At 45.9% G+C, this 60,948-nt stretch overlaps 6 non-coding genes across 6 annotated transcripts; 5 read left to right on the top strand and 1 right to left on the bottom strand.

The window, feature by feature from the left end:
• The first annotated feature begins 5,022 nt into the window (after positions 1 to 5,022).
• Positions 5,023 to 5,101, top strand: trnak-uuu (transfer RNA lysine (anticodon UUU)). Its single transcript has one exon. It is a non-coding gene; the product is annotated as a tRNA-Lys (tRNA).
• Positions 5,102 to 12,423: 7,322 nt separating this feature from the next.
• trnap-ugg (transfer RNA proline (anticodon UGG)) lies at positions 12,424 to 12,511 on the bottom strand. Its single transcript is given in 2 exon segments — positions 12,424 to 12,459; positions 12,476 to 12,511. It is a non-coding gene; the product is annotated as a tRNA-Pro (tRNA).
• A 1,285-nt stretch (positions 12,512 to 13,796) lies between these two features.
• trnav-cac (transfer RNA valine (anticodon CAC)) lies at positions 13,797 to 13,869 on the top strand. Its single transcript has one exon. It is a non-coding gene; the product is annotated as a tRNA-Val (tRNA).
• An 8,699-nt stretch (positions 13,870 to 22,568) lies between these two features.
• trnav-uac (transfer RNA valine (anticodon UAC)) lies at positions 22,569 to 22,641 on the top strand. Its single transcript has one exon. It is a non-coding gene; the product is annotated as a tRNA-Val (tRNA).
• Positions 22,642 to 26,535: 3,894 nt separating this feature from the next.
• Positions 26,536 to 26,608, top strand: trnav-uac (transfer RNA valine (anticodon UAC)). The gene has a single exon. It is a non-coding gene; the product is annotated as a tRNA-Val (tRNA).
• Positions 26,609 to 40,826: 14,218 nt separating this feature from the next.
• trnak-cuu (transfer RNA lysine (anticodon CUU)) lies at positions 40,827 to 40,899 on the top strand. Its single transcript has one exon. It is a non-coding gene; the product is annotated as a tRNA-Lys (tRNA).
• Positions 40,900 to 60,948: the final 20,049 nt, after the last annotated feature.

Below are 60,948 nucleotides of genomic sequence, written 5' to 3'. Positions count from 1 at the left end.
GCAGTTTCTGCAAACAGCATGCTGAAATCGACACCCCCTTGTTGAGTGCCTTCCCCCACATCTCTAGCACAGACCGCTTCCTTTGTTTGCGAAGGATGAGCTGCGTCTGGCTGATCTCTCTTGAGCTTCTCTCATTCTGAAGTTGATTGCTCGCATTGTGTGTTGATGAGGTGTGAATGGCCGTTCATTTGGCCCTTTATCGGCTTCTGGCGCCACTGCCTGCTGTGAACCCCTGCTCTCCTGCATTTATCTGTGCGTGGGGGTAGCGGCTTGTTTCAAGCTGTGAACCCCTTGTTGCGATGTTTCGTTAGTTGTCGTACCCGCAGTGTAGATCAACCTTGTTTCTTCTTCTCCTGCCAAGAATGTCTGTGCAATCAGTGCTGCTGCCTCTAGGGTCAAGTTCTTGGTCTCTATAAGCTTTCGGAATATGCCTGCGTGGCCTATTCCTTCAATAAAAAAATTCTCTCAGTACTTCTCTCCTTAGTTCATTGGAGAACACACATAAACTAGCCAACGTCCGAAGTTCCGCCACAAAGTCGGGTATGCTCTGGCCCACACAGCGTCTGTAGTTGTAGAACTTGTGCCTGGCCATATGTAGGCTGCTCGCTTGCTTCAGGTGGTCTCTCACCAGTGTGCTCAACTCCTCAAACGACTTGCTTGCTGGTTTCTCGGGTGCCAGCAGGTCCTTCATTAAGGCGTATGTTTTCGAGCCACAGCTGGTCAAGAGATGCGCTCTTCTCTTGTCTGCCTTATCGTCGCCTAACCAGTCTTTGGTTACAAAGCTTTGCTGGAGCCTTTCTATAAAGTCCTCCCAATTGTCTCCAGCATTATATTTCTCATCTGAGCCGTTGGTAGCCATTCAGTGGATTCTGTGATCCCGTAACTCGTCGCCACTTTAAAGTCCTGACCCTGCTGTACAGACTTACACGAGGCACATGCTGAAGTCAAGGTCACTCTTGACCTGCACCTTTATTTCACAGCTCTTGAGTGCCACACTTGCCTGAGACTTGCCTTTATATACCTGTGTGGAACAGGTATGCAGTGTCTCCTGCAAGTGCATCCCTGCTGGTAAAGTATGCTTGTGGTTACAGGTCATATCTAGTTAGAAACATAGAAACATAGAAACATAGAAAATAGGTGCAGGAGTAGGCCATTCGGCCCTTCTAGCCTGCACCGCCATTCAATGAGTTCATGGCTGAACATTCAACTTCAGTACCCCATTCCTGCTTTCTTGCCATACCCCTTGATCCCCCTAGCAGTAAGGACCCCATCTAACTCCTTTTTGAATATATTTAGTGAATTGGCCTCAACAACTTTCTGTGGTAGAGAATTCCACAGGTTCACCACTCTCTGGGTGAAGAAGTTCCTCCGCATCTCGGTCCTAAATGGCTTACCCCTTATCCTTAGACTGTGACCCCTGGTTCTGGACTTCCCCAACATTGGGAACATTCTTCCTGCATCTAACCTGTCTAACCCCGTCAGAATTTTATATGTTTCTATGAGGTCCCCTCTCATTCTTCTGAACTCCAGTGAATACAAGCCCAGTTGATCCAGTCTTTCTTGATAGGTCAGTCCCGCCATCCCGGGAATCAGTCTGGTGAACCTTCGCTGCACTCCCTCAATAGCAAGAATGTCCTTCCTCAGGTTAGGAGACCAAAACTGTACACAATACTCCAGGTGTGGCCTCACCAATGCCCTGTACAACTGTAGCAACACCTCCCTGCCCCTGTACTCAAATCCCCTTGCTATGAAGGCCAACATGCCATTTGCTTTCTTAACCGCCTGCTGCACCTGCATGCCAACCTTCAATGACTGATGTACCATGACACCCAGGTCTCTTTGCACCTCCCCTTTTCCTAATCTGTCACCATTCAGATAATAGTCTGTCTCTCTGTTTTTACCACCAAAGTGGATAACCTCACATTTATCCACATTATACTTCATCTGCCATGCATTTGCCCACTCACCTAACCTATCCAAGTCGCTCTGCAGCCTCACAGCATCCTCCTCGCAGCTCACACTGCCACCCAACTTAGTGTCATCCGCAAATTTGGAGATACTACATTTAATCCCCTCATCTAAATCATTAATGTACAGTGTAAACAGCTGGGGCCCCAGCACAGAACCTTGCGGTACCCCACTAGTCACTGCCTGCCATTCTGAAAAGTACCCATTTACTCCTACTCTTTGCTTCCTGTCTGACAACCAGTTCTCAATCCATGTCAGTACACTACCCCCAATCCCATGTGCTCTAACTTTGCACATCAATCTCTTGTGTGGGACCTTGTCGAACGCCTTCTGAAAGTCCAAATATACCACATCAACTGGTTCTCCCTTATCCACTCTACTGGAAACATCCTCAAAAAATTCCAGAAGATTTGTCAAGCATGATTTCCCTTTCACAAATCCATGCTGACTTGGACCTATCATGTCACCTCTTTCCAAATGCACTGCTATGACATCCTTAATAATTGATGTATACAGTCATGTATAGCATGGTAAGGTACAGTTATATACAGTAATGTGAAATAAATTACACTGCTCACCTGGGGCTCGGTTACCGTGTCGGAAATTTGAGTAGAGCGCTTGCTTCGGGAGTCTCGTGTCGGGCATGTGGACAATGTGGCCCGCCCAGCGGAGCTGGTCGAGTGTGGTCAGTGCTTCAGTGCTGGGGATGTTGGCCTGATCGAGAACACTGATGTTGGTGCGTCTGTCCTCCCAGGGGATTTGCAGGATCTTGCGGAGACAGCCCTGGTGGTATTTCTCCAGTGATTCGATATGTTTGCTGTATATAATCCATGTCTCTGAGCCATACTGCGGGGAAGGTATCACCACCGTCCTGCACACCATAAGCCTGGTGCCAGATTTGACGTCCTGGTCTTCAAACACTCTCCTCCTCAGGTGATCGAAGGCTGTGCTGTCACACTGGAGGCGGTGTTGGACCTCGTCATCGATGTCTGCCATTGCTGATAGTACGTTCCCGCGGCGTGGAAAATTGTCCACGCTGTCGAAGGCCACACTTACAGCCTTCCTAAATATAGCACCCCCAATCTATTCTCTTAAAACAAGTTCCTGAATTCTCGGCTAGCTGTGTCGGTTAGAGCTGTGGTTTTATCCTCAGATAGATTCTATCACAGTGTTTCCGTAGTGAAGTAGATATCACATTCGCCTCACACACGAAAGGTCCCCGGTGCGAAACCGGGCGGAAAGATCTTGAAAACTTAAAAATGAGACGATTGGCTGACTCCTGTTCCTAACGCTTACGTTCGTATGATCTCTTGACCTTTCACAGAAGAACAAACTCTCCTCTGAACATGCATGAGAAAGCTCCAGAAAATATTTCCCCCCGAGGTGCTTTCGTTTGTGAGGCGAACGTGTTAACCATTACACTGCAGAAACATCTCCACTTTTAGCACCAGATTACCAAAATTAAACCCAATGAGATCGGGATAAAAGTTCCTCACATGCTCAAGGCAAAATATATGATTGCCGGTCTACAATAGAATGAACAAACTTCAGTACCAGGTCAGACGGAAATGTTAAGCGAGCAAATGGACCGCTGAATCGTACTTTAAAGAAGTTGGTGGTGACAAAACAAATGGATTACGCTTAATGATTAAATATAAGAAATGTCAGAAGTGGGACATAAACCGACATTTCCAGAGGAAACAGTGACCTGAACACAGCATCTTATACCGCTCGGCCATCCTGAATATTCAGTGCTGCCTATGGCCACCTGCAGGTTGATTTTGAACTTTTGTGTCCTGTCACATTAAATAAATGAGGGCAGAAATCGTCTCTCTGCCTGACACCGGGGAAACAGTCAGACAGACCTTGGAGCAAGGGTCTGGTTATTGCCAAACAGCCAAGGTAATAATAATTCTGGAAGAAAAATATCCAAGAGGACAGTGACCCCGAAGTGATGTGAACACACAACCTTCGGATTTGGATTCAGACACACTACCGTTGCACCATGAGACCTACACAGTGAGCTGGAGATCTTTTACTATATGAAGGTTCTGCATACAAGGGGCTTTAAAATCCCTTCACAATCCCACCAGCTATCACAGGCTGCGCTCACCTGACAGGCACCGTATGATTTCTTCTTAAACTTTTCTCTTGCTTTCACGGGAAACAATCAATAATTAACCCCTCACCTTCTGTTGCACAATCAAACAAATGCTAACGCAGGAACAGTCCATACTTCAATCATTTGTCCTGTGCTTTGCATCTTAACTCGACAACCATATCCCATTTTACTCACTGTATTTTAGCTCTCTGGTTCAAAGTCTTCAGGGATCTGGGGCAAATTTATTATCAAATTTAACAGCACCGGTTATTCCTATCGTGCACACAAAATACAATCAGTAGTGAAGATAATATCCCACCGTGCGTATTTGCAGATTCAACACAATAGGATTTCAAATAAAGTGAAAGAATTTTACACTGAAAAGATTTGCAAGAGTTACTTGTATTTGTGTCTTTAATGAAACTTTGTGGCGTCTGACTCCCGGTCATGCCTCTGCTGAATAAGAAAGGAGATGTGACGTTGACCAGACTGCACTGCCCCTGATATTTGTCAGCTCATCCTTTATATTCAGTGGTTTCTCGCCCTTTGATGGGCTGCAGTGTCGCGGATATCACGTTGGCCTCACACGCAAAAGGTCCCCGGTGGATCCGTTTTCTCTCAGTCAATGTTATCCATTTATTGAAGTGAAATAAAGAGCAATTAATGAATAAGGGAGCCCTTTTGCCAGGAGAATAAACAGCAAATAAAAACAGCAAATGCTGGAAATCTCAGCAGGTCAGGCAGCATTTTCCGGGAGACTAAACTCGCCTCCGATTGTTCATCCACAGAAAGTTTAAACATAATGTTTCTGCCCGGGATTGAACCAGGGACCTTTTGCGTGTAAAGCAAATGTGATAAACACAACACAAGTTTCAACAGCAAGTTTCAACATCTGGGGCGGAGCCAACAGGCGCCTGGCTGCAATGAGCGATAAAAACCTGCGTTGGGCGGAAGCCCGGCTAGCTCAGTCGGTAGAGTATGAGACTTTTAATCTCAGGGTCCTGGGTCCGAGCCCCACGTCAGGGGATTGCATTTATTTTAATTTAATGCAGCTTTCATGGAAAAACATCATTAATTAACCCACAATCTTCTTTTGCACAATTAAAGACATGCTAACTGAATGAACTCCATAATTCAAGTTTGTGAGATACTCAATCATGATTTCAATCATCATTAATCCACCCACAATATTTGACATACGTCAAGGATGCCACTTTCGCCCAGCCAGGCTAGCTCAGTCGGTAAAGCTTGAGACTTTTAATCTCAGGGTCGTGGGTTCAGGGTTGGGCGAATAAGTTTTGTTAAACTTTTCTGTTGCTTTCACGCGAAAACATCATTAATTAACTGATCAATTGGAGAGGCTGGGTCCGTTTCCTTTGGAACAGAGTATTTGTCCTCCAGGATCGATAGTTTCCTTGCTGAATCACAATAACCAGACCCTATATCTCCCTCTGGATGTTCGGGGGTGTCCCGTACATTCCCAGTCGTGTGATTGCCCCTTTTCTGTTCTCCAATTCAATCCATATGGTCTTGTCCAAAAATCTGTCCATCTCCACCTGAAATATATTCAATGACCCAGCCTCCACAGCTCTCTGGGGCAGAGAGCTCCAAAGATTCACCACCCTCTGAGAGAAGAAATTTTTCCTCCTCTCCATTTTAAATGGGCGACCCTTAAACCTTCAGCGAATAAGGCGTTATGGGGATCAGCCATGATCGTATTGAATGGTGGAGCAGGATCGAGGAACCATGTGGCCTACTCCTGCTCCGACTTCTTATGTTCTTATGACCCCTTATTTTGAAACTGTGCCCCCAAATTCTAGATTCCCCCACAAGGGGAAACATAGAAACATAGAAAATAGGTGCAGTAGTAGGCCATTCGGCCCTTCGAGCCTGCACCACCATTCACTATGATCATAGCTGATCATTCCCTCAGTACCCCTTTTCTGCTTTCTCTCCATACCCCTTGATCCTTTTAGACATAAGGGACAAATCTAACTACTTTTTGAATGTGTGGGTTAATTCGCGTGAAAGTAACATAAAAGGTTAAGGAAAATAATTCACGCAAGGTGGGGCTCGAACACATGACCTTAAAATTAAAAATCTCTTGTTCTACAGACTGAGCTCGCCAGGCTTGCCCACATCTACTTTGTCAATGGTGACGCCCAGGATGTTGATGTGTATTAGTCAAAGGAACATAAGAAATAGGAGCAAGAGTCGGCCATCCGGCCCCTCGAGCCTGCTCCACCATTTAATAAGATCATGGCTGATCCGATCATGGACTCAGCTCCACTTCCTCGCCCGCTGACCATAACCCCTGAACCCCTTATTGTTTAAGAAACTGTCTATTTCTGTCCAAAATATATTCAATTTCCCAGCTTCCACCCTCTCTGGAACAGTGAATTCCACAGAGTTACAGCGCTCTGAGAGAAGAAATTACTCCTCATCTCACTTTTAAATGGGCGGCCCCTTATTCTAAGATCGTGCCCCTAGTTCCAGTCTTCCCCCATCGGTGGAAACATCCTCTCTGCATCCACTGTTGGTGAAAATAAATTCACATAGATTCTGGTAAGGTAAGAGAAACAACTTTATTGCTAACAGAGCTCTGGGTGAAGAGTTGAGATCCAGGGATCTCCCCGAGTGCCTTGTGCCGCAGGGTTCTAAGCAGTTTACAGGGGGCGGAATACAATCATTTAAATTAATTTACAAACAACCAATCGATCCATATGGCAACGCAATTCATTTACATTCAACTTTTTAGTCCTATCAAAACCTGATAGCATGGTACGAGTTTGCGGGCCCTTCCTCTTTATCTTCTTTTGTGGTTAGTTATTCTGTTGCAAAGCTTTCGATGAAACAGTGGCCTGCACCTGGCCAGGAGTCACTTGTTGCTGCAGAGTTCATATCAGGGACAGCAGATAGGCTTCTTGGAACAAAGTTCATTTCGTGGTGGCTTACCCCATCATGCTTTGCTTTGTCTGAAAATCCACTCCAACATCGTCATTCTATTCTCGGAAAACCAGCTGCTGAAGTATCGGCCCGCTGTGTAGGTTAAAGCTCTGATTATATTCCTAAGATTACTTTAGCCACTCCGTTTCTGTAGTGCAGCGGTTATCACACTCGCCTCACACGCGAAAAGTCCCTGGTTCAAGCCCAAGCGGAAACATTATTTTGGAGGCTATTTTGTTGAAAATGAATTGAACAAAAGTCGCCCAAGGTTCCTTGTCGCATGAGAAGTGAATATTTTAAACTAGTCTCCTACACACAGAGTGGATAAAGTCAGATAGGGGAGAAAACTTCGTCAATGATTAAGCTCTTTAAATGATTAACATAAGAACAGAAGAAATAGGAACAGGAGTCGGCCATTCGGCCTCTCGATCCTGTTCTGCCATTCAATAAGATCATGGCTGATCTGACCTTGGATTCTGAGTTAAGGGACTCGGGGGCCTGTTCTCTCTCCCCTGAGAAGGTTCACTTTCTACAGTCCAGCCTCTAAAAGGCACCACTCTGTGCACAGTACGTGCCGGGTTTGAGTCCTGAGGATGAATCATCCGCCTAGAACCACAGGTCGAGGTCATGAATGCTTGGCTCACGGAGATGGCCTTCTGCAGTGTGACTTTGGTATCCGCTGACAGTAGCTTATGAAGAAGGCCCTCGTGGCCGATTCCGATGACAAAGATATCCCGCAGTGTTTTGGTGAGGTGGTCACCAAAATCCCACGGTGCCGCCAGCCTCCTGAGTTCTGCAGCATATTTCGATCTCCTGGCCTTCGGGCCGTCGGTGTGTATAAAACCGCTGTCTGGCTGTGAAGATGCTCTCTTTGGGCTTGAGTTGTTCTTGGATCAGTGTTACAAGCTCCTCGTACATCTTGGTCATTGTCTTCGCTGGTGCCAGCAAGTCCCTGACGAGGCTGTAGAAGATGGGCCCAAAACTGGTTAGCAGGATAGCTCTGCACTTATCAGCCAGTGTGACCGGGTTGTCACCTGCCAGATAGTTTGCTGTGAAGAAATGGACAAGCCACTCCACAAAGGCTTCCCAATCATCACCATCGGCGAACTGCTGCAACGTACCAAGGTTAGCCATTTTCGTGTGAAGGTCCGTAATCGCGTCGCCAATTGTTACACCTTCAGATGCTCTGATAATGACTCCACGAGACAATGTGTAGTGCTTGAACTTTAGTGACCTTCGTCCTTTATTGATAACCACAGAGTGAGCATCACACCTGATGGCTTGCCTTTTATACCAGGCCAGGCATACCTGAACAGGTAATCTACAAGCCTCCCACTGCAGTGCCCTCTGGTGCACAACTTGCAATAGTTCAAGTAATAACCATGTAGGACACATGACAGGTGTCACTGTGGAAGCGTTTCTCTCACTCAAAGTTAGACACACTACCGTGGGCACGACGAGGTCTAGTTAGGTAGCCATTGACATTCAGGTTCATATATAAATATATATAAATAAATCGACATGTATCATAACTGTTCCCTGGTGGTCAAGGGGTTAAGATCCAGTGCGCTAACCTGGTTTCAATCCTCGATCAATTCATCGCATAAAAATAATTGAGGTCTGTGAGACGATTAATAATTGCTATAATCACCATGAATACCAATACTTTCTGTGATAGACCGAGCTTACAGACTATCTGGCTTCTCATGCCCTTTGCCAGGCACGTGTTCGAGGTATAATTTTGTAAGCAGGGTGAGTTCGCTGATTGCGGGCAGATGGTAGGAGACTCTGTGGCCCCATTGTGAGCAAGTGAACACGGTGGCTGGCTGATTGGTGACATTTCTGTAAAGGGCAGCGGAGGAGAATGATTGAGAACTTTCAGTGTGGGACAGAAGTTGATTATGGTGAGCCAACACATTCCCACTCAGCTCCGAGGGAGCTCACAGGTCATTGTTCTTTTGCATATTGTCCTTCCAGAATTAATATTTCCTTTGCTGTGTCGAAATAACCAAACCCTTGCTCCAAGGTCTGTCTCACTGTTTCCCCGGTGTCAGGCAGAGATACGCCTGCTGCCCTCGTTTATTTCATGTGAAAGGACACAATATTTCAAAATCAACCTGCAGGTGGCCACACACAGCCCTGAATAGTCAGGGCGGCCGAGCGGTGTAAGGTGCTGTGTTCCGTCACTTTTCTCTTCTGGAGATGTGGGTTCATGTCCCATTTAATCATTTAGCGAAACCCATTTGTTTAGTCACCATCAACTCCTTAAATGTGCGATTCAACAGTCCACCTGCTCGCTGAACATTTCCGTCTGACCTGGTGCTGAAGTTTGTTCATTCTTCTGTCGACCATCAATGATATATTTTGCTCTGAGAATGTGAGGAACTTTTATCCCGATCTCACTGGGTTTAACTTTGGTAATCTGGTGCTGAAAGTGGAGATGTTTCCGCAGTGTAACGGTTAACACGTTCGCCTCACACGCGAAAGCAGCTCGGCGGGAAATATTTTCTGGAGCTTTCTCATGCATGTTCAGAGGAGAGTTTGTTCTTCTGTGAAAGGTCAAGAGATCAGAAGAACGTAAGAGTTACGAACAGGAGTCAGGTATTCGGCCCATATTCAAGTTTTCAAGATCTTTCCGACCGGTTTCTGAACGGGGACCTTTCGTGTGTGAGGCGAATGTGATAACTACTACACTACGGAAACACTGTGGTCGAATCTATCTGAGGATAAAACCACAGCTCTAACCTACACAGCTAGCCGAGAATTCAGGAGCTTGTTTTAAGAGAATAGAATAAGGGTGCTATATTTAGGAAGGCTGTAAGTGCCTTTTCCACGCCTCCGGAACTTTTTCCACGCCTCGGGAACCTACTATCAGAAATGGCAGACATCGATGACGAGGTCCAACACCGCCTCCAGTGTGCCAGCACAGCCTTCGATCACCTGAGGAGGAGAGTGTTTGAAGACCAGGACCTCAAATCTGGCATCAGGCTTATGGTCTATAGGGCGTTGGTGATACCTGCACCGCGGTATGGCTCCGAGACATGGACTATATACAGCAGACATCTCAAATCACTGGACAAATACCACCAGGGCTGTCTACGCAAGATCCTGCAAATCCCCTGGGAGGACAGACGAACCAACATTAGTGTTCTCGCTCAGGCCAACATCACCAGCATTGAAGCACTGACCACACTCGACAAGCTCCGCTGGGCGGGCCACATTGTCCACATGCCCAACATGAGACTCCCTAAGCAAGCGCTCTACTCAGAACTCCAACATGGTAACCGAGCCACAGGTGGCCAAAGGAAACGTTTCGGGCACACCCTCAAAGCCTCACTGATAAAATGCTACATCCCCACCTGCAAGTGGGAGTCCTTGTTCCTTGGGTTGAGTTGCATGTGCTGCGTGATCCGTGCCGGATCGATCATCCTCAGCCACGTGGTATGTCACAGCACGTTTGCACATTCACTGGAGGTACCCCATCGTTGTGCAGGCTTTGCACACGTCGTGCTTGAATCGACATTGATGGTCCCGAGGATTACCCCCGCAGCACCAACACGGTGCTAATAGATTCACATTTACCCACGATGGCGCACTCTGAGTCATCACAGGGCTTGCAGCCACAGACGTATCAACCCTGCCATATGCAGTTCGGCCTGCTAGCGACATCATTTTATGCACAGTACTTGCCGGTGAGCTTCGATGTTGAGAAGATATCTGTTTGGTGATATCGTCCGTGGCCATGCATGCCTGGGCGATCGCGATGGCCCTGCTCAGGTCTCGGTTTTCAGCAGCCAACAGCTTTTAAAGACTGACCTCGTGGCTGATGCCCAGCACGTAAAAGTCCCACATCATTTGCCCCAACGCAGCAAGGTCCCGCGAGGTGTCTCAGGTCGGTGATATAATCCGCCAGGTCCTGGTCCCCGGAGCGATGGTGCCTGTCAAAACGATATCTGGCCACGAGGATACTCTCCTTCGGCTTGAGGTAGTCCCAAACCAGTGTGCAAAACTCTGAATATTCCTTCTCCGTTGGTTTTGTCGGTGTGAGCAGATTCTTGATGAGGCTGTATATTTTAGGCCCACAGACGGTGAGGAGAACCACCCTGTGCTTGGCCACGTTAGTGTCTCCTTCCAGCTCGTTGCCCACAAAGTACTGGTCGAGCTGCTCGACGAAGGCTTCCCAATCATCACACTCTACGGATCTCTCTAATATTCCAACGGCAGCCATGGTTGTTTGAAGGTTCGTATTCTGTTACTCGTCGCCAATTGTTGTGTCGAGAAGAACTCCCCGAGGCTGAGTACTGTGAGCTAAATTTAGTGTGACCTTAGTCTTCTTTATTACAACTCCAGAGTGCCTGAACAACATGGCAGCCGACCTTTTATATTCGGACTCCAACAGTCACGCCCTTTGGTGGCAAGTATTACATAGTTACATAATTAACATAATTGTTATCGTTCAGAAGTTATAATTCCAAAGAATGCCTGAATCATCCGAAAGGAGCCTGGTTTGTAGGGCAAGGCTACATATCAGGAAGGAGTGTAGTTAGATGACAAGGGAAGTGATTTTCTGATTATAAGTTAGGAGAATAAAAAGAGTAAATGCTGGTAACACTGAGCAGGTCAGGCAGCATCTGTGGAGAGAGAAACAGAGTTAACGTTTCAGGTTAATGACCTTCCATCAGAAGTTGGGCACTTTTGTTAGTTAATACTATTAAAAATTTAAATTGTCACGTACCAGGGATAAGGAAAAGATGTAAAATGTGGCATTTGGAACAGATAGTTTAGAATCCGATTAATTTTTTATCAATTTGTACACCGAGCTGGGAACTGTAAGGTGTTTGAGTTCTTCGGCGAACATTCGCAAGGTTTGGGTGTAAGTACTGTTGTTAAGTGTATGTTTAATTATTGTCTGTTTAATATCTCTGACATTTAATGTTGCGGACCATATTACTGCACTGCGCGTGTTCCAGCTCTGTTTGAAGCACCGACCCCTTCAATCTGTCGCTTGACTGGGACAGTTGGATTCACCATATCTTTGTTTGGTGAAATTTCAAAGATTGAAAGCGGCGGACATCAACCTGGTTACCTACTCACTATCCGCTACACGCTGCTCCCGTGAGATGAAGCCCAGTTGCTGTTTCAAGCTTGAATGCAGGTACAAGCAGACCTCATTCATAGAAAGGCCAAGTCCGTGAGATACCTGATTCTTTGCACAGAACTCCTTCGCAAAGAGTTGCAGTTCGTGTGGGTTGATTCGGGCACATCTTTCCCCACACTCCAACACTTCAAACACAACTCAACGGCTGTAAAGCGCTTTGGGGCATCATGAGTTCCTGAAAGGTGCTGTCGAAATGCAAGTCCTTCTTTGCAAAAATTCGACGCAAGTTCAAAATCCGTGGGTAAATTGAGGGCTCGTCCGGGATTTGAACCCGGAACTTCTCGCAAATTTCAACTAACAACCCCAAAGCGAGAATCATACCACTAGACCAACGAGCCAACTACTGCACATCTGTGGAGCTCAGGTGCAACCATTATTGAAGCATGTTTAGTGTGTTGCTATTCTTGATTGGAGGAGCACATGGGACAGAATCAGTGAATTTGCTTTTTCGAACTGTCTTCTGAAGCACCGCACAGTCCCACTCCGACAGTCAATGAGCTGTTGGGACGTTACTGTATCCAGGCTGCGGCTGGCCAACAGGCGCCTGGCTGCAATGAGCGATAAAATCTAGCGTTAGCCAGAATCCCGGCGTGCTCAGTCGGTAGAACATGAGACTCTTAATTACAAGGTCCTGGGTTTGAGCCCCATGTTGGGCGATTGTATTTCTTTTAATTTTATGTTGCTTTCATGGAAAAGCATCATTAATGAACCCACAATCTTCTTTTGCTCAATTAAAGAAATGCTAACTGAAGGAACTCCATAATTGAATCATTTCTTCTCTGCTCTGCAAGTGAACTCTGAAACCATAAACCATTTTACACACTGTGCTTTCGGTGTCTGGGTCAAAATGTTCATTGCTGATAACATCAACAGGAGACTGGAGAAACAGTGAGACTGACTTTAGACCAAGGGTCTGGTTATTGTGAAACACCAAAGAAAATAGCAATTCTGGAAGAATAACATCGAAACGAAATGTGAGCTGACACCCTGAAAGAAGTGTTAAGGCAGAAGGTTAAATGCTGTATCCCTTTCTGCAAAAAATTCCTTTCACAAATATTTCTATGTCCGAAACGGCACAAAGCAAAAATGTTCCTTTCAAAGTCAATAAACACCTGAATTTCTGCACCCCGCGAATCTCCTGAATCAGTTGCCACTAGTTTTGCCGACTCAATCCATGTCCCTTTGCAATGTTGTGCTCCCACCCACACTATGAAATGTGCCACTAACTTATCGAATCATGGAATGGTTACAGCACGGAAGGCCATTCGGCCAATCGAGTCCGTGCCGACTCTCAGAGAGTCCCACTCCCCCGCCCTTCCCCCGTAGCCCTGCAATTGTTTTTCCTTCAGACACTGATCCAAATCCCGTCTGAAAGATAAGATTGATTCTTCCTCCACCGCCCTTTCAAGCCGTGCATTCCAGATCCTAACCACTCGCTGCTAAATGGCCATCTCCTGTTCCTATGTGTAAAGTCTGGGAAACACGAGATCAATTCCTGCCACACTAACAGCCTTCCTAAATACAGCACCGTCATTCCATTCTCGTAAAACCAGCTCCTGAAGTATCGGCCAGCTGTGTAGGTTAAAGCTCTGGTTATATTCCTGAGATGACTGGAACCACAGCGTTTCTGTAGTGTAGCGGTTATCACGTTCGCCTCACACGCGAAAGGTCCCCGGTTCGAGCCCGGGAAGAAGCATTATTTTGGAGACTATTTTTGCCGTGAAATAAATTGAACAAAAGTCGCCCCAATTTCCTTGTCGCATGAGCACTGAACTTTTTAAACAAGGCTCCTAAATGCAGAGTGTATAAAGTCAGATAGGGGAGAAAACTTCATCAATGATTCAAAATCCTTAAATAATTAAAGTTCAGTTAATTAAGTTTCCACTGTCCCTCAGTGACGATTCTACAAAACAACGCTGTCGGTTAATGAATGGGGAATAAAACAAATAATCTTCACCCATCCCCATCCCCCGACACAGAGTTTAATTCGTTGCATGTCATTCTTTTAAAGATTTTGAATGAAAGAGTTACTTTCTGAATCCGGGCTCCCTCTGTGAGCGCCGCACCACTAAACGAGCAGGAAACACATTAAATAGTTGACCACAATTGCTGACATTTCACAAGCTTTTTTCTTTGTTTTTTCAGCTATTCGTCCTTTTCAGCTCATGACTGCAGATATTGCTGTGATTAAATCTGAACACAATGCAATGTCTCACAGTCCCTGCCTCGGTTAATACCAGCAGATCTAAGCCGCATTTCAAACCCACAAACAACTCATTAGTTATTCGCTCTTCCCAGTTCCAGAGCTCAGAGGGTTATTGTCCATTCCTGTGATGCAAGCTAGCTCAGACCCAGGCCAAAGCTCCCCGTACACCGAGCACACGCTGAGGAAAACTCCGGAGGAGAGGATATCCTATTGTGGGGGGCTACAGGACCCTCGGACTCTTCAATAATCTCTTACAGCTCATCTGAAAGCAGCCGGATTGTGCCTGCCTCAGCCGTGAGGTAACACTTGTTTATTTATAAAAAGAGAAGCAACTATCCTCATTCAGCAAATATAAGGCAAGATATCATCAAAAGAGGTTTTTGGACATTTTAAGTGATGTGTTTAATGCTTCAGTCCTTTTTGTGTTTAATTCCCACCCCCTCTCTGGCTGTGCCTGCACTGAGCTTACCTCTAGGTAAGGTTGTTCTGAACTTACAAAAGTGGGAACTTACTCCAGCAGGAGTTAGTTTGTAGTAGGTTTTCACTGCCGAATCTTGCAAAAAAGGCTTGAGTGGGTGGACACACCCCCTTTTGAAAAAAAATACCATACCTGAAGCCAACCTCAACGAACTCAGTTGAACTGGAGCAAACTAATATCCGAGAATTGCAATTTCTAACATTCTCCAAAGTAAACTAGTTGCTCCAAAAAACTAGGAGCAACTGCACCCGAAAGTTGGGCCCTCAGTGTAGGACAGAAGTTGTTTAAGGTGAGCCAACACATTCCCGATCAGCAACGAGGGAGCTCACTAGTCAGCTCCCCTCTGTTGGGGCTGTTGTACCAGAAGTTTCTGTAAGGCAATAAACGGCAACGCCTCGGCGCCAATTCAACGGTTGTCACTCATGCTGGCGTCCTACGACTATACCATAAGGCACAGACTAGGCACAGACAACTGTTCCGACGCGCTCAGCATGCTACCTCTGGCCACCACGGAAGGGTCTGACGAACAGGACTGTGAGATAGTCATGGCAATCAATGCCTTTGAGTCCACAGGTTCGCCCATAACAACTCACCAAATCAGAGCCTGGACGGCCAGCAACCCCACGTTATCCTTAGTAAAAAGATGTGTCCTAACCGGTGACTGGGCAGAGGCTCGTGATGCCTGCCCTGAGGAATTAAAACCCTTCCACAGGAGCATGCATGAGCTATCACTTCAAGCAGACTGCCTGATGTGGGGCAGGCGAGTAGTCATGCCTCTGCGAGGCAGAGAGGCATTTGTCTGGTAGCTCCACCGCAAGCACCCGGGGATTGTTCTCATGAAGGCCATAGCCAGATCCCACGTCTGGTGGCCTGGTATTGACGCGGACCTGGAGCTCTGCGTCCGAAGGTGCACTATTTGTGCCCAGCTCAGCAATGCCCCCAGGGAGGCTCCACTGAGCCCCTGGCCCTGGCCTACCAAACCGTGGTCGCGGGTGCACGTAGACTATGCGGGCCCATTCATGGGCAAAATGATCCTCGTAGTTGTAGATGCATTTTCAAAGTGGATCGAATGCACCATTTTAAACTCGAGCACAACCTCCACCACTTGGCGAACCACACGTGAAATGTCCCCGGTTTGAACCCGTGTAGAAACATTATTTTGGAGACTATATTTGCTGTGAAATAAATTGAACAAAATTCGCCCCAGGTTCCTTGTCGCATGAGCACTGAAAATTTTAAACCAGTCTCCGAAATACAGAGTGTGTAATGTCAGATAGCGTAGAAAACTTCATCAATAATTCAAGCTCCTTAAATGATTAACAAAAGAACAGAAGAAATAGGAACAGGAGTCGGACATTCGGCCCCTCGATCCTGCTCTGCCATTCAATGAGATCATGGCTGATCTGACCATGGACATTGAGTTTAGGGACTCGGGGACCTGTTCTCTCTCCCCTGAGAAGGTTCACGTTCTACAGTCCAGCCTCTAAAAGGCACCACTCTGTGCACAGTACTTGCCGGGTTTGAGTCCTGAGGATGAGTCATCCGCCTGGAGCCACAGGTCGAGGTCATGAATGCTTGGCTCACGGAGATGGCCTTCTGCAGTGTGACTGTGGTATCTGCTGACAGTAGCTTATGAAGAAGGCCCTCGTGGCCGATTCCGATGACAAAGATATCCCGCAGTGCTTCGGTGAGGTGGTCACCAAAATCCCACGGTGCCGAATGCCTCCTGAGGTCTGCAGCATATTTCGTTATCTCCTGGCCTTCGGGCCGTCGGTGTGTATAAAACCGCTTTCTGGCTGTGAGGATGCTCTCTTTGGGCTTGATTCGTTCTTGGATCAGTGTTACAAGCTCCTCGTACATCTTGGTCATTGTCTTCGCTGGTGCCAGCAAGTCCCTGACGAGGCCGTAGACGGTGGGCCCACAACTGGTTAGCAGGATAGCTCTGCACTTATCAGCCAGTGTGACCGTGTTGTCACCTGCCAGATAGTTTGCTGTGAAGAAATGGACAAGCCTCTCCACAAAGGCTTCCCAATCATCACCATCGGCGAACTGCTGCAACGTACCAAGGTTAGCGATTTTCGTGTGAAGGTCCGTTATCGCGTCGCCAATAGTTATACCTTCAGATGCTCTGATAATGACTCCACGAGACAATGTGTAGTGCTTGAACTGTAGTGACCTTCGTCCTTTATTGATAACCACAGAGTGAGGATCACACCTGATGGCTTGCCTTTTATACCAGGCCAGGCACACCTGAACATTTAAGCTACAAGCCTCCCACTGCAGTTCCTCTGGTGCACAACTTGCAATAGTACAAGCAATAACCATGTAGGACATATGACAGGTGTCACTGTGGAACCGTTTCTCTCACTCAAAGTTAGACACACTACCGTGGGCACCACGAGGTCTAGGTAGGTAGCCATTGACATTCAGTTTCATATATAAATATATATAACTATATCGACATGTATCATAACTGTTCCCTGGTGGTCAAGGGGTTAAGATCCAGCGCACTAACCTGGTTTCAATCCTCGATCAATTCATCGCATAAAAATAATTGAGTTCTGTGAGACGGTTCATAATTGCTGTAATCACCATGAATACCAATACTTTCTGTGATAGACCGACCTTGCAGACTATCTGGCTTCTCCTGCCCTTTGTCAGGCACGTGTTCGAGGTATAATTTTGTAAACTGGGTGAGTTCGCTGATCGCAGGGAGATGGTAGGAGCCTCTGTGGCCCCACTGTGAAGAAGTGAACACGGTGGCTGGGTGATTGGTGACATTTCTGTAAAGGGCAGCGGAGGAGAAGGATTGAGAACTTTCAGTGTGGGACAGAAGTTGTTTAAGGTGAGCGAACACATTCCCAGTCAGCACAGAGGGAGCTCACTGGTCATTGTTCTTTTGGATATTGTTCTTCCAGAATTAATATTTCCTTTGCTGTGTCGAAATAACCAAACCCTTGCTCCAAGGTCTGTCTCAATGTTTCACCGGTGTCAGGCAGAGATACGCCTGATGCCCTCGTTTATTTCATGTGAGAGGACACAAAAGTACAAAATCAATCTGCAGGTGGCCACACACAGCATTGAATAGTCAGGATGGCCGAGCGGTGTAAGGTGCTGTATTCACGTTACTGTTCTCCTCTGGTGATGTGGGTTCATGTCCCATTTAATCATTAAGCGAAACAAATTTTTGTTGTCACCACCAACTCCTTAAATGTGCGATTCAACAGTCCACCTGCTCGCTGAACATTTCTGTCTGACCTGTTGCTGAAGTTTGTTCATTCTTCTGTCGACCATCAATCATACATTTTGCTCTGAGCATGTGAGGAACTTTTATCCCGATCTCATTGGGTTTAATTTTGGTAATCTGGTGCTCAATGTGGAGATGTTTCCGCAGTGTAATGGTTAACTCGTTCGCCTCACACGCGAAAGCAGCTCGGGGGGAAATATTTTCTGGAGCTTTCTCATGCATGTTCAGAGGAGAGTTTGTTTTTCTGTGAAAGGTCAAGAGATCAGAAGAACGTAAGAGTCAGGAACAGGAGTCAGGTATTCGGCCCATATTCAAGTTTTCAAGATCTTTCCGCCCGGTTTCGGACCGGGGACCTTTCGTGTGTGATGCAAATGTGATAACTACTACACTACGGAAACACTGTGGTCGAATCTACCTGAGGATAAAACCGCAGCTCTAACCTGCACAGCAAGCCGAGAATTCAGGAGCTTGTTTTAAGAGAATAGAATAAGGGTGCTATATTTAGGAAGGCTGTAAGTGCCTTTTCCACGCCTCGGGAAACTACTATCAGCAATGGCAGACATCGATGACGAGGTCCAACACCGCCTCAAGTGTGCCAGCACAGCCTTCGATCACCTGAGGAGGAGAGTGTTTGAAGACCTGGACCTCAAATCTGCCATCAGGCTTATGGTCTACAGGGCGGTGGTGATACCTGCACCGCGGTATGGCTCCGAGACATGGACTATATACAGCAGACATCTCAAATCACTGGACAAATACCACCAGGGCTGTCTACGCAAGATACTGCAAATCCCCTGGGAGGACAGAAGCACCAACATTAGTGTTCTCGCTCAGGCCAACATCACCAGCATTGAAGCACTGACCACACTCGACAAGCTCCGCTGGGCGGGCCACATTGTCCACATGCCCAACATGAGACTCCCTAAGCAAGCGCTCTACTCAGAACTCCGACACGTTAAGCGAGCCACAGGTGGCCAAAGGAAACGTTTCGGGCACACCATCAAAGCCTCCCTGATAAAATGCTACATCCCCACCTGCACCTGGGAGTCCTTGCTTCTTGGGTTCAGTTGCCGGATCGATCATCCTCAGCCACGTGGTATGTCACAGCACGTTTGCACATTCACTGGAGTTACCCCATCGTTGTGCAGCCTTTGCACACGTAGTGGTTGAATCGACATTGATGGGCCCGAGGATTACCCCCGCAGCACCAACACGGTGTTAATAGATTCACATTTACCCCCGATGGCGCAATCTGAGTCATCACAGGTCTTGCACCCACAGACGTATCGACCCTCCCATATGCAGTTCGGCCGGCTAGCGACATCATTTTATGCACAGTACTTGCCGGTGAGCTTCGATGTTGAGAAGATATCTGTTTGGTGTTATCGTCCGTGGCCATGCATGCCTGGGCGATCGCGATGGCCCTGCTCAGGTCTCGGTTTTCAGCAGCCAACAGCTTTCAAAGAATGACCTCGTGGATGATGCCCAGCACGTAAATGTCCCACAGCATTTGCCCCAACGCAGCAAGGTCCCGCGAAGTGTCTCAGGTAGGTGACATAATCCGCCAGGTCCTGGTCCGCGGAGCGATGGTGCGTGTAAAAACGATATCTGGCCATGAGGATACTCTCCTTCGGCTTGAGCTGGTCCCAAACCAGTGTGCACAACTCTGAATATTCCTTCTCCGTTGGTTTTGTCGGTGTGAGCAGAATCTTGATGAGGCTGCATATTTTAGGCCCACAGAAGGTGAGGAGAACCACCCTTTGCTTGGCCACGTTAGTGTCTCCTTCCAGCTCGTTGGCCACAAAGTACAGGTCGAGCTGCTCGACGAAGGCTTCCCAATCATCACCCTCTACGGATCTCTCTAATATTCCAACGGCAGCCATGGTTGTGTGAAGGTTCGTATTCTGTTACTCGTCGCCAATTGTTGTGTAGAAAAAAACTCCCCGAGGCTGAGTACTGTGAGCTAAACTTAGTGTGACCTTAGTCTTCTTTATTACAACTCCAGAGTGCCTGAACAACATGGCAGCCGACCTTTTATACTGGCCCTGCACGTGTGAGCAGGTGACCATTAGGACTCCAACAGTCGCGCCCTCTGGTGGCAAGTATTACATAGTTACATAATTCACAGAATTGTTATCGTGCAGAAGTTATAATTCCAATGAATGCCTGAATCATCCGAAAGGAGCCTGGTTTGTAGGACAAGGCTACATATCAGGAAGGAGTGTAGTTAGATGACAAGGGAAGTGATTTTCTGATTATAAGTTAGGAGAATAAAAAGAGTAAATGCTGGTAACACTGAGCAGGTCAGGCAGCATCTGTGGAGAGAGAAACAGAGTTAACGTTTCAGGTTAATTAACTTCCATTAGAAGTTGGGCACTTGTGTTAGGTAATACTATTAAAAATTTAAATTGTCACGTAGCAGGGATAAGGAAAAGTTATAAAATGTGGCATTTGGAACAGATAGTTTAGAATCCGATTAATTTTTGATCAATTTGTACACCGAGCAGGGAACTGTAACGTGTTTGAGTTCTTCGGCGAACATTCGCAAGGTTTGGGTGTAAGTACTGTTGTTAAGTGTATGTTTAATTATTGTATGTTTAATAACTCTGACACTTAATGTTGCGGACCATATTACTGCACTGCGCGTGTTCCAGCTCTGTTTGGAGCACCGATCCCTTCACTCCGTCGCTTAAAGGGACAGTTGGATTCACCGTATCTTTGTTTGGTGAAATTTCAAAGTTTGAAAGCGGAGAACATCAACCTGGTCACCTACTCACTATCCGCTACACGCTGCTTCTGTGAGATAAAGCCCAGTTGCTGTTTCCATCTTGAATGCAGGTACAAGCAGAACTCATTCACAGAAAGGCCAAGTCCAAGAGATACCTGATTCTTTGCAGCGAACTCCTTCGCAAAGAGTTGCAGTTCGTGTGGGTTGAATCGGGCACATCTTTCCCCACACTCCAACACTTCAAACATAACTCAACGGCTGGAAAGCGCTTTGGGGTGTCATGAGTTCCTGAAAGGTGCTGTCGAAATGCAAGTCCTTCTTTGCAAAAATTCGATGCAAGTTCAAAATTCATGGGTAAATTGAGGACTCGTCCGGGATTTGAACCCGGGACCTCTCGCAAATTTCAAGTAACAACCCCTAAGCGAGAATCACACCCCTAGAGCAACGAGCCAACTACTGCACAATTGTGGAGCTCAGGTGTAACCATTATTGAAGCATGTTTAGTGTGTTGCTATTCTTGATCGGTGGAGCACATGGGACGGAATCAGTGAATTTGCTTTTTCGACCTGTCTTCTGAAGCACCGCACAGTCCCACTCCGACAGTCAATGAGCTGCTGGGACGTTACTGTATCCAGGCTGCGGGTGGCCAACAGGCGCCTGGCTGCAATGAGCGATAAAATCTAGCGTTGGCCAGAAGCCCGGCGTGCTCAGTCGGTAGAAGATGAGACTTTTAATTACAAGGTCCTGGGTTTAAGCCCCATGTTGGGCGATTGCATTTCTTTTAATTTTATGTTGCTTTCATGGTAAATCATCATTAATTAACCCACAATCTTCTTTTGCACAATTAAAGAAATGCTAACTGAAGGAACTCCATAATTGAATAATTTCTTCTGTGCTCTGCAAGTGAACTCTGAAACCATAAATCATTTTACACACTGTGCTTTCGGGGTCTTGGTCAAAATGTTCATTGCTGATAACATCAACAGGAGACTGGGGAAACAGTGAGACTGACTTTAGAGCAAGGGTCCGGTTATTGTGAAACACCAAAGGAAATAGAAATTCTGGAATAATAACATCGAAACGAAATGTGAGCTGACATCCTGAAAGAACTGTTAAGGCAGATGGTTAAATGCTGCATCCCTTTCTGCAAAAAATTCCTTTCACAAATATTTCAATGTCCGAAACGGCACAAAGCAAAAATGTTCCTTTCAAAGTCAATAAACACCTGAATTTCCGCACCCCGCGAATCTCCTGAATCAGATGCCTCTAGTTTTGCCGACTCAATCCATGTCCCTTTGCAATGTGGTGCTCCCACCCACACTATGAAATGTGCCACTAACTTATCGAATCATGGAATGGTTACAGCACGGAAGGCCATTCGGCTAATCGAGCCCGTGCCGACTCTCAGAGAGTCCCACTCCCCCGCCCTTCCCCCGTAGCCCTGCAATTGTTTTTCCTTCAGACACTTATACAACTCCCGTCTGAAAGATAAGGTTGAGTCTTCCTCCACCGCCCTTTCAAGCCGTGCATTCCAGATCCTAACCACTCGCTGCTAAATGGCCATCTCCTATTCCTATGTGTAAAGTCTGGGAAACACGAGATCAATTCCTGCCACACCCACAGCCTTCCTTAATATAGCAGCGTCATTCTATTCTCGTAAAACAAGCTCCTGAAGTATCGGCCAGCTGTGTAGGTTAAAGCTCTGGTTATATTCCTGAGATTACCTGAACCGTAGCGTTTCTGTAGTGTAGCGGTTATCACGTACGCCTTACACGCGAAATGTCCCCGGTTCGAGCCCGGGCAGAAACATTATTTTGGAGACTATTTTTGCTGTGAAATAAATTGAACAAAAGTCGCCCCAGGTTCCTTGTCACATGAGCACTGAACATTTTAAACCAGTCTCCTAAATGCAGAGTGTGTAAAGTCAGATAAGGGAGAAAACTTCATCAATGATTCAAAATCCTCGAATGATTAAAGTTCAGTTATTGAAGTTTCCACTGACCCTCAGTAACAATTCTACAAAACAACGCTGTCGGTTAATGAATGGGGAATAAAACAAATAATCTTCACCCATCCCCATCCCCCGACACACAGTTTAATTCGTTGCATGTCATTATTTATAAGATTTTGAATGAAAGAGTTACTTTCTGAATCCGGGCTCCCTCTGTGAGCGCCGCACCACTAAACGAGCAGGAAACACATTAAATAGTTGACCACAATTGCTGACATTTCTTAAGCTTTTGTCTTGTGTTTTTTCAGGTCTTCGTCCGTTTCAGCTCCTGACTGCGGATATTGCTGTGATTAAACCTGAACACAATGCAATGTCTCACAGCCCCTGCCTCGGTTAATACCAGCAGATCTAAGCCACATTTCAAACCCACAAAAAAATCATCAGTTATTAGCTCTTCCCAGGTCCAGAGCTCAGAGGGTTATTGTCCATCCCTGGGATGCAAGCTACCTCGGACCCGGGCCAAAGCTCCCCGTACACCGAGCACAAGCTGAGGAAAACCCCGGGGGAGATGATATCCTGGTGTGGGGGGCTACAGGGCCGTCGTACCCTTAAATAATCTCTCACTGCTCATCTGAAAGCAGCCGGAATGTGCCTGCCTCAGCCGTGAGGTTACACTTGTTTATTTATAAAAAGAGAAGCAACTATCCTCATTCAGCAGATATAAGGCAAGATATCATCAAAAGAGATTTTTGGACATTTTAAGTGATGTGTTTAATGCTTCAGTCCTTTTTGTGTTTGATTCCCACCCCCTCTCTGGCTGTGCCTGCACTGAGCTTACCTCTAGGTAAGGTTGTTCTGAACTTACAAAAGTGGGCGCTTACTCCAGCCGAAGTTAGTTTGTTTTAAGTATTCACTGCCGAAACTTGCAAAACAGGCCTGAGTGGCTGGACACGCCTCTTTTTGAAAAAAAATACCTTACCTGAAGCCAACCTCAACGAACTCAGTTGAACTGGAGCAAACTAATATCCGAGAATTGCAATTTCTAACATTCTCCAAAGTAAACTAGTTGCTCCAAAAAACTAGGAGCAACTCCACCCGAAACTTGGGCCCTCAGTGTGGGACAGAAGTTGTTTAAGGTGAGCCAACACATTCTCGATCAGCACAGAGGGAGCTCACTGGTCAGCTCCCCTCTGTTGGGGCTGTTGTACCAGAAGTTTCTGTAAGGCAATAAACGGCAACGCCTCGGCGCGAATTCAACGGTGGGCACTCATGCTGGCGTCCTACGACTATACCATAAGGCACAGACCAGGCACAGACAACTGTGCCGACGCGCTCAGCATGCTACCCCTGGCCACCACGGAAGGGTCTGACGAACAGGACTGTGAGATAGTCATGGCAATCAATGCCTTTGAGTCCACAGGTTCGCTCCTAACAGCTCACCAAATCAGAGCCTGGACGGCCAGCAACCCCACGTTATCCTTATAAAAAAGATGTGTCCTAACCGGTGACTGGGCAGAGGCTCGTGCTGCCTGCCCCGAGCAATTAAAACCCTTTCACAGGAGCATGCATGAGCTATCACTACAAGCAGACAGCCTGATGTGGGGCAGACGAGTAGTCATGCCTCTGCGAGGCAGAGAGGCATTTGTCCGGTAGCTCCACCGCGAGCACCCGGGGATCGTTCTCATGAAGGCCATAGCCAGATTCCACGTCTGGTGGCGTGGTATTGACGCGGACTTGGAGCTCTGCGTCCGAAGGTGCACTATTTGTGCCCAGCTCAGCAATGCCCCCAGGGAGGCTCCACTGAGCCCCTAGCCCTGGCCTACCAAACCGTGGTCGCGGGTGCACATAGATTATGCGGGCCCATTCATGGGCAAAATGTTCCTCGTAGTAGTAGATGCATTTTCAAAGTGGATTGAATGCACCATTTAAAACTCGTGTACAACCTCCACCACTTTGGAGAACCACACGTGAAATGTCCCCGGTTTGAACCCGTGCAGAAATATTATTTTGGAGACTACTTTTGCTGTGAAATAAATTGAACAAAATTCGCCCCAGGTTCCTTGTCGCATGAGCACTGAATATTTTAAACCAGTCTCCGAAATACAGAGTGGGTAATGTCAGATAGGGGAGAAAACTTCATCAATGATTCAAGCTCCTTAAATGATTCACAAAAGAACATAAGAAATAGGAACAGGAGTCGGCCATTCGGCCCCTCGATCCTGCTCTGCCATTCAATAAGGTCATGGCTAATCTGACCATGGACATTGAGTTAACGGACTCGGGGGCATGTTCCTTCTCCCCTGAGAAACTTCACGTTCTAGAGTCCAGCCTCTAAAAGGCACCACTCTGTGCACGGTACTTGCCGGGTTTGAGTCCTGAGTGATGAGTCATCTGCCTAGAGCCACAGGTCGAGGTCATGAATGCTTGGCTCATGGAGATGGCCTTCTGCAGTGTGACTGTGGTATCTGCTGACAGTTGCTTATGAAGAAGGCCCTCGTTGCCGATTCCGATGATAAAGATATCCCGCAGTGCTTCAGTGAGGTGGTCACCAAAATCCCACGGTGCCGCCAGCCTCCTGAGGTCTGCAGCATATTTCGTAATCTCCTGGCCTTCGGGCCGTCGCTGTGTATAAAACCGCTCTCTGGCTGTGAGGATGCTCTCTTTGGGCTTGATTTGTTCTTGGATCAGTGTTACAAGCTCCTCGTACATCTTGGTCATTGTCTTCGCTGGTGCCAGCAAGTCCCTGACGAGGCCACAGACCGTGGGCCCACAATTGGTTCGCAGGATAGCTCTGTACTTATCAGCCAGTGTGGCCTGGTCGTCACCAGCCAGGTCGTTTGCTGTGAAGAAATGGACAAGCCTCTCAACAAAGGCTTCGCAATCATCCCCCTCAGCAAAATGCTGCAACGTACCAAGGTTAGCCATTTTCGTGAGAAGATCTGGAATCTCGTCGCCAATTGTTATACCTTCAGATGCTCTGATGATGACTCTACGAGACAATGTATCATTTATTGATAACCACAGAGTGAGGATCAGACCTGGTGGCCTGCCTTTTACACTAGGCCAGGCACACCTGTACAGGTAAGCTAAAAGTCTCCCAATGCAGTGCCATCTGGTGCACACCTTGTAATAGTACAAGCAGTAACCATGTAGAACAAATGACAGGTGTCACTGTGGAACAATTTCTCTCACTCAAGTTTAGACACACTACCGTGGGCGCCACGAGGTCTAGGTAGCTAGCCATTGATATTCAGGTTCATATATAAATATATATAAATATATTGACATGTATCGTATCTGTTCTCTGGTGGTCAAGGGGTTAAGACCTGGGGCACTAACCTGGTTTCCATCCTCGATCAATTCATCGCATAAAAATAATTGAGGTCTGTGAGACGATTAATAATTGCTGTAATCTCCATGAATACCAATACTTTCTGTGATAGACTGAGCTTACAGACTATCTGGCTTCCCCTGCCCTTTTCCGGGCACGTGTTCGGTGTTTAATTTTGTAAACTGATTGATATGGCTGATCGCGGGGAGACGGTAGGAGCCTCTGCGGCCCCACTGAGAGTCTGTGGAAGTGAACACGGTGGCTGGGTGATCCGTGACATTTCTGTAAATGTCAGCGGAGGAGAAGGATTGAGAACTTTCAGTGTGGGACAGAAGTTGTTGAAGGTGAGCCAACACATTCCCGATCAGCACAGAGGGAGCTCACTGGTCAGCTCCCCTCTGTTGGAGCGGCTGTACCAGAGGTTTCTGTAGTGCAGTGGTTATCACGTTTGCTTTACACACAAATGGTCCCTGGTTCGATCCTGGGTGGAAACATTATGTTTAAACTTGCTGTGGATGAACAATCGGAGGCGAGTTTAGTCTCCCTGCAAATGCTGCCTGACCTGCTGAGATTTCCAGCATTTGCTGTTTTTATTTGCTCAGGCAAAAGGGCTCCCTTATTGCTTAATTGCTTTTTATTTCACTTTACTAAATAGATAACTTTGAGTGAGAGAAAACGGATCCACCGAGGACCTTTCGAGAGTGAGGCCAACGTGATATCCGCTGCACTGCAGCCCATCAAAGGGCGAGAAACCACTGAATATAAAGGAGGAGCTCACCAATATCAGGGGCAGTGCAGTCTGGTCAATGTCAAACCCTCCTTTCTTATTCAGCAGTGGCATGAACGGGAGTCAGACGTCACAAAGTTTAATTAAAGACACAAATACAAGGAACACTTCCAAATCTTTTCAGTGTAAAATTCTTTCACTTTATTTGAAATCCTACTGCGTTGAATCTGAAAATACGCACAGTGGGATTTTATCTTCACTACTGATTGTATTTTGTGCGCACGGTAGGAATAACCGGTGCTGTTAAATTTGAGAAAAGTTGCCCCAGATTCGTGGTGTCATCGGCAATGAAGAGTTTGAACCAGAAAGCTAAAATACAGTGAGTAAAATGGGATATGGTTTTCGAGTTAAGATGCAAAGCACAGCACAAATGATTGAAGTGTGGAGTGTCCCTGAGTTAGCATTTGTTTGAATGTGTAAAAGAAGGTGAGGTGTTACTAATGATGCTTTCCTATGAAAGCAAGAGAAAAGTTTTCGAACAAACCATCCGGTGACAGTCAGGTGAGCGCTGCTTGTGATACCTGGTGGAAATGGGCGAGGATTTTAAAGCCCCTTGTATTGCAGAACCGTCATATAGACGAACATCCCTTAACTAATGTGTAGACCTTGTGGTGCAAAGGTAGTGTGCCTGACTTTGGATTAAAGGGTTGCGTGTTCAAATCATGTCGGGGTCACTGTTCTTTGAGCAATTGCTGTTTCACAATAACCAGACACTTGCTGCAATGTCTGTCTCACTGATAAGTAGTGGTAAGGTTGGTGACAGCATCAAACAAGAAAGAAGGGATGTGTGCAGTTGTGGTACAGCAGTTATCATGGGTGACTTTCATCTACACAGTGATTGGGCTAACCACATGGCAGTAATGTGGTGGAGGAGGATTTCATGGAGTGTGTTATGGATGGTTTTCTCAGCCAAGAAGGGAGCTGGCCATCCTTGATTGTGGGATGTGTAATGAGAAGGGACTAATTAGCAATCTTGTTGTGCAAGACCCCTTGGGGAAGAGTAACATAATATGGTAGAATTCTTCATTAAGATGGAGAGTGTCACAGTTAATTCAGACACTTGGGTCCTGAACTTAAGGAAAGGTAATTTCGACGGTATGAGGTGTGAATTGGCTGGAATAGACTGGCCAAGGATACTTAAAGGGTTGACGGTGGATAGGCCATGGCAAATATTTAAAGATCACACGGGTGACTTCAGCAATTGCACATCCCTGTCTGGAGTAAAAATAGAACGGAGAACGTTGCTCAACCGTGGCTAACAAGGGGAATTTAGGATAGTGTTAAAACCAAGGAAGAGACAGATAAATTGGCCAGAAAAAGGAACAAACCTGAGTACTGGGAGAAATTTAGAATTCAATGGAGGAGGACTAAGGGTTACATTAGGAGGGGGAAAATGGATTATGAGAAGAAGCTTGCTTGGAACATACAAACTGACTGCAAAAAGTTCTGTAAATATGAACAGTAAAAGATTAGTGAAGACAACTGTAGGTCCCTTGCAGTCGGATTCAGGTGAATTTATAACGGGGAACAAAGAAATCGAAGACCAATTGAACACATACTTCAGTTCCGTCTTCACGCAGGAAGACACGAATAACCTTCCAAAAGTACGAGGGGACCGAGGGTCTAGTGAGAAGGAGGAACTGAAGGATATCCTTATGAGGTGGGACATTGTTGGGATTGAAGGATGATACATCCCTGGGGCCTGATAGTCTACATCCAAGAGTACTTAAGGAAGTCGGCCTATAAATGGTGGATGCATTGGTGATCATTTTCCAGCAGTCAATTGACTCGGGATCAGTTCCTATGGACTGGAGGTTAGCTAATGTAAAACCACTTTTTTAGAATGGAGGGAGAGAGAAAGCGAGTAATTATAGACCGGTTAGCCTGACATCAGTCATGGGGAAATGTTGGAATCAATTATTAAGGATGAAACAGCAGCGCATTTGGAAAGCAGTGACAGGATCGGTCCAAGTCAGCATGGATTTATGAAAGGGATCGATTTATGCTTGACAAATCTTCTGGAATTTTTGAGGATGTAACTAGTAGAGTGGACAAGGGAGAACCAGTGGATGTGGTGTATTTGGACTTTTAAAGGCTTTTGACAAGGGTCCATACAAGAGATTGGGGTGCAGAATCAAAGCACATGGTATTGGGGGTAATATACTGACGTGGATCGAGAACTGGTTGGCAGACAGGAAGCAGAGAGTCGGGAATAAAGGGTCCTTTTTAAAATGGCAGGCAGTGACTAGTGGAGTGCCGCAGGGCTCAGTGCTGGGACCCCAGCTCTTTACAATGTACATCAATGATTTGGATGAAGGAATTGAGTGTAATATCTGCATGTTTGCAGATGACACTAAACTGGGTGACGGTGTGAGCTGTGAGGGGTACGCTAAGAGACTGCAGGGTCACTTAGACTTGTTAGGTGAGTGGGCAAATTCATGGCAGATGCAGTATAATGTGGATAAATGTGAGGTTATCCACTTTGAGGGCAAAAACGTGAAGACAGAATATTTTATGCATGGTGGCAGATTAGGAAAAGGGGAGGTGCAACGAGACCTGGGTGTCATGGTTCATCAGTCACTGAAAGTTGGCATTCAGGTACAGCAGGCAGGAAAAAGGTAAATGGTATTTTGGCCTTCATAGCTAGGGGATTTGAGTACAGGAGCAGGGAGGTCTTACTGGCGCTGTACAGGGACTTGGTGAGGCCTCACCTGGAATATTGTTTTCAATTTTGGTCTCCTAATCTGAGGAAGGACGTTCTTGCTATTGAGGGAGTGCTGCGAAGGTTCACCCGACTGATTCCCGGGATGACTGGACTGACAAATGAGGAGAGACTGGATCAACTGGGTCTTTATACATTGGAGTGTGGAAGGATGAGAGGGGATCTCATCGAAACATACAAGATTCTGATGGCACAGGACTGGTTAGATGCGGTAGATTGTTCCCGATGTTGGGGAAGTTGGAGCAGGCTCGAAGGGCTAGATGGCCCACTCCTGTTCCTAATTCTTATGTTCTTATAGCAATTCTGGAATAAAAACATTGAAACGAAATGTGACCTGACACCCAGAAAGAAGTGTTAAGGCAGAAGGTTAAATGCTGCATCCCTTTCTGCGAAAAATTCCTTTCCCAAACATTTATCTGACCGAAACGGCACAAAACAAAAATGTTCCTTTCAAAGTCATTAAACTCCCGAATTTCCGTGCCCCGCGAATCTCCTGAATCAGATGCCTCTACTTTTGCCGACTCAATCCATGTCCATTTGCAATGTTGTGCTCCCACCCACACTTTGAAATGTGCCACTAACTTATCGAATCACGGTATGGTTACAGCACGGAAGGCCATTCGGACCGTCGAGACCGTACCGACTCACAGCGAGTCCCACTCCCCCGCCCTTTCCCCGGAGCCCTGCAATTGTTTTTCCTTCAGACACTTATCCAACTCCCATCTCAGAGATAAGATTCAGTCTGTCTCCACCGCCATTTCAAGCCATGCATCCCAGATCCTAACCACTCGCTCCTGTTACTATGTGTAAAGTCTGGGAAACACGAGATCAATTCCTGCGACACTCACAGCCTTCCTAAATAGAGCACCATTATTCTATTCTCGTAAAACCAGCTCCTGAAGTATCGGCCAGCTGTGTAGGTTAAAGCTCTGGTTATGTTCCTAGCACCATGTCAATCGCAGTGTTGTGGTTATCACGTTCGCTTAACACGCGAAAAGTCCCTGGTTTGAAACCGCGTGGAAACATTTTGAACATTGTTCAATTAAAATATAAAAAAATGGAATAATTGACATTAATGGTTCAATATTAACAAAGTTGGTGTTTGTTTCTGCTGATGTTAATAACCCTTCAACTAGGCTGGAGTTTAATATTTTGATATTTCAAATAACAGTGTTGATATTTGATGTCTCCAAGATAAGAGAGGCTAATTGATGTCCTGTTTCTGACTGCTCCATTTTTGATCGGAGCGGAGGAGCGGTGAGAGATCGGGGCCCAGGAGCGTCGTGATCGGTGCTCAGGAGAGGCGAGGGACCAGGGACAGCACGGGCCAGCCCACACTGCGATCTATGGATAGTCCGCGCATGTGTACACACTAGGTCCATGCAGCAGAGCTTGGTCTATGGTCTTCTTGGGTAATCCTTGCCACTGAACCAAGACCTCACCCATGAACCAAGACCTCGCCCCCGTGTGGTGGCTGGTGTGCAACGGTCACCCCACGTTAAAACAATCCACCCACAAGCATCTTCCACCCTTCAGGATGTAGTTCGGGACCTAGATTGTCAGATCCCTCATCGAAACACCTGTAAACTCATCGCTTTTTCGTGTGGAAACAAGTCATCCTCGATACGAGGGACTGCCTAATACTATACTATGAACAAAAATGCAGTGTCTCACAGCCCTGTTACACTGGCTGGTTTCTCTGTACAGTTCTGTACACACTCAAACTCGACACAGTGTCTCTCACTCCCTCCCGTTTCCAGCCCTGACGGTGCAGAAAGCCCCTCTCAAAGCTGCACGTTCCGGCTGCTTTCAGTTGAGTTGTGAGAGATTATTAAAGGATCCTGCATCTCCGCCTCGCTTTACAACAGCAGATTGAAGCCGAAAACAACCAATCGACTAATCGCTCGTCCCCAGCTCCAGAGGGAGTGAGGCCGGGACTGTCATATATTCAACCAGCATTGTAACCCATGTATAATCTGACCTAAATTATGCACTGCGAGTATATTGACCACTAGGTGGTGAACTTGTGGGAGACAATCCTAACCTGGATCTTCAGGTGTAAAAGGGGAAGCTCCACCCACTTCCATCATTTGAGTGCTAAGGAATAAAGGACAGGTCACAGACTGACCTTCTCTGAAGCATGGGCCTCGTGTGCATTTACACTGTATAGTAAGGACGTATCAATGGCGACGGGAAACTGGGATTTAAACCACGCGAGCATGGCCACTAGCTGAACTGACGAGAGTACTGTGTTAAGCAATGGTTGGGACAGAGATTCAACATTGTTAAAGCATCAAACACTTCTCCAGGCAGCCAAGGGCAGTCAGGCCTGCCCCAATATGTAGCCGAACCCAGAGGGGGAGTTCGACAGAGACAATGGCAAGCTGAACGGCGATTCACGTCATTGCAAGGGACAATGCGACCAGTAATGGGGCCATCAACACCTGTTAATGGTGCACTCAAGGACAATCACGGGGCAGTCAGTGACGATCGACTGGCAAGAGACCTTTTGTTTCCAACAGCAGCTCATGTTGGAGGCGTGCATGCACACACTCAGCCGGAGTTTGCAGAGATGAGCAAAATACCTGCAGAAATTGCAGAAATGGACACTGGGGATAATCGCTGGAAGCTAAAGTTCAGCGAGTTCATGTGAAGCACGTATACAGTTCATACACAAGGACGCCACCGATAATGATGAAAGTGCTCCTCAATGACATCCCAGTATCAGTGGCGCTAGACACATGGGCCAGCCAGTCCCTGATGGGTATCAAATAGCTCAAAAGGTTGTGGGCGTCCAAGGACAGGAGGCCAAAATTATTGCCGATTGACGCACAGCTGCGAACATACACAAAGGACATAATTCCGGTGCTAGGCAGCGCCATGGTAGTCGTGACCCACAAAGTTGGCTTGCTGTCATGAACTGGAAATGGGACGATGTCAATGCAATTTCCTCTGTGGAGCGAGTATCATGCTCACAGATCCTGGACAAATTTGACTCATTATTTCAACCCGGCATTGGCACTTTCATGGGGGCCAAGGGAGTGATTCACATAAACACGGACGCCAGGCCAGTACACCACAAGACGAGGGCGGAGCCGTAAGTGATGCGGGAAAAGATAGAAGGCGAATTGGACTGCCTGCTAAGGGAAGGCATCATATCGCCAGTCGAATTCAGTGACTGAGCGAGCCCGATTGTGCCGGTGCTCAAGGCGGATAGGTCGGTCAGGATATGTGGTGATTACAAGGCCACCATCAATTGGGCGGTGGCAAACTTTTTTCAAAATTAGACCTGTCCTCAGCTTACATGACCCAGGAGCTGGCGAGTGAGTCGAAGAAGCTGACCACCGTCACGACACACAAGGGGTTGTTTGAGTGCAACAGATGTCCGTTCGGGATTCGCTCGGTTGCCACGATCTTCCAATGAAATATGGAAAGCCTCCTCAAGTCGATTCCAGGGATGGTGGTTTTTCAGGACGACATCCTCATCACGGATTACGATACTGAAGAAAACCTCCACAATCTGTAGGAGGTGATATGCAGACTGGACCGGATAGGGCTGCGACTGGAAAATGCGAAGTGCGTCTTCCTAGCTCCAGAGGTAGAATTCATGGGCAGGAGGGTAGCAGCAGACGGGATCAGCCCTACTGCCTCAAAAACGGAAGCGATGCAGAGAGCACCCAGACCCCGTAACACGACGGAGCTGCGTTCGTTCCTGGGGCTCCTGAACTATTTTGTTCACTTTCTTCCAAATTGAGCACGCTGCGAGAGCCGCTACACATGCTCCTACGCAAAGGTCGCGCATGTGTCTGGGGGGACAGCCAGGAAAGGGCTTTGAATAGAGCACGCAATTTGTTATGTTCCAACACACTGTTAACGCTATATGACCCATGTAAGAAACTTGTGTTAACGTGCGATGCGCCGTCCTATGGTGTCGGGTGTGTGTTGCAGCATGAAAATGCCAAGGGTCAGTTACAGCCGGTAGCTTAGGCCTCCAGAAGTCTGTCCCAGGCAGAAAGGGGCTATGGGATGGTAGAAAAGGAGGCGCTCGCATGTGTATATGCGGTAAAGAAAATGCACCAGTACCTGTTTGGCAGGAAATTTGAGCTGGAGATGGATCACAAACCCCTAACGTCCCTTTTGGCCGACAACAAGGCCATAAATGCAAACGCATCGGCCCGCTACAGAGGTGGGCACTCACGTTAGCCGCCTATGACTACACAATTCGGCACAGACCGGGCACCGAAAACTGCGCCGATGCAATCAGCAGGCTCCCACTATCCACCACTAAGGGGGCTACCGAGCATGTTTCTGAGATGGTCATGGCTGTTGAAACTTTCGAAAGCGAAGGCTCACCCGTGACAGCCCGTCAGATTAAAGTCTGGACAAATAGAGACTCGCTATTGTCTCTAGTCAATAAATGTGTCCTGAATGGGGACTGGGCAGCCACGTACAGGGCATGCCCTGAGGAAGTTAAACTATTCCACAGGCGCAGGGATGAACTCTCGATTCAGGCCGATTGCCTACTGTGGGGAAACCGCGTAAAAACCACATTGGCAGAGAGGTGTTCATCAGAGAACTCCACAATGAGCACCCGGGCATTGTCATGAGGAAGGCAATTGCCAAGTCACACATTTGGTGTCCAGGGATAGACGCAGATCTGGAACTTTGTGTTCGCAGGTGCAACACGTTTGCCCAACTGGGTAATGTGCCCAGGGAAGCCCCCCTTAGCCCCTGGTCCTGGCCCACCAAGCCTTGGGCACGCATCCATGAGGACTACGCAGGTCCTTTCAAAAATGTTTTTAGTTTTAGTCGACGCCTACACCATAAGAAACATAAGAAACATAAGAATTAAGAACAGGAGTAGGTCATCTAGCCCCTCGAGCCTGCTCCGCCATTCAACAAGATCATGGCTGTTCTGGCCGTGGACTCAGCTCCACTTACCCGCCCGCTCCCCGTAACCCTTAATTCCCTTAGTGGTTAAAAATCTATCTATCTGTGACTTGAATACATTCAATGAGCTCGCATCAACTGCTTCCTTGGTCAGATAATTCCACAGATTCACAACACTCTGGGAGAAGAAATTCCTTCTCAACTCGGTTTTAAATTGGCTCCCCCTTATCTTGAGGCTGTGCCTCCGAGTTCTAGTCTCCCGTAGCAGTAGAAACAACCTCTCTGCCTCTATCTTGTCTATCCCTTTCATTATTTTAAATGTTTCTATGAGATCACCCCTCATCCTTCTGAACTCCACCGAGTAAAGACCCAGTCTCCTCAATCTATCATCATAAGGTAACCCCCTCATCTGCGGAATCAGCCGAGTGAATTATCTCTGTATCCCCTCCAAAGCCAGTATATCCTTCCTTAAGTAAGGTGACCAAAACTGCACGCTGTACTCCAGGTGCGGCCTCACCAATACACTGTACAGTTGCAGCAGGACCTCCCTGCTTTTGTACTCCATCCCTCTCTCAATGAAAGCGAACATTCCATTCACCTTCCTCATTACCTGCTGCACCTGCAAACTAACTTTTTGGGATTCATGCACAAGGTCCCCCAGGTCCCTCTGCACCGCAGCATGTTGTAATTTCTCCCCATTCAAATAATATTCCCTTTTACTGTATTTTTTCCCAAGGTGGATGACCTCACACTTTCCGACATTGTATTCCAGCTGCAAAATCTTAGCCCATTCACTTAACCTATCCAAATCTCTTTGCAGCCTCTCTTTTTCTTCTGCACAACCCGCTTTCCCACTAATCTTTGTGTCATCTGCAAATTTTCTGACACTACACTCTGTCCCCTCTTCCAGTTCATCTATGTTTCTTGCAAACAGTTGTGGTCCCAGCACCGATCCCTGTGGCACACCACTAACCACCGATTTCCAACCTGAAAAGCACCAATTTATCCCGACTCTCTGCTTTCTGTTCGCCAGCCAATTCTCGATCCATGCTATTACATATCATCTGACTCCGCGTACCTCTATCTTCGGAAGTAACCTTTTGTGTAGTACCTTATCGAATGCCTTTTGGAAATCTAAATACACCACATCCATCGGTACACCTCTATCCACCATGCTCGTTATATCCTCAAATAATTCCAGTAAATTAGTTCAACGTGATTTCCCCTTCATGAATCCATGCTGTGACTGCTCGATTGCACTAAGCCTATCTAGATGTCCCGCTATTTCTTCCTTAATGATAGTTTCAAACATTTTCCCCACGAGAGATGTTATACTAACCGGCCTATAGTTACCTGCCTTTTGTCTGCCCCCTTTTTTAAACAGAGGCGTTACATTAGCTGCTTTCCGATCCGCTGGTACCTCCCCAGAGTCCAGAGAATTTTGGAAGATTATAGCCAATGCATCTGCTATAACTTCCGCCATCTCTTTTAATAACCTGGGATGCATTTCATCCGGACCAGGGAACATGTCTACCTTGAGTCCTATTAGCCTGGCCAGCACTACCCGCCCAGTGATAGTGATTGTCTCAAGGTCTTCCCTTCCCACATTCCTGTGACCAGCAATTTCTGGCATGGTTTTTGTGTCTTCCACTGTGAAGACCAAAGCAAAATAATTGTTTAAGATCTCAGCCATTTCCACATTTCCCATTTTTACATCCCCCTTCTCATCTTCTGAGGGACCAAGATTTACTTTAGTCACTCTTTGCCGTTTTACATATGGGTAAGCGCTTTTAGTATCTGTTTTTATGTTTTGCACAAGTGTAATTTCGTAATCTATCTTTCCTTTCTTTATTGCTTTCTTTGTCATTGTTTGCTGTCGTTTAAAATTTTCCCAATCTTCGAGTTTCCCACTAACCTTGTCCACCTTATACGCATTGGTTTTTAATTTGATACTCTCCTTTATTTCCTTGGTTATCCACGGCAGGTTATCCCTTCTCTTACTGCCCTTCTTTTTCACTGGAATATATTTTTGTTGTGCATTGTGAAAGAGCTCCTTAAAAGTCCTCTGCTGTTCCTCAATTGTGACATCGTTTAGTCTGTGTTCCCAACTACTTTAGCCAACTCTGCCCTCATCCCACTGTAGTCCCCTTTGTTTAAGCATAGTGCGCTCGTTTGTGACACTAATTCCTCACCCTCAATCTATATTACAAATTCAACCATACTGTGATCACTCATTCCGAGAGGATCTTTTACTAGGAGATCGTTTATTATTCCTGTCTCATTGCACAGGACCAGATCTAAGATAGCTTGCTCCCTTGTCGGTTCTGTAACATATTGTTTTAAGAAACAATCCCGTATGCATTCTATGAATTACTCCTCCAGGCTACCCCGTGCGATTTGATTTGACCAATCAATATGTAGGTTAAAATCCCCCATGATTACTGCCGTTCCTTTTTCACATGCCTCCATTATTCCCTTGATTATTGCCCACCCCACCGTCAAGTTATTAATTGGGGGCCTATAAACTACGCCCACCAGTGATTTTTTCCCTTTATTATCTGTAATCTCCACCCACAATGTTTCAACATTTTATTCATTAGAGCCAATATCATCTCTCACAACTGCCCTAATATCATCCTTTATTAACAGAGCGACCCCAGCTCCTTTCCATTCTTGTCTATCTTTCCGAATTGTCAGCTACCCCTGTATGTTTAATTCCCAGTCTTCACCACCCTGCAACCACGTTTCTGTAATGGCCACCAAATCATACCTATTTGTCATGATTTGTGCCGTCAACTCATTTACTTTATTTTGAATGCTGCGTGCGTTTAGGTAGAGTGTTTAATACTAGTTTTTAAACCATGATTTTTTGTATTGACTCCTCCTGCAGCCCCTTTATATTCATACATATTGTCCCTTCCTATCACCTTGTGGTTTACACTTACCTCAGTGCTACTCTGCTCTGTTTCCTCCTGCCTTTTGCATTCTTTCTTGAGGTCCTGTTTATCTGCTCTCACCCACTCTAACTAGCTCAGAGCCCTCTCCTGCGTTCTGAACACTCCTCGCATTGAGGCACCGAGCTTTCAGGCTTGCTTTTTTATTACACTTTGACCCTTTAGAATTTTGCTGTACAGTGGCCCTTTTTGTTTTTTGCCTTGGGTTCCTCTGCCCTCCACTTCCCCTCATCTCCTTTCTGTCTTTTGTTTCTGTCTCCATTTTGTTTCCCTCTGTCTCCCTGCATTGCTTCCCATCCCCATGCCATTTTATTTTAACTCCTCCCCAACAGCACTAGTAAACACTCCCCCTAGGATATTGGTTCCGGACCTGCCCAGGTGCAGCCCGTCTGGTTTGTACTGGTCCCACCTCCCCCAGAACCGGTTCCAATGCCCCAGGAATTTGAATCCTCCCTGCTGCACCACTGCTCAAGCCACGTATTCATCTGAGCTATCCTGTGATTCCTACTCTGACTAACACGTGGCACTGGTAGCATCCCGAGATTACTACTTTTGAGGTCCTACTTTTTAATTTAGCTCCTAGCTCCTTAAATTCATCTCGTAGGACCTCATCCCTTTTTTTACCTAAATCTTTGGTACCAATGTGCACCACTACAACTGGCTGTTCACCCTCCATTTTCAGAATGTCCTGCACCCGTTCCGAAACATCCTTGACCCTTGCACCAGGGAGGCAACATACCATCTGGAGACTCGGTTGCGGCCTCAGAAACGCCTATCTATTCCCCTTACAATCGAATCCCCTATCACTATCGCTGTCCCACTCTTTTTCCTGCCCTCCTGTGCAGCAGAGCCAGCCACGGTGCCATGAACTTGGCTGCTGCTACCCTCCCCTGATGAGTCTTCCCTCTCAACATTACTCAATGTGAGGCCAACGTGATACCCGCGACACTGCAGCCCATCAAAGGGCGAGAAACCACTGAATATAAAGGATGAGCTCACAAATATCAGGGGCAGTGCAGTCTGGTCAATGTCAAACCCTCCTTTCTTATTCAGCAGTGGCATGAACGGGAGTCAGACGCCACAAAAATGAATTAAAGACACAAATACATGCAACACTTGCAAATCTTTTCAGTGTAAAATTCTTTCACTTTATTTGAAATGCTACTGCGTTGAATCTGAAAATACGCATGTTGGGATTTTATCTTCACTACTGATTGTATTTTGTGTGCATGGTAGGAATAACCGGTGCTGTTAAATTTGAAAAAAGTTGCCCCAGATTCGTGGTGTCATCGGCAATCAAGATTTTGAACCAGAAAGCTATAACACAGTGAGTAAAATGAGATATGGTTTTCGAGTTAAGATGCAAAGCACAGGACAAATGATTGAAGTATGGACTGTTCCTGAGTTAGCATTTGTTTGATTGTGCAAAAGAAGGTGAGGGGTTAATTAATGATGGTTTCCCGTGTAAGCAAGAGAAAACTTTAAGAAGAAACCATACGGTGCCTGTCAGGTGAGCGCTACTTGTGATACCTGGTGGGAATGGACGGAGATTTTAAAGACCCTTGTATTACAGAACTTTCCTATAGAGGAACATCTCCAGCACGCTATGTAGGTCTCATGGTGCAACGGTAGTGTGCCTGACTTTTAAATCCGAAGGTTACGTGTTTAAATCACGTCGGGGTTACTGTTCGATCGGATATTGTTCTTCCAGAATTAATATTTCTTTTGCTGTTTGGCAATAACCAGACCCTTGCTCCAAGGTCTGTCTCACTGTTTCCCCGGTGTCAGGCAGAGAATATTTTTTTATTTAAAAAAATACTTTATTCATATAAAAATGTGTACAGTACATTCAATAGCAGTTCAGTACATTTAGCTGCGGTCAGTAATCCCATACACTACATTTGGGTTCTGACGGCAGTTCCTGTCGATATATTCCCTTGCTTTTCAGTTCCAGTACAATTCGGTACAATACGGGATACCTTGTAGTACATTCAACAAATTACATCACACGTGTCACTGTACAGTACATGGAATGGGTAACGGTACATTTACACTTTTTTTCAACGTGCATCACGAAACAGACCTTACATTGTACATGGCACTACCGATGTGTTTACAGATCATGGTGCTCCATGTACACAATAAAGAAGTTACAAGTACGGCCCGAGGGGAGTTTTATATTGATTCCTGCCCCGGGGTTTACCGTGTCAGAAGGGCTTTAAACTGTGGCCCTTCCCCACCCTGCCTTTGCGGCAACTGCACCACTTTTAAGTGCGTCCCTCAGCACGTAATCCTGGATATTGGATTGCGCCAGTCTGCAACACGCAGAGGTGGATATCCTCTTGCTCTGGAAGACCAGCAAGTTTCGGCAAAACCAAAGAGCATCTTTGACTGAGTTGATGGCCCTCCAGCAGCAGGTGATGTCTGTCTCGGTGTATGTCCCTGGGGACAGCTCGTAGAGCAAAGAGTTCTGTGTTGCGGAGCTGCGTTCTCACGGCTGCGACCTGGGTTCGATTCCCAGTCAGGGAAATTGTACTTTTAATTCAAAACCTTATAAAAAAAATAATTCATCTATTTTACACATCTTTATGCATCTACTGTGTAAAAAAAATAGAAGCATTGATTTAAACATCATTTATTAATTCATAAAATTCTATTGTCATATGATATATTTTGGTCTGAGCATATGAGGAAATTTTCTCCCGATCACATTGGGTTTTATTCTGGTAATCTGGTGCTGAAAGTGGAGATGTTTCCGCAGTGTAGCGGTTAACACGTTCGCCTCACACGCAAATCATCGACACCATCAGAGGCAGTCCCTCGGGATCGAGGAGGACTTGCTTCCACTCCCAAAGTGAGTCCTTTGATGGCTGAACAGTCCGATATGAGAGCCACAGATCCTGTTACAGGTGGGACAGACATACGTCGAGGGAAGGGGTTGTTGGGACTGGTTTGCTGCGTGCTCCTTCCGCTGCCTGCGCTTGGTCTCTTCATTATCGTTGCATCGAGCCTCAAAGAGCTCAACGCCCTCCCGGATGGACTTTCTCCAGCTCGGGCTGTCTGCGGCCAGGTTCTCCCAGGTGTCAGTGGTGATGTTGCACTTTACCAGGGATGCTTTGAGGGTGTCCTTGTAACTTTTCCGCTGTCCTCCTTTGGCTCGTTCACCCCGAAGGAGCTCCGCAAAAGACGTAAACATAAACACATGCGGATTAGGGGCCGGAGTTTGCCATTCGGCCCCTCGAGCCTGGTCCACCATTGAAGAAGACCCTGTCAGTTCTTCAACAGCAAATTTTAACATCTGGGGCAGAGCCAACAGGCGCCTGGCTGCAATGAGTGATAAAAACGTGTGTTGGTCAGAAGCCTGGCGAGCTCAGTCGGAAGAGCATGAGACTCTTAATCTCAGGGTCGTGGGTTCGAGCCCCACGTTGGGCGATTTCTTTTCATTTCATGTTGCTTTCATGGAAAACCTGTCACCGAAACGGCACAAAACAAAAATGTTCCTTTCAAAGTCATTAAACTCCGAAATTTCCAAGCCCCGCGAATCTCCTGAATCAGATGCCTCTAGTTTTGCTGACTCAATCCATGTCCCTTTGCAATGTTGTGCTCTCACCCACACTATGAAATGTGCCAATAACTTATCGATTCATGGAATGGTTACAGCACGGAAGGCCATTCGGCCCAACGAGCCCGTGCCGACTCTCAGCGAGTTCCACTCCCCCACCCTTTCCCCGTAGCCCTGCAATTGTTTTTCCTTCAGCAACTTATCCAACTCCCGTCTGAAAGATAAGATTGAATTTGCCTCCACCGCCCTTTCAAGACGTGCATCCCAGATCCTATCCACTCGGTGCTAAATGGCCATCTCCTGTTCCTATGGGTGAAGTCTGGGAAACACGAGGTCAATTCCTGCCACACTCACAGCCTCCTTAAATATAGCACCTTCATTCTATTCTCGTAAAACCAGCTCCTGACGTTTCGGCCAGCTGTGTCGGTTAAAGCTCTGGTTGTATTCCTAAGATTACTTTACCCACAATGATTCTGTAGTGTAGCGGTTGTCAGTTTTGCCTCACACGCGAAAGGTACCCCGTTCTTGCACGGGTGGAAACATTATTTTGGAGACTTTTTTTGCTGTGAAATAAATTGCACAAAAGTCGCGCCTGGTTCCTTTTCGCATGATCACTGAACATTTTAAACCAGTCTCCAACATACAGAGTGAGTAAAGTCAGTAAGGGGAGAAAACTTCATCAATGATTCAAAATCCTTACATAGTTAAAGTTCAGTTATTGAAGTTTCCACTGTCCCTCAGTAGCAATTCTACAAAACAACGCTGTCGGTTAATGAATGGGGAATAAAACAAATAATCTTCACCCATCCCCATCCCTCGACACACAGTTTAATTTGTTGCATGTCATTATTTTAAAGATTTTGAATGAAAGATTTACTTTCTGCATCCGGGCTCCCTCTGTGAGCACCGCATCACTAAACGAGCAGGAAACACATTAAAGAGTTTACCACAATTGCTGACATTTCTTAGCTTTCTTCTTGTGTTTTTTCAGCTCTTCGTCCTTTTCAGCTCCTGACTGCGGATATTGCTGTGATGATACCTGAACACAATGCAATGTCTGTCTCACTGTTTCCCCGGTGTCAGGCAGAGACAAGCCTGCTGCCCTCATTTATTTCATGTGACAGGTCAGAAAAGTTCAAAATCAACCTGCAAGTGGCCACACACAGCACTGAATAATCAGGATGGCCTAGCGGTCTAAGGTTCTGTGTTCAGGTCACTGTCTCCTCTGAAAATGTGGGTTCATGTCCCATTTCTGATATATTTTTTGAACCAAAAACTAATGTGCGATAAAATGGAACAAGAGCAGTCCGGTGTCCATTGTCACATGATGCAAGCTACCTCGGACCCGGACCAACGCCCCATACACCGAGCAACTGCTCAGGAAAACCCCGGGGGAGAGAATATCCCGGTCATTGGTCCTTCCAGTAACACCGAACAAGTGTCCGGTCTGAAACATTCCAGAGTAATAACTTGCAACTGGAGCATCTAGCAGTCAGGATGGCCAACCGGTCTAAGGTGCTGTGTTCAGTTCACAATCTTTTCTGGTGGTGTGGGTTCAAATACAGCTCCTGACATTCAGTGTTTTTAATTCCAAACTCATTTGTTTGGACACCACTCTCAAGTGCTTTGGGAGATCCATCGAACTTAACAAAATGACCCCACTTCAATGACAAACAACGATATCAAAGTTACTTCTCAAACCGGGAATCGATCCTGGGTGGCTGTCGCGAAAGGAATGGTTTTGTGAAACATTGAAATGTGCCCTCTAAATATCTCGCACTGCTAATTTAAAAACACGGTTATAATTTGTTTCAGTGCAAAAGAAGGCAGGCTCGAAGGGACAAATGGCCTACTCCTGTGCCTGGTTCTTGTGTTCTTATACAGAACAAATGATCAAATGAACAACTCTCCCTCAGTTCGCATTTCTTTCATTGTGCAAAAGAAGATTGTGGGTTCATTAATGATGTTTTCCTGTGAAAGCACCATAAAAGTTTAAGGAAAATAATTCACCCAACATGGGGCTCGATCCCACGACCCGGAGATTAAAAATCTAATACGATGCCGACTGAATGAGCCGGGCCTGCTAAAGTTGCATCTTCCTGTCGCTGATTGCTGCCAGGCGCCTGTTGGCATCGCCCCGTGGGTTTATCTCGAGCTTCATACCACGAAACCGGTTCTCCTGAATTTCAAGGCTTGGAAGGAAATCAATCACCCAAAGCCGTATCATTAACCACAGCTGTGCCGTCAATTTTCTGATCGCAAAGTTCTTTCTGTCCTTGTCAATATCTCTTGTCTATTTGCCGGTGTTTCCCGATTCTGTCAGTCTCTCTGGCTCTCTTTAGTTATGTGTGGTCACCTGCAGGTTGATTCTCGATTAATGCCTGTGTTTGTGTCTTCAACAACAACAGGAAATGTTTCTTATATATTTCTTACGTCTCTCCAATGCCTTGATATTCTTCCTAAATTGTGGTGCACAGAACTGTAAACAGTTCTCCAACTGAGACCGAAACCGGGATTGAAAAGGTATGGTATAAATTCCTCGCTGCTGTCCTCCATTTCACGACATATAAAGCCAAGGGCCCTGTATTCTTTTTAAACAACTTAGCAACTTATCTACCCAGCTTCAAAGATTTATGTGTGTAACTCACTCAATTCTTCAACTTCCGTTTTAACATAATACCATTTAGTTTATGTTTTCTCATATCACCTCCCTTTGTTTCCCAGACCTTACACACAGGTACAGGAGGAGGCCCATTAAGCCCCTTGAGCCTGTTACACAGGAACAGGAGGAGGTCCATTCAGCCCCTTGAGCCTGTTACACAGGAACAGGAGTAGGCCCATTCAGCCCCTCGACCCTGTTGCACAGGAACAGGAGGAGGCCCATTCAGCACCACGAGCCTGTTACACAGGAACAGGAGGAGGCCATTCAGCCCCACGAGCCTGTTACACAGGAACAGGAGGAGGCCCATTAAGCCCCTTCAGCCTGTTACACAGGAACAGGAGGAGGCCCATTCACCCCCTCGGGCCTGTTACACAGGAGCAGGAGGAGGCCCATTCAGCTCCTCGAGGCTGTTAACAGGAACAGAAGGAGGCCCATTCAGCCCCTCGAGCCTGTTACACAGGAACAGGATGAGGCCCATTCAGCCTCTCGAGCCTGTTACACAGGAACAGGAGGAGGCCATTCAGGCCCTCGAGCCTGTTACACAGGAACAGGAGGAGGCCATTCAGCCCCTAGAGCCTGTGACACAGGAAAAGGAGGAGGCCATTCACCCCTCGAGCCTGTTACACAGGAACAGGAGGAGGCCATTCAGCCCCTCGAGCCTGTTACACAGGAACAGGAGGAGGCCATTCATCCCCTCGAGCCGGTTCCGCCATTCAATGTGATCGTGGCTGATCTGTGACGAAACTCCATATACCCACCTTTGGCCAATATTCCTTAATAATTTTGGTCAAAATGCGATGTAAAATGAACAACTGACCCCGCACCAACTGCCCTTTGCAGAAGGGAGTTCCATTCCTCTCCCACCATGTGTGTGTAGGAATGTTTCCCAATTTCACTCCTGAAACGTCTGGCTCTGATGTTTAGACTACGGCCCCTAGTCTGGTACTCCCCAACCAGCGCAAATCATTTCTCTCCACCTAATCTATCTGCTCCCTTATTATCTTGAAAATTTTGATCAAATCACTGCTCGACCCTGTAATTTCCAGTGGGTATAATCTCATATCTTAATTTAAACCTTGGAATCCAGGTATCATTATGGGAAACCGACACAGTGCTCCCTCCAAAGCCAATATAGCCTTCCTAAGGCAAGGTCAGTGAAAACTGAATCAAGGGTCGGGTCTTACTAGATTTAATCTGATGGTTTCCAGCAGGCATTTGGAAAGGTCCCACACATCATCATCATCATCATCATAGGTGGATCCTCGAACGAGGAAGGCTTACTTCCAGATGTGTTAACAGGTGTTTCAATGAAGGACCCGATGTTGCAGTCCTGAACTCCAATCAAAGGGTGGAAGATGCCTGTGGGTGGATGGTTTTAATGTGGTGTGACAATTGCACACCAGCCACCACACGGGCTTGACAGAGCGAGGTCTTGGTCCAGTGGCAAGGGTTAACGAGGACGGCTGGAGACCTGCTCTGCTGTACGTCATAAAAATCCAGGTCGCCGTTTGGTGCATGGGCAGGAACATCGGCGGGACCCAGGTACAGCGGAGGAACTCGAAGGTCAGTGTGGAGGAACGGTGTGAGATCGTGGTGGAGGAACGGTCAGAGATCGTGTTGGAGGAACGTTGAGACATCTTGATGGAGGAATGGTGAGAGATCGTGGTGGAGGAACGGTGAGAGGTCGTGGTGGAGGAGCGATGATAGATCGTGGTGGAGGAGCGGTGAGAGGTCGTGGTGGAGGAGTGGTGAGAGGTCGTGGTGTTGGAACGATGAGAGGTCGTGGTGGAGGAGCGGTGAGAGGTCGTGGTGGAGGAGCGGTGAGAAGTCGTGGTGGAGGAGTGACGAGAGGTCGTGGTGGTGGAACGGCGAGAGGTCGTGGTGGAGGAACGGTGAGAGATCGTGGCGGAGGTGCGGCGAAGGTTAAACACAAGGGATGTTGGCAGAAATCAAAGTTGAGGCAATGTATGTGTTGTGTATCTGTAAAGCATGCACTCCCATGTTCTGCCAGCAGGGAGCTCATCCCCTGAAGCCCCAAGGGATCCCAGCACTACTTGGGAGCACTGTATGTAAGCCGGCCCCTAAGGCGAGCTTCTCACTCTGGAGTGTCTTATGAAAGACTGAGGTCACTCTTACTTTAACCTCCCTGTGTGCAGCATCATCAGTGTTAGGACCACAATAACTGGCGACGAGAATACGAATCGAACACAAACTTGCAGCAAACTGTTGGCATCCTGAAGAAGTTCTGGGAGGGTGAGGACTGGGAATCCTATGTCGAATGGCTAGACCAGTACTTTGTAGCAAATGAGCTGGACGGAGAATGAAGTGCTGCAAAAATGAGAGCGGTCCTCCTCACATTCTGTGGGGCACTGACCTACAGCCTTCTGGCTCCAGTGAAACCTACAGATAAGTCGTATGAGGAGCTGTGGACACTGGTTCGGGAGCATCATAACCCGAGGGAGAGCGTGCTTTGGTGAGGTATCGCTTTTACACGTGCCAGCGATCTGAAGATCAGGAAGTGGCGAGCTACGTCGCCGAGCTAAGGCGACTTGCAGGATAATGTGACTTTGATGGCTACCTGGAGCAAATGCTCAGAGACTTTCTTGTACTGGGCATTGGCCACGAGACCATCCTACGAAAGCTTTTGGCTGTAGAGACACCGGCCCTCAGTAAGGTCATTGCGATAACACAGGTATTTATGTCCACCAGTGATAAAACCAAACAAACCTCTCAGCACACAAGTGCTAACAATCTTCATAAATTTAGTGGAAATGTGTTTGTCAGCAGACATGTACAGGGCAGAAACCACGAGTCTGCAACTGTCAGCAGGCCTCAGGTGAACCAGATGACTCAGAGTCCCCAACAAAGGATGAATGCAAGGCAATTCGCACCTTGTTGGCGTTGTGGAGGCTTCCATTCAGCCTATTCATGCCGCTTCAAAGGGTATGTTTGCAAGAGCTGTGGAAGAATGGGGCATCTCCAACGGCCTTGCGAAAGAACTGCAAGCTCTGCAATACCTGCTAACCACCATGTGGCAGAGGAAGATCGGTCCATGGTGGATCAAAGCAATTTAGAGCCTCAGATAGAGGAGGCAAATGCTGAAGTACACGGGGTGCACACTTTATCGACGAAATGTCCACCTATAATGCTAAATCTAAAATTGAATGTCTTACCCATAACCATGGAACTAGACACTGGCGCTAGCCAATCCATCGTGAGTAAAAATATGTTTGAGAGAGTGTGGTGCAACAAGGCATTCAGACCAGCCCGAAGCCCCATCCACACGAACTGAGAATGTACACCAAAGAGCTTATCACTAACCTGGGCAGCGCCATGGTCAAGGTCACCTACGAGGGCACGGTGCACAAACTGCCACTCTGGATTGTCCCGGGCGATGGCCCCACAGTGCTTGGAAGGAGCTGGTTGGGCAAAATCGGCTAGAACTGGGATACCATCCCAGCGCTATCACATGACGATGAGGCCTTATGTACCCAGGTTCTGAACAAATTTCCTTCCATTTCTGAGCCAGACATTGGAAGCTTTTCCGGGGCGAAGGTGCGGATTCACTTGGTCCCAGAGGCACGACCCATTCACCACAAGGCGCAAGCGGTACCACACATGATGAGGAGAGAGTGGAAATCGAGCTGGACAGGCTGCAACACGAAGGCATCATCTCCCAAGTGGAATTCAGCGAGTTGCCAGCCCGATTGTTCCAGCACACAAATGTGATGGCACGGTCAGGGTTTGCGGCGATTACAAAGTAACTATAAATCGTTTCTCGCTACAGCACCAATACCCGCGACCTAAGGCAGACTATTTGGCGCGCTGGCAGGAGGCAAGGCGTTCACCAAGCTTGACCTGACTTCGGCCGACATAACGCAGGAGCTGGAGGAGTCTTCGAAGGGCCTCACATGCATCAACACGCACAAGGGACTATTCATCTACAACAGATGCCCGTTTGGAAATCGGTCGGCTGCAGCGATCTTCCAGAGTAACATGGAGATCCTACACAAGTCAGTACCACACACGGTGGTCTTTTACGACGAAATATTGGTTATGGGTCGGGACACCACGGAACACAGTCAAAACCTGGAGGAGGTCCTCCAGCGACTGGATCGTGTTGGGCTGAGGCTGACGAGGTCGAAATGCGTCTTCATGGCAACAGAAGTGGTGTTTTTGGGGAGAAAGATCACGGCGGACGGCATTCGGCCTACAGACGCCAAGACAGAGGCTATCAGGAATGCGCCCAGGCCAGAGAACGTCACGGATCTGCGGTCGTTCCTGGTACTCCTCAACTATTTTGGTAACTTCCTACCGGGGTTAAGCACCTTTTAGAGCCCATACATGTGTTATTGCACAAAGGTGAGAACTGGGTATGGGAAAAAAAAAACAAGTAATTGCTTTTGAGAAAGCCAGAAACCTTTTATGCTCCAGCAAGCTGCTTTATTGTATAACCCATGTAAAAGACTTGTGCTAGCATGTGATGCGTCGTAGTACGGTGTCGGTTGTGTATTACAATAAGCTGACATTGCGGGCAAGTTGCAAACTGTCGCCTATGCTTCCAGGAGCTGTCTGAGGCCGAGAGGGCCTAAAGCATGATTGAGAACGAGGCATTAGAATGTGTGTTCGTGGTAAAGAAAATGCATCAGTACCTGTTTGGCCTCAAATTTGAGCTGGAAACCGATCACATACCCCTCACATCCCTGTTAGCTGAAAACAAGGGGTTAAATACTCATGCCTCAGCCCGCATACAAAGGTGGGCACTCAAGTTCTCAGCGTGTAACTATACCATCCGCCACAGGCCAGGCACTGAGAACTGTGCGGATGCTCTCAGTCGGCTACCATTGCCACCACGGGGATGGAAATTGCGCAGCCTGCAAACATGTTGATGGTGGCGTAGTCCGCTGACTTGTTGATGGTTAAGGAAGCGTTTGAAAATGATAAATCACCTGTCACGGCCCACCAGATTAGGACTTGGACCAGCCAAGATCCACTGCTGTCTCTAGTAAAAAAACTATGAATTGCATGGGAGCTGGGCCAGCATCCCCGTTGAAATGCATGAGCCAATCAAGCCGTTTGAGCGGCGAAAGGACGAGCTGTCCAGTCAGGCAGACTGCCTGTTGTTGGGCAACCGCATCGTGCTAACAAAAAAGGGCAGGGAGACGTTCATCTCGGATCTCCACAGCACACACCCGAGTATCGTAATGATGAAAGCGACAGCCAGATCCCAAGTGTGGTGGCCCGGTATCAACTCTGACTTAGAGTCCTGTTTATGGCAATGCAGCGTATGTGCTCAGTTGACCAACGCGCCAAGAGAGGCACCACTAAATTTGTGGACCTGGCCCTCCAGACCATGGTCGAGGATCCATGTCAACTATGCGGGCCCATTTCTAGGTAAAATATTCCTGGTGGTGGTGGATGCTTTTTCAAAATGGATTGAATGTGAAATAATGTCGGGAAGCACCGCTACCACTACCATTGAAAGCCTGAAGACCATATTTACCACCCACGGCCTGCCTGACATACTGGTCAGTGACAATGGGGCATGTTTCACCAGTGCCAAATTTAAAGAATTCATGACCCGCAATGGGATCAAACATGTCACCTCGACCCCAGTTAAACCAGCCTCCAATGGGCAGTCAGAGTGGGCAGTACAAACCATCAAACAGAGCCTTAAACGAGTCACAGAAGGCTCACTCCAAACCCGCCAGTCCCGAATACTGCTCCGGTATAGCACGAGACCCCACTCGCTCACTGGGGTGCCCCCGGCTGAGCGACTCATGAAAAGGACACTTAAAAGCAGACTGCATGATCAGGTAGAGAGCAGGCGTCAGCAACAAAATGTAAATGATGGTCGCGCTACTGTGTCACGGAAGATTTATCTGAATGACCGTGTATGTGCTAAACTATGGACATGGTCCCAAGTGGATCGCGGGAACGGTGATAGCTAAAGAAGGGAGTAGGTTGTTTGTCGTCAAACTAGACAATGGACAAATTTGCAGAAAGCACCTGGACCAAATGAGGCTGCGGTTCACAGACTGCCCTGAACAACCCACAGGAGACACAACCTTTTTCGAAACACAGTAAACCCATGGTGGAAGACAAGCCATCGTGGGCAACAATGGCGATCTTTTAAAGTCGCGAGTGCCTTTCTGCTGGATCTGACAGCAGCTGCGTGTGCTAGTAAAGAGCTCAAATGTAATAGAGCCCAGTGCAGGCATAACAGAAAAAGTACATTTATTGTGAAAGTTAAAATGCAGGGAATGTATGTAATTATACGTATATATAAATACATATATATATATATATGTATATAAACAAAGTAAGTCAGTTAGTCAGTCATGTCTTGTCTTGCCTTGTCTTGATTTGATTTGTATTTGAAAATAAGGGGGAAGGATCTCATCATGTCACACAGCCCATACGCAGCGTCTCGCTAAAATTGCTATGTTTCTAACTTATGTCATTTGACATCTTTCAGATGTGGGATAACAAAATCCCACAGCAGATTCTTCTCCTGTCAGGCAGTCCTCGAATGCGTGTTCAATCAAATCAGTATGACTTCAAGTTGCATGTAATGCCTTTTTTCTCAGGCGACATGAAATGCACAGAAAGATCACGAATCACGTTTGCACGCACTCTCTCACTTACACAAACACACAAACAAGCTAACATTCCAGCACCCTCCAAAAGCAGTTTTTGAAATTTGAAATTTGAAATCCGGGACAGACAGCACATCCCTTTTAAACAGACACAGAACGAACCGGGACTGATCGCACAACATTTTCGAGAGACAGGGAATGACCCCGACCATCAGCACATCACCTTGAAAGGGATACGGAACAGAATGAACAAAAACAGAGAATTCTGTAAAACTCAGCAGGTCGTGCAGATTCTGTGGATGAAGATCCCGGGTTCACGTTCAGTCAGATGATCATTCCGATATTTTAGGAAAAATGTAAAGTTTACAGATTTTTTCAACTAAAATAGCGCCTGGAAAAAAATATGCAGCGAGGAAGGACAAATGGGGATCTCTGTGATACGGAGGAGTGATTGAATAATAAATAGCACAATGCGAAAGGGCAAAGTGGGTGGTAAGCTTGCAATAAAGTAACAAAGGATGGTCCAGACGAGGTGTAAGTGGGAACAGCAGAACCATTACCAGACAATGGGATCGGTGCTTATGATCCGATACACTGAACCTAATGTTGAGGCCAGAAGACTATAACATCCTGAAATATAGTGCATGGACGCCTTTTAATCAGACCAGGCAGCTTGGCCACCCCGGATTGATTTCCTGTACGGTTTGAATTCGGCAGCCAAGGGTCTAATTCAAAAGCCAGCTTCTCACATCTTTTCGGTGCTAGAGAAACAGGACACAATCATATTAAGGGCAGAGTATATTTCACTTTGAATTGAAGATTGACGCCGAATGTATGCTTATCCCAATGGAGGTGAGCTCATGCATGCAGAAATGAAGATATACTGATCAATATTGGCCGGTTCCAAACATGGCATTAGGTTGTCCAATGAGACACAAAGCCGAGTACATCTGAGATACTTTAACTTTACTCAGTTAGGTGAGTTTCACTTTGCTCCTGGGAAACTCCAGGATTTGGACGCTGTGGGATCAAGGAAGCGAAATCACACGTTTTAATTTGAAATATGTCCGTTTTCTCAAATGTTTACCGGCTCAGAAGCCATTCTTTGACTAAAGGTTGGCAGGGCTCGTCTGGGATTTGAACCCGAGACCTCCTCTCGCATTTCAATTTTGAAAATGCCAAAACGAAAATGATACACGTCGACCAACGAGCCACCGACAACGAGGAGCGTAGCTCTCAGATTCTGACGGTAGTTTACTATTCGGCTCATCGTGCCTGTGCTGACTCCCAGAGTCCTATCTAATGAGTCCCCCGATCCAAAGTCTTGCTAATGTTTAACCTTTGATGAATATATTATTAATTTGAGACATTACATTACCAACGAACTGCATCCTTGTCAGTAAAAGGTGAATTTGGCAATGAGGTTAAATGTGATTGCCAAAAAAAAGAGATGGCTCAAATTTCTAACACAATAACGACGAAGGTGGGAGCACACTGGATCATCAGTCCATCGCCTCAACCTCTCGGCCACCTCGTCTCCTATTTACAGCAACGTCAGACATCCATCCCCTACTTTTTACATCCAAACAGAAATAACGTGCAAGGAAATCTCCTTCACCGCCTGTTCTGCCCGTGCAACCAGATCGACAGTGATGAAAATGAGCCATTAGCTTATTAAAGCAAACAGCCTTCCTTGACTTCATGTGAGTGCATGTCCGAAATGGTTGAATTTGAGGCAGAATCATAACAAAGAATATAAAATTCCAGCGGCGAGTTAGTTGACCGTGGTATGACTCGAACCTGCAATTTTCTGATAACATCGCTGTGACAATCGAATTCAGACGCCTTATCCATTAGGCCACGCGGCCGCTGCCATCGGTACAAAATGTGTTGTTTTTTATATTTAGAGCAAATTTGGTACAAGGGTTATTTCAAGGAATTAATGTTGGAAAACTTGAGCATATTTCGAGTAATGAATATATGCGCTGCGATATGGATGCGCACCGGCACAGGCAATGTCAATGTAGCTTGAAACACAACAATTTAACAATTCGGTCATTGCAGCTGAAATCACACTCCTTTTAAAACTATACAGGATGATCCAGATTATGAGAAAATACGTCATAAAGGGGCAAATTAAGAACCGGAACTGACAACCATATCGTTTAAGCAGACACCGAATGATCCTGAACAGCAAGCACATCCCTATTACAAAGATGTAGAATGTCCCTTGACTGACAGCAGTTCGCTTTTAATAGAATAATGTGGGATTTCTATCATTCTTGAAGGCAATTGTGCTGTGCGTGAGTGAGCGTGGGGCTCAGGACAAGTCGGGGCTGGGACGGTTCTTGAAGCCACAGGTAATAGACAGGCAGGAAGGAGGGAGGGAGGGAAGAAAACCAACCCAGAAAAAAAGACAATTTAAAATATCTATATATTATCATAATAAGAAAATAAATAATTTTACAATATTTTTTGTATAAAATTGAATTTGATTTGATTTCAATAAATAAATAATGTTTCATAATCTATATATTTTTGATTGAACGAAGGCTGTGTGACTGGGTGAATTCCACTGGGAATCAGGTGGTGCAGTCAGTAAATACGCAAACACAGTCAGACCATGGTGGAAGACAAGGCACGATGGAAGATTGGGCAATAAATGCGATCTTTTAAAGTCACGAGTGCATTTCTGTTGGATCTGACAGCAGCTGCGTGTGCTGTGCAAGAGGTCAAATGTAATAGAGCCCAGTGCAGGCAGAACAGAAAAAAGTACAATTATTGTGAAAGTTAAAAAGTCGGCAATGTATGTAAATATACGTATATACAAATATTTATATGCATATTATATATATATATATATAAACAAAGTTAGTCAGTCAGTCATGTCTTGTCTTGTCTTGATTTGATTTGTGTATGAAAATGCAGGGGAAGGATTTCATCATGCAACACAGACCACACACAAGCTCTCGCTAAAATCGCTATGGTTCTAACTTATGTAATTTGCCTTCTTTCAGATATCCCACAGCAGATTCTTCTTCTGTCAGACAGTCCTCCAATGCGTGTTCAATCAAATCAGTGTGGCTTCAAGTTGCAAATAATGCCTTTTTTCTCACATGACATGAAATGCACAGTAAGATCGCGCAGCACGTTTGCACGCACTCTCTCGCTTACACAAATACACAAACAAATTAAAATTCCTGCACCCTCCAAAGGCAGTTTTTGAAATTTGAAATTGAAATCCGGGACAGACAGCACATCACTGTTAAACAGACACAGAACGAACCGGGACTGATCGCACACCATTTTCGAGAGACAGAGAATGACTCCGATCATCAGCACATCACCTGAAAAGGGATACTGAAACAGAATGAACAAAATCAGAAAATTCTGTAAAACTCAGCAGGTCGTGCAGATTCTGTGGATGAAGATCCCGGGTTCACATTCAGTCAGATGATCATTCCGATATTTTAGGAAAACATGTAAAGTTTACAGATTTTTCAACAAAAATAACGCCTGTAAAAATAATCAGCGAGGAAGCACAAAAGGCAATATCTGTGATACAGTGGAGCATACGAGTGATTGAATAATAAATGTCACAATGCGAAAAGGCAAAGTGGGTGGTAAGCGGGCAATAAAGTAACAAAGAATTGGCCAGAGGAGGTGTTCGTGGGAACAGCAGAACCATTACCAGACAATGGGAGCGGTGCTTATGATCCGATACGCTGAACCTAATGTTGAGGCCAGAAGACTATAACATGCCTGAAATATAGGGTGTGAACGCCTTTTAATCAGACCAGGCAGCTTGGCCACCCCGGATTGATTTCCTGTACGGTTTGAATTCGGCAACCAAGGGACTAATTCAAAAGCCAGCTTCTCACATCTCTTCGGCGCGAGAGAAAAAGGACGCACCCATATTCATGGCAGAGTATGTTTCACGTTGAAGTGGAGATTGACGCCGAATGTATGCTTATCCTTATGGAGGTTAGCTCATGCATGCAGAAATGAAGATATACTGATCAAGTATTGGCCGGAAACAAACACGTGTTTAGGTTGTCCAATGAGACACAGAGTCGAGTCCATCTGAAATGCTTTTATTTTACTCAATTCGGTGAGTTTAACTTTACTCCTGGGAAACTTCAGGATTTGGACGATGTGGGAACAACGGAGCGAAATCACACGTTTTAAGTTGAAATTTATCTGCTTAACCATTTGTCGACAGGCTCAGAAGCGGCTCTTTTACTAAAAATTGACAGGGCTCGACCGTGACCTATCGCATTTCCAATTATGAAACTCTAGAAGCGAGAAACATACACCTAGACCAACGAGCCTCCGACAGGAATGACCGTAGCTCTCAGATTCTGACGGTAGTTTACCATTCTGCCCATCGTGCCTATGCTGTCTCTCAGAGACCGATCTAATGAGTCGCCCTGTCCATAGTGCTGTTAATGTTTTCCCTTTGATGAATATATTATTAATTTGTGACATTACATTACCAAAGAGCTGCATCCTTGTCAGTAAAAGGTGAATTTGGTAATGAGATTAAGTGTGATTGACACAAAAAACAGAGGGGTCAAATGACGTTGGTGGGTGCACACTGGATTAGCAGTCCATCGCCTGAACCTCTCGGCCACCTCGCCTCCTATTTACAGCGATGTCAGACATCCATCCCTTACTTTTTGCATCCAAACAGGTATAATGTGCAAGAGTGTCTACTTCAGCGGCTGTTCTGCCCGTGCAACCAGATCGGCAGTGATGAAAATGTACCATTAGCTTCTTAAAGCAAACAGCCATCCTTTACTTCAGGTGAGTGACTGTACGAGATGGTTGGTTTTGAGGCAGAATCATAATAATAAATATAACATTTCACGCGGCCAGTAAGTTGAAAGCGGCAAGACTCGAAACTGCAATCTTCTGATAACAATGCTGTTACAACCGAAGTCAGACGCCTTATCCATTAGGCCACGCGGCCGCTGCCGTGCACGCAACATTTGTTGCTTTTTATATTGAGAGCAAATTTGGGACAGGGGTTTATTTCAATGAATGGATGTGGGACACCATGAGCATATTTCGTGCAATGAAGAGCTGCGCTGCGATATGGATGCGCACGGGCACAGGCAACGTCTCTCTAGCTTGCAACTCAACAGTTTAACAATTCGGTCATCGCAGCTGAAATCACACTCCTTTTAAAAATACAGGATGATCCGGCATTCTGAGATATTTCGACTTAAAAGGGCAAATTATGAACCGGTACTGACAACCACCCCGTTTAAATAGACACCGAATGATCCGGGACTGCAAGTACATCCCTCTTACAGATGTAGAATGACCCTTGACTGACAGCAGTTCCGTTTTAAACGAATAAAGTGGAATTTCTATCATTCCTGAAGGCAACTGTGGTATGCGTGAGTGAGCGTGGGGCTCAGGACCACGCGGGGCTGGGATGGGTGTTGAAGCCACACGTAAAACCAACCCAGACAAAAAGCCAATTTTAAATATATATATATTTATCATAATGTGAAAATAAATAAATTTACATTTTTATTTCAAATAATTGAATTTGATTTGATTTAACTAAATACATAATTGTTTCATAATCTTTATATTTTTGATTGAACGAAGGCTGCGTGACTGGATGAATTCCACTGGAAATCAGGGGGTGCAGTCAGTAAATACCCAAACACAGTCAGCCCATGCTGGAAGACAAGCCAACAGGGAAGATATGGGCAACAAATGCGTTCTTTTAAAGTCGCGAGTGCCTTTCTGCTGGATCTGGCAGCAGCTGCTTGTGCTGTGAAAGAGGTCAAATGTAATAGAGCCCAGTACAGGCAGAACAGAAAAAGTACATTTATTGTGAAAGTTAGCATGTAGGGAATGTATTTAAATATACAAATATATAAATATTTATATATATGTATATATATATATATATATATATATATATATAAACAAAGTCAGTCAGTCAGTCATGTCCTTTTTTGTCTTGCTTTGATTTGTATTTGAAAATAAGGGGGAAGGAGGTCATCATGCCACACAGCCCATACGCTAAAATCGGTTTGTTTCTAATTATTTAATTTGCCTTCTTTCAGATGTGGATTAGCAACATCCCGCAGCAGTTTTGGGTTGTTTGAACTGCAAGGTAAACGGCTGCTCCTGAACAAATTTGCAGCTCACCACAGTGCTGCTGCCCCAACCTTCAGCAGCGCATCATTCGTTGCAACAATACAAAATACTTCTGTGCGTGCTATTTCAAAGTCAGCAATAAATGACTAGATCACTCTCAACAAATGGAACTAGAATTGCTTATTGATGGTGTAAATGTTTATAATCATGGATATCATTAGTCTTCCATGTACCTTTTTGCACCACATCACCCTCGTTTATCAAAGCACGACTATTAATCAATGCATTGCCAGTGTGGAAAAATTCAACATTTTAATCTTAGTAACTTGTGCAACACTGTAATCAGAGAATGCCTGGGCCATGGGCTTATCCTGAACATTAAGATATCCATTTGGCCTGGCCCTTCCTGGATTGCACATTGGCTCACTGTATATCTATGTTTAAGTTTCACAGGCGATTTCCCAGATCTGAATTCCCCAGCAGAGACTTCATGGAGTGTCTGATCTAAAGGAGATTCAACATCAGTACATTTAACTCTCTCCTTGTTTCACGACTCTTATCTCTCTTCAGCATCTCACTGCTAAGGACTGAACCTGTTATAATTTCACCTTGGCTCGAATTCAGTGCGGCTCAGTGTGACTTCGGCACATCTCCCATTCACATCCCATCAGTGCCATCAAAAGAACGGGGAATTTTACTAAAATTTTATATTCTGAAATTTGAATAAACACACCAGCTTATTTCACTGTGTCTTCAACACTTTGAGATGAAGCCTGGTGAGCTTTGCATCTTTATGAACACTTCAGCAGAACATTAAATCAACATATGGAACGAGAGTTACTGACTGACACAAATTTTTGCCAACATTTAACTGCTGTGTGAGAACAATCACAATTATCATTTGGCTTCCATTTCCGTTCTAGGGCGGCATCACCCTAACAAACCTAGCTGCTCACAGCACGGCGGTCAGTCAATTCATTGCCAGTGTGGAAAAATACACATTTTGAACTGAGCAACGTGTGCATGACTAGCATCAGATACTGCCTGTGCCGTGGCCAATGATAACCTAACCTGAACGTTAAGATATTCATTATCATTATACATTACATTAACACAACCTGAGCTCCGAGATCAGTTTGGGACCCATTGCCTGAGTGGGCGGGGCAATTCCTCCCGGGGTTAGTTTTGCTTTCAAAAAAGTGTGAGAAAGTTTTGCTTCATTTGCTTTCGGGCCGAAAAAGCTCAGTTGGGAGAGCGTTAGGCTGAAGATCTAAAGGTCCCTGGCAGGGCACAAATCTTGGGTTTGGCCAATTTCTGTTTATTTTGTGTTTTCTTCAAATTGAAGGGGAGCAGCTGGTTTTATATGTGGATAATGCTTGAGGGACAGGCTGTTCAGCGGTTGTGTGATAATTATCAAAATGAATTCTGTTATATTCAGCGCTCTTTTTCTGTTACTTTCCATTTACACTCTGCCCAGTTTTGTATATTAACAGTGATGAAAATGTACCAGTAGCTTCTTAAAGCAAACAGCCTTCCTTTACTTCAGGTGAGTGACTGCACGAGATGGTTGGTTTTGAGGCAGAATCAAAACAAAGAATATAAAAATTAACGCGGCGAGTAAGTTAACCGTGACAGGACTCGAACCTGCAATCTTCTGATAGCATCGCTGTTGCAACCGAAATCAGACGCCTTATCCATTAGGTCACACGCCCGCTGCTGTCGGACGAACATTTCCGGTTTTTTATATTGAGAGCAAATTTGGGACAAGAGTTATATCAAGGAATCGATGTCGGTTAACATGAGCATATTTCGAGTAATGAACAGATGCGCTGCGATATGGATGCGCACGGGCACAGGTAACGTCAATGTAGCTTGAAACATAACAGTTTAACAATTCGGTCATCGCAGCTGAAATCACACTCCTTTTAAAACTATACAGGATGATCCGGATAGTGAGAAAATACGTCACAAATGGGCAAATTATGAACCGGAACTGACAACCATCCCGTTTAAGCAGACACCGAATAATTCAGAACAGCAAGCACATCCCTATTACAAAGAGGTAGAATGACCCTTGACCTCAGCAGTTCCCTTTTAAAGGAATAAAGTGAGATTTCTATCATTCTTGAAGGCAATTATGCTGTGCGAGATTGAGCGTGGGGCTCAGGACCACGCGGGGCTGCGGCGGTTGTTGCAGCGACAGGTGATTGACAGACAGGAAGGAGGGAGGGAAATAAAACCAACCCAGACAAAAAGCCAATTTAAAATATATATATATTTATCATAATAAGAAAATAAATAATTGTACAATTTTATTGCAAAAAAGTGAATTTGATTTGATTTATATAAATAAATAATTGTTTCATAACCTATATACTTTTGATTGAACGAAAGTTGTGTGACTGCATGTATTTCACTTGAAATCAGGTGGTGCAGTCAACAAATACCCAAACACAGTAAGCCCATGTTGGAGGGCAAGCCACGAGGGAAGATGTGGGCAACAAAGGCAATCTTTTAAAGTCGCGAGTGCCTTTCTGCTGGATCTGACAGCAGCTGCGTGTGCTGTGAAAGAGGTCAAATGTAATAGAGCCCAGTGCAGGCAGAACAGAATAGGTACATTTATTGTGAAAGTTAAAAAGTAGGGAATGTATGTAAATATACGTAAATATAAATATTTATTTATATATATATATATAAACAAAGTCAGTCAGTCAATCATGTCTTGTCTTGTCTTGATTTGATTTTTATTTGAAAATAAGGGGAAAGGAGGTCATCATGTCACACAGCCCATATGCAAGCTCTCGCTAAAATCGCTATGTTTCTAACTTTTGAGATTTGCCTTCTTTCAGATCCCACAACAGTCTCTTCTCCTGTCAGGCGGTCCTCGAATGCGTATTTCAATCAAATCAGTATGGCTTCAAGTTGCATATAATGCCTTTTTTCTCACATGAAATGAAATGCACAGTAAGATCGCCCAGCACGTTTGCACGAAATCTCACGCTTACACAAACACACAAACAAACTAAAATTTCTTCACCCTCCAAAGGCAGTTTTTGAAATTTGGACGCTGTGGGAACAACGGAGCGAAATTACACTTTTTGATTTGAAATATGTCTGTTTTCTCACATGTCGACCGGATCAGAACCGGTTCTTTGACTAAAAGTTGGCAGCGCTCGTCCAGGATCTCTCGCATTTCAAATATGAACATCCCTAAACAAGAATCATACCCCTACAGCAAGGAGCCGCCGACAACGAGGAGCGTAGCTGTCAGATTCTGACGGTACTTTACTATTCGGCCCATCCTGCCTGTGCTCACTCTCAGAGACGGATCTGATGAGTCCCCCTCTTCATAATCCTGCTTAGGTTTTCCCTTTGATGAATGTATAATTACATTGCATAAACAAACTGCAGTATCCTTGTCAATAAATGTTGAATTTTGCCTTGATTGATTGATAAAAAAAACAGAGAGGTCAAATATTTAACACAATAACGACGAGGGTAGGAGCACACTGGATCAGCAGTCCATCGCCTGAACCTCTCGGCCACCTCGTCTCCTATTTACAACGACGTCAGATATCCATCCCTTACTTTTTGCATCCAAACAGAAATAATGTGCATGAAAATCTACTTCACCGCTTGTTCTGCCCGTGCAACCAGATCGACAGTGATGAAAATGTGCCATTAGCTTCTGAAAGCATACAGCCTTCCTTAACTTCACGTGAATGACAGTCCGAGATGGTTGGTTTTGAGGCAGAATATAACAAAGAATATAAAAGTCGAGTTAGTTGACCGCAGCAGGACTAGAGCCTGCAACAATTTGATAACATCGCGGTTGCAATTGAAATCAGACGCGTATCCATTAGGCCACGCGGCCGCTGCTGGCTACAGAAAATTTGTTGATGGTTATATATAGAGCAAATTTGGGACAAAGGTGAAATCAAGTTGTGGATTTCGGAAAACATGAGCATATTTCGAGTAATGAATAGATGCGCTGCGATATGGATGCGCACGGGCACAGGCAACGTCAATGTAGCTTGACACATAACAGTTTAATAATTCGGTCATCGCAACTGAAATCAACTCCTTTTAAAACTATACAGGATGATCCGGATTATGAGGAAATACGTCTTAAAGGGGCAAATTATGAATGGGAACTGTCAACCTTCGCATTTAAACAGACATCGAATGATCCGAGACTGCAAGCACATCCCTGTTACACAGATGCAGAATGACCCTTAACGGACAGCAGTACACTTTTCAAAGAATAAAACGGGATTTCTATCATTTCTGAAGGCTGTGAGTGAGTGAGTGTGGGGCTCAGGACCAGTCGGGGCTGGGACGGTTGTTGAAGCCACAGGGGATAGATAGGCAGGAAGGAGGGAGGGAAGTAAAACCAAACAAGACAAAAAGCCAATTTAAACTATATAAATATTTATCATAATAATAAAAAAAAATTAAAATTTTATTGCAAAAAATTGAATTTGATTTGACTTAAATAAATAAATAATTGTTTCATAATCTGTATACTTTTGGTT

The sequence above is a fragment of the Pristiophorus japonicus genome, unplaced genomic scaffold (assembly GCF_044704955.1).
Source record: "Pristiophorus japonicus isolate sPriJap1 unplaced genomic scaffold, sPriJap1.hap1 HAP1_SCAFFOLD_66, whole genome shotgun sequence".
Taxonomy (NCBI): Eukaryota; Metazoa; Chordata; class Chondrichthyes; family Pristiophoridae; genus Pristiophorus; species Pristiophorus japonicus.
Note: the sequence above shows the minus strand (reverse complement) of the source record. Positions and strands in the feature narration are given on the sequence as shown.